General features: G+C 33.3%; 1 protein-coding gene across 1 annotated transcript; it reads left to right on the plus strand.

Annotated features, from left to right (window-relative positions):
• Positions 1-17,480: 17,480 nt before the first annotated feature.
• On the plus strand, positions 17,481-58,068 carry LOC145679603 (peroxidase-like). The gene is made up of 13 exons (XM_081750180.1): positions 17,481-17,628; positions 20,891-21,104; positions 29,879-30,090; positions 31,871-32,044; positions 34,571-34,746; positions 37,752-37,947; positions 38,324-38,521; positions 40,158-40,305; positions 43,741-43,891; positions 46,171-46,341; positions 48,817-49,015; positions 51,401-51,506; positions 57,724-58,068. Exons 1-13 carry the CDS (start codon positions 17,481-17,483, stop codon positions 57,788-57,790), a joined length of 2,160 nt encoding a protein of 719 aa, XP_081606306.1. The 3' UTR covers positions 57,791-58,068.
• The last annotated feature ends 2,880 nt before the right edge of the window (positions 58,069-60,948 follow it).

Here is a 60,948-nt window from a genome sequence, read left to right on the forward strand (position 1 = left end):
TGTTTTAGGTACTTGGATTTGGAATAAAAACTTGAAATTCGGTATGCTTGTACATTTTGGTTAGTGTTATCTAAGTAAATCACCAAAAATAAAACTTTTAAATTTTAGAGTCGTATTATGGGAAATTGAAAAATCTTTCCCATGTTATTTATATGGGACACCTTTAACACCCCAAAATTATTGGGCACTTCTTTTAGGGCCACAATGGTTAAATTTGACATGATTGTATCTTTTCGGCACTAACTCACAAGAAAATTGCCAAAAGTGAATATTTTTAATTTTTAGGTGCTCTAAAGGAGGGATGAAGTAATTCCTTATGTTATTTAAATGGGGCTTTATTTTTTCTCTTCTGGACACAATCTTAGATTTTAGGTGCTTGGAATTGGAATAAAACCTTGAAATTTAGTATGCTTGGACGTTTTCTATAGGATTATTTAACAAAATCACAAAAAGTAAAAACTTCCAACTTAAGAGTGGGTTTATGGGGAACTGAAATTTTTTTGCCATGTTATATATGTGTGACGTCTTCTACATCCCAAAATGTTTAGGCACTTTTCGGCAGGATTAGAATGATGAATTTCGTCATGTTTGTAGCCTTACGGGACTAAATCCACATGAAAATTGCCAAACGTGACTATTTTTAGTTTTCAAGTGGTGTAAAGGATATTTAAATAGGTGTTTCCGTGGGATACAAATTTTTATCTTTTAGGTAGTTAAAATAGGAAGACAAACATGAAATTCAATAGAATTGTGGGTTTAAGGGTTGCGAGGCCGTATGCCAAGTAAATGCGGTGTTTAGGCGTGAAACTCCTAGCTGGTCAAATTCAGGAAATATTAAGAGCAAATGCACGAAATTCACTCTTGATGCGTAAGAGATGCGAGACCGTAGGCCAAGCAAACGCGGTGGTCTGGAGGTGGCGCCCCCAGCTGGCCAAAGGCTATTTTATATATACAACTTTATATTGAAACATAAATATAAATATATTTTGTATATTAGAGTTTGGTCATTGGTAACTTATCAAAACTTACGTGCCCGATAGTATAGCACATTTAGTTTATTATATGAAATGAGGAAAACTAAATAATAATAATAATAATAATAATAATAATAATAATAATAATAATAATAATAATAATAATAATAATAATAATAATAATAATAATAATAAAATAAATTCAAATCATATAAATTAATAAACATTTACATTATACAAATTAAGAATTGCAGATTAAAGAATTATTAATTTTGCGTACTCACACATATTGTTGCCCTATCTCTTTGTTTCCGGTTATTAGCCACAAACACACTGAGGTTATGAGGTGTACAAAAGTTAAAAATATACATCATTTATGACATAAGTGAATAATGTCGTCATGCATTTCCACACATGAAAGAATATTACGACATTCGCTTAAAAAATGTAACTCATGATCTTCAACTATTGTAACCGCTCTTAGTCTAAATAAAAGAAAAAAGATAGACAACTTAGTGGTAATTAATTTATCTGTATTTTACGCCTTTACCATGACAAATTTATTGAACAAACTTCCTTTGTACAATGAAAGAAATCACTTGAAAATTCCCAATTTCCTTTAAAAGTATGGTATTTAGAGATAAGAAAATAATAAGTCATTGTCTTAATAATCGCAATGCAACGTGAGCAAACTATTTGTATTCTATGAATCAATTAGAGATAGTGACGAATTTACTAGTATTAACTATTTGTCAAGCAGTCTAGACTGTCTTAGTACTACACTACGAGATAAAAGTAATAGTAAAATAGATAAAATAGTTACTACCGTACGAAATATCAGATTATAACACGTGAGAAACTTCACAACGTAATTGGTGTTATCTTTTACACAGGTAATATTTAACAAGAGACAAACCCTTAAGTTAAACTCGTTAGATTCAATACTGTTTGCTTACTACATATATAAGGTACAGACTACTTGACACATTTATTTGTACAAGTGTTCGGAGTGGAAGTTACATTTTAGAGTAAAAACGTATTGAAGTTAAAATATCATCGGATATATTTCTGAAAATATCAAAATTTAAATACTTTTGAAAGGTATGTAAATATTTAATATATTATGTTTGATACATACATAAAAATCTTCCATTTTATGGTATGCTAGGTTTCAGCATCATGAAATACGATAGAAGTGCTGTTTGACATAAAAATATTAAGTGTGTAAGTTCAATAGTACACGAATCTTATATTCTTACTTTTCATTGTGATCTCTTTAGTGCAAAATTTCTCTTAGCTACCAACAACTTAACTAGAGGTATAGAAAGACCTAGATAGATAGACTCATACGAACTTACCTGAGACAAGATAATATATAGTTATAAGAAAAGGGATGTTAATATATTTAACTACAAGTTCTAAGTTAAAATTTATTATTTTTAGAGTTAAGAAATAAACTAAATTTATTCATAGAGAACAAAAACATCTCAACCTCAAACCTTATCATTGAGAAACCTTCAATATATTTACTCCCCTTTCATTCCTTTACATACACACACACATATACACATGCACATACACAAAGAATCAACATACTGACTATTGCATAGATACACACACACACACACATAAATAAATAAATAAATAAAAATTCTGTTCACCGGCCCCAGGGTATGAATTCGATGAATTTCGTTACCCAAAATCCAAATTTCAAAACCCCAAGACGATCAACCGTGTCAGTTTTGTTTTATGGATGAAAAACTATGTGCTGTCCTCACTAAGGTACGTGTTCTATCCAAAATCACTAAAGTTTTTCGCCTTAAAAAAAAAAATGACACGGTCGATCGTCTCGCGGTTTCGAAATTTGGATTATGTATAGCAAAATAAAGCGAATCCATACTGCTCAGAACTTTTATTTATTTATTTATTTATTTATTTATTTATTTTATTATTATTTTTTGGTTGTGAATGAAAAGACGATAGTTCTGCTTATAAGTTTTTTTTTTCGTTTTAGCATTGTAACATTCAATAATTAAAAAAAAAAACTTACTGAATCTTTCTATTCAGCTGTAACTTTCCACACAGATGGAACATCTATCCAATTTTGGTGATTATGCAAAAAAAAAAAAAAAAAAAATGATTATTACATAGTAATTCAAATAAGCTTGTAATAATACAGAATAAAAAGTGATATTAAAAGTAGACTTGAATATATCTCGTGACTGTTACACTAAAAATAATTTTTGATCAGAAAATTTAGCGCATGTACAAAGAATTGTTATGTTGAGGTATTTATATATTTGATCGGTAGTTAATACTTATTATATTTTCCATCTGCTGATAGTATGTTTTAAAAAAAAAAACTATATTCAGGCAGAACTGCCGTAGTAACTATGACATAAATATATGTTCACAAGTATTTAAATATCACAACGTGATTCCAAGTGAGTCAATTTGAAATAAACTCACGAGGAGACGTGTGGACTGAGTAGTTTATCTACAATGTTTTAGTGTTGATGTTAGAGATTCACAATTCTCTGTATGTATAGACTTAAGAGATTGACAAAACTGAGGTAAACCCAGAACTTACAACAGTTTGACAGATATTACAAGAATTAAATCAAGAATATAATGATCAAAAGGTCTGACTCTTACAAGAACTATAAGTTACTAAAGAAACTGAAGAATCTATATGTATGAAAATGAAAGTGGCTGTGTTTGTGACTTAATAACTGTTGAACCACCAAAACGATCTCGATCAAATTTTCCACATAGATGAGGTTCGGTCCTAGGATGGATTTTATCATTTTACTTTGACGGTGCAACTTATGGAAGAGGGAAGGGGACCTATATAAAAAATGATCGATATTAGTGTCGAATCCATAGTTTTCGGGGTCACTGAGATGAACAGTGACTCTTTCGATGCTGCTTAAATCCAAATTCAGCCCCACAACTTGGGGACGGGGCAGGGCAGAGAAAATCCCTTGCTTTTCACACGGTCAACTTCATGTGGCAATGTCTCGAGCTGGAAATCCCGAAAATGTATATGTTCTGGTTGAAGAATGCAAGACGAAAAACATTGTCTATCATACAGTGGTTCAGTAATAGTAAAAAGAGACTGACTAACGGAAGATATTACTATTAGTTCCTATTTTAACTCAGCAAAGCAGGTAATTGATGTCAGTAAATTTCTAAAACATTTAGTTAAAAAAATGATACCTAATTAAAGTGATTGAAGAAACTCTTTCTCTAGATATTAATGATTTCAGTCTTGTATAATATACTCTATTTTCTTTTAAGTACGAATAGGTATCAAAATAGCGTCTTTCCATGATTACCTATTAAAATTTTGCAAAGTAAACTTTCATATGAAAACAGTTTCTAATATTGCTAAAGTGTATCTTCTAAAATTCATTACGAAAGTTTCCTGCGATTATGGAACACGCATATTTTAAGAAGTTTCACTACGTTCTAAAGTTTCAAAAGTCTCAATATTTGAAAAAATTGATTTTCAAATTTTTCAGCACTTTGTTGTTCTTGGAATAATATTCTTATTCGACTCATGTTTATTAGAATTTATATAGCTTGAGATATATTGCAGTTGCCACTTTATACTAAAACATACAGTAACTAACAATAGATAACCAAAAAAATAATAACAGAATAACAAGAAAAATGTATTAACAAACATTTATATACAGGATGTACCAAAAATTACTTTACAGCTTTGAAAACTCATATTGATTTAGCTTACAGACATAGTTTTGGTGTCATTTTGTAGCAAAATACATCAAGTATTTTTTACTTCATAACTAAAGAGGTAGCTTCCATTGGTGATGCTGCACACACTCCTCCAAAACATCTATCCATTCTACAAAAAATTCCTTACGAGAAATTCTATGTTTTTTTTTTTTTTTAATTTTTGTACTATTTGTAATTTGTATGGTTTGAGATGCAACCATTTTCTCAACACACGCCAAACTATCATATGTGGGACGCCCCGCTGTCGACAAGCATCACGCCAGGTTAATTTTGTAGGACTATTCAAAAAAAGCTTTGTTTCACTTGCTCTACAACGAATTCAGAAGTACGAGGACGACCTGAAGATTTGGTGTGTCTTACCGAGCATTCTGCTTCAATAAAACACTTATGCCACTATAATAAATAGTAGGCCTACTGGGAGGATCTTTACCATACTTTGTGCAAAAAATTACGTTGCACAATTGTCGCAGACTTGGAGATTCTTCAAACCAAAACACACAGCTAGCACGCTCGGGATCAATAAAGGCAGCCATCTTTGCTCCAACTGCCGCTAGCGCTTGCAGTGGCTTGTTTCTGAACTAGTGTACTATGTGAGTCAAAACTTGATGTATTTTGTTACAAAATTACACCAAAATTATGTCTATAAAATATATGAATAAATCAATATAAGTTTTCTAAATTTAAAGTCGTTTTTAATACACCCTGTATAACAATATTTACAACTTAATTTTGCACAATGCAAATCGAAAAATCATTTCAGGAGTAAAGATGTATACGCAGTGGCGTATTTATGGGGGATTCCGGGATTAAACCTCTCCCCACCCCGCCAAAATTGTATTTACTACTTTAAAGTAAATGAAATATCTTGCAGAATTTTCACATTTCCAGTAATAAAGTTAGCAAAGCTCCCTACCCCCGAAACAAAATCGTAAATACACCACTGTGTATATGGTAGGTTTATTGAATTGAGTAGAAATCCTATACAGGAGAGACCTTCGGATTATTGTAAGTTTGATTTTCAGAATATAGCAGATTTATTGAGAATGAGAACTCGAAAATTGAAATGTGAAAAGTAGAGTGTAACAATTTAAGTTGACTTTTACCATTTTATGGAAAAGAAAGTTTGTTTGTTTGTTTGTTTGTTTGTTTTGATGGTAACTTTGCCTTATTACCATTAAATTTATGCAGTAGAAGTGCTCTGTTCACTTCAAATAAATAGATCGTTCTGGTAAAATTTTAACCTATTTCAAAGTTTATCAACATGATCGAAAACTAAATGCTATTATTCCATGAAAGGCATCAAAACTCTCTAAAAATAACTAATTAGCAATAGCAATTGCAGAATGTGTAAGAAAACAAGATTAATTGAATTTACTAAAAAATAAAGTGGCTGAATCATTAAACTATCTTTGTTTTGTGTTTTCCTTTCTAGCTGTGTAAAAAATGAAGTATCTGTGGGTAATTTACTTCTTATATTCAGTTAACTGTCATGTTGTCTCCAAATTTAATGATGTTCCATGTCTTCAATCATATTCGTCGGTTTTCGTGTCGCATCAACATGCAACAGGACAAAAGTGTTTGGATCTTTCAGGATTTACAGGTAATTTAATACTTTTTTTTTTCGATTTTTCTTTTTTGTTGAAGAAGAAAATCAAATCAGTAACTTGCATTCCCAACAGGTTTAGAGAATTAACTCAAATATTAAAGTCATCTATCAATTTTTGTTTTTGATAGGTGATTTTAGTTTTCAGTTTTGTGATAAAACCTTGTATTATACTCAGTGTAAATTAAACAATGCATTATGCCAACGTTATTTAGTATCTATCTAGAAGAGATAGTTAAAAAAAAAAAAAAAAACCCTACATAATGAAGACAGCATTTGAGCAGGACGTAGAATGATTAGATGTATACGGTTTGCAGATGATATGACGCTTATTGCAGAATCTGAAGAGAAAATTAATAAGACGTTAGAAAACGTGAGGAAGGGCTTTGAAGAATATGGGATGAAAATAAATGTCGTAAAGACAAAAGCCATTGTGATTGGAACGAAGCGGTCAGTGTCAAATATGGAAGTAGGAGGGGAGAAAAAAAGAATAGGTAACTAGTTTTCGATACCTGGGTAGTATTATTAGTGATAATTAGCTGAATCCAAACTATGATATGTTTGTTCCGTAAAAACTACGAAAACTCGATTTAGGGGTCATTCAAAAATTTTGTAGCCCCTGATCCAAAAAAATATTACTGGCCAAGATCGCAATCTTTTGATCCATTTTTAGTTTTCCTAAATCTTGTTCTATAATGAAATCACCATTAAATGGTACACTGTACAAAACTATATCATTAACTTATACCAATTACCGATTTCTACACTAGGTTGCAACAAAAAATTTAACTCTTTTCTTATTCAATAACTAGTTGAATATACCCATGCTTCGCACGGGGGCTGTATTTGGAAGTCAACGCCTGTGGAAGTATCACCATTGATCTCAGCGACCGAAAAACTATGGATTTGATACTAATATCGGTCATTTTGGGCTATTATTTACATGTCTTGGTATCCCCCCTCCCCCGCTGACTCCCTGCCCGCATGCAATTGTAACTGAATTTGCAAGTTATTGCTAATGGAAGTGTCACCATTGATTTCAGCGACCGCGAAAACTATGGATTTGACACTAATATCGGTAATTTTGGATTACTTTTATATGTCTCGGTATCTCACCCCCCCCCCCTCCCGGTGACCGGAGCCGAATAGCGTGAATTTGGAAGTCAATGTGATCGGAATTTCACCATTGATTTCAGCGACTGCGAAAACTATGAATTCGACAATAATATCGGTCATTTTCTATTACTTTTACATGTCCCGGTAAACCCTCCCCTGAGACCCCCCCTGTTTCAAATTTTGACAAAAACGTTTAACTCTGATCTGGAGCCTGGACCAAGGTATTCGTGATTAAAATTTGGCAACTCTCGGTCCACTCGCTTGGTCCCCAGGCCGCACACAGACAGACAGACAAGCACACAAACAAACTCTTTATTTTATTTATATTAGATAGATTATTCATAATATTTTTCAATTGGAATAAATTAAAAATGATGTTAATAAGTGTTATCGGGTATCAACCGGGTGAAGATATTGACATCCGACGTTTCGAATGCAGATATAGCATTCATCTTCAGAATTCGTGAAGATGAATGAGAAGTCTGGATTCGAAATGTTCGATAACATATCTTCACCTGGTTGATATCCAATAACACTTACTAAAATAATTTTTAATTTTATTCCAATTGAAAAAAAAAAACAATAATTGCCACACTTTTCTCCCTTTTCCTCGTCCAATTTTCAAAAATTCTTCCTTAGTAACATGTTGCACCACAAATCCTGACTAATTTCGAGTCTAAGCGATTTGGCCTGGGCGTTGATCAATTAATCAATCAGTCAATATATATAAATCCTCGATATGCCATTAAAAGATTTATCGAGTAATATAAATCTTCTTATGACCTTTAGCAATATAATCTTCAAAGTTTATCACTAATATATAGTAACCTTTTTTATGATGAGTTCCAACACCTTTTCTTCCCCAAAAAAAGCTCTAGTTGACAGTGACGTAACTAAGAGGAAGGGGGCAAACGGGGCTTGTTCCTCGGGCGCCGGATTGGGAGTGTGTAAAACTGGGCAAATATTTATTTTCACTATAAGGCAAGAAAAGGAGTTTTTGCAAACTGAAACCTCATAAAAAAAACATCTCAGAAACTTAACAGGACAACAATGTCTCACCAACCTTGGATCATATCCATAATGCATCAATTAGATTCAAAACCATCTTTTGAGGGCATTGTAAAGTCAAAAGAGCACGAAAAGTTAACTTTTCGTTCCAGCTTTTTGTGTTTTCATTTAAATTATATCGATTGAAAAGATTTGCAAAATGTTCGAATATAATACTTGAGACAACAGCTTGACTGTTTATCATAATTAAATATTCCATTCTAAAGCAACAGAATGTTGATTCATTCTACACATAATGCACATCCCTATATAATTAAAAAAACATTATGATCTGCGGTTATTATGATAGGACTATAAGAATATATCAAGCATGCTACTCTCAAATTCCTTGACAATCAAATACTAATTAGTTTGATGTTTTATCTTGCACTTTAAATTAAGTTATGTATGGCAATTTTGAAATCAAGCTTTACAACTTGAAGAAAAACTGGAATAGGAGATTCCAATATCAGATGTAGTCAGGGAGCGTTTTGGTTTGGTTGGTCTCGGGGAGGGGGGAGGGTTGCTAAAGCGATTTTTTGCCCCGGGCGACAACTAACTTAGTTGTGTCGCTGCTAGTTAGATAAAAGCATACACACAAAAAAGAAAAGCAAGGAATACCTAGGGCGTATTAGGTTAGAAGAAAAACAAGCAACTGAGCGCTGTTCGGTAAATCAGTTTTTTTTTATTTTTATTTTTTTTTTATTTTTTAAATACTAACACATTTGCTTTCTGAACAAATGATCCGGTGAGGTGCTTGAGTCGATTGCAAATCTGAATAGCGGTACGAATTCCGTTTTAAATAGTAGGTATTGTCTCTTATAGCTTCAGTGCTATAAAGGGAAGTTAAATCTTAATCCAAAAAGCGGAAAAAAAAAAGATTATGTCAAATTCAAGATAAGTCAATATGATTTGTAAGTTTAATAGAACTGAGGAAACAGTACTAACAAGAAGAAGAAGAAGAAAGAGATCTCTATATTTTTCCTCATCTGATTGAGTAGGATTTCTGGTATTACACAGAAGAAAGAAGTAATCAAATAGTTCGTTATCTTTTTCGGAAGATATTTATTTTACTGAATAGGTTGTTCTTAAAATAGCACGTGTTCCACTTATCTCTTTACACCTGCTACTAAAACTATTGACTGCATTTATCCTGATACGTCTACAGATATTCATAAAGAACAAAAAAGGAAAATAATCTTGTAAGATATAATAAAGTAAAAGTACTTGAAAGTATAAGGCGTCTGTTGAGTACCTGACACTTGTACATCCCAGCTGCACGTTTCAGTTGATTCTTAGCACCTCAAAGCAAATATTGAATTACGATTTTTTTTTTTTTTTAACCTTTAAAACCAAATGAATGAGTCATCAATTTTGTGCCCATGATTATTGTTATCTTTCACAATTCTGCTGTATAACTTCATATTTGGACATATATACCTTTTTAATAAGTAACCTCGGACTCGAAATTGACAGGAAATATCTAACGATGCTGACCCAGTATAAGGCAATTGTATAGTAGTAGTGTCCAAGAGCGCCGATTTGTCTGTAAATTTGCGGGGGCCTATTAGATGCAGGAGGCACATATGAGAATTTTAAGACAAATTTAATTCAAATTATGACAATTTTTTTATATTCATAAATACAGTACGGGGGCCCACATGAGCTTTGAGGAGGGGGGTCCAGCCCTCTCATGATCGACGTCCTTAGTAGTGTCATTCCACGTTTTGTCGGGAGGTAGTAGTAAGTGAGGGACTCTCCAACGTAATAGAGTTTCGTCTTTTTTTTATTAGTGTATTACTAGTAGAATATACGTTCTTCGCACGGAGAGAACACGTTTCATTTTGGACATAAAGAGCAGAATTTGGATTTAAAAGGCACTGGAAGTGTCACTGTCCATCTTAACGGCTCCGAAAACTATGGATTCGACAATAATAACTATCATTTTCAATAATTTATCTATATCTATATATCTATATCTATATCTATATCTATATCTATATCTATATCTATATCTATATCTATATCTATATATCTATATCTATATCTATATCTATATCTATCTATCTATCTATCTATCTATCTATCTATCTATGGTATCTATATATCCCTCTCTTCCCCCAAGTTGCGGGGCTAATTTGGATTTAAACAGCACCGAAAGTGTCACTTTTGATCTCAAAGACCCCAAAAACTATGGATTCGGCACTAATATCAGTCACTTTTTTATTATTTTTATATCTTCCTCCTTCCCGTAAGTTTCGGAGCAGAGTTTGGTTTTAAACGACATCGGAAGTGTCACTTTTCACCTCAACGACCCCAAAAACTATAGATTCGGCACTAATATCAGTCACTTTTTATCATTTTTATATCTTCCTCCTCCCCTAAGTTGCGGGCTGAATTTGGATTTAAATGGCATTGGAAGTGTTACTGTTCATCTCAGCAACCTCGAACACTATGGATTGGACAGTAATACCGCTCATTTTCGATCAATTTAAATATTTCCTCCCTCCCCCACTCCTAAGTTGCATCGTCAAAATGAAATAATAAAAACACTCCAGGCCCAAACCTCATCTATATTGAAAATTTGATCGAGTTCGGTGGAGTGCTTCAAGAGTTACGAAGTCTCAAACATAATGACTTTTATTTTTATAAATATACAGTAGATTATACTGTAAATTAAAATGTATAATGTTCCCAGATGTAGAGTGGCAGTTGGTCCTCCACAACCCCGAATGACGCCCCTGTTGAATAGGGATCTGGGCCTAGAAAGATACAAATAAACAATATAAGCTAACTTAGTGACTTCAATCAATTATAAGTTATCTGACAGATGGCATACCTTTAATTAATTTTGCATTCACAACCTTTAGTAGTGAACTTGAACAAGTACTTACCTTTCATACAATAATTAGGAGAAATAGTTCCATGTAGGTGTCATAGATTCCCGTGATTTTTATAGCTTCAATATCTATGTACTCCAGTTTAATATCAAGCAATCTATAATAAGTTATTTAAAATATTGGTTGAATAAAAAAAAATAGGTTCCTTTTTTCTTTCTTTTTTAAAAGTTTTTTAAAGGTTAAGTACCACAATCACTGAAGAAAACTTCAAGCACATTGACTTCACTGGAGTTGTAAGTCTTCGCTACATGTACCCTCACTTTTATTTTATTTTCTTTGATAGTGGGGGAGCATAGTGGTTTAGAGGCAGAACTCTCACCTCCGATGGTAGAAGGAGAATGTGATTAGCAAGAACTGTAAATTAACCTGCCATCCTCGTATGTACTAACACTCTCAATCGCATTACATCTTTTGCGTTGCATACTTGATAGTGAAGTTTTTTCATAAGGAAGACGGCACACAGTTCGATAGTAAGGGTGGCATGTCTTTCATACACGTAGGGATGCTATACAACAGTGGTTCTCAACCATTTTTTTTTGATGACTACATAGCCTCCTTTGTTGAGTATACCAGCGGTACACAAGCATACGAATTAGCAACACCGTGGCAAACTGCTTCACATGCAACTTGCTTTTATCAATCCGTTGTTTATATGCTTTTAGTTCTAACGCTTCTTTGTTTCCAGCCTTTTATACAGTATTCAGAAATTGAATGGAAACATCTCTCTAGAAAATAAATATTTTTAGATTTTATTGAATGTTTCTCTTGATATTTTTCAAATTTATATTAAACTAGCAGAATACCCGTTCTTCGCACGGGGAGAATACTTTCATTTTGGACATAAAGGGGTTGAATTTGGTTTTAAACGGTATCGGAAGTTTTACTATTCATCTTAGTGATCCCGAAAACTATGGATTCGACATTAATATCGGTGATTTTCGATCATTTTAAAATGTGTTCCCATTCCCCTCCCCTAAATTGCACCGTCAAAATGAAATGATAAAATGCAAAAATCCATTCCAGGTCCGAATCTCATCTACGTTGAAAATGTGGTTGAAATCGGTCGATTGGTTCGAGAGTTATTAAGTCACAAACGTAGTAACTTTAATTTTTATTTATTTTTATATAATAATAATAATAATAATAATAATAATAATAATAATAATAATAATAATAATAATATTAATAATAATAACTCTTCATTGAGGGTGAGGTTCAGCCAAGGCTGCTCTACCACCTAACTCTATGAATAATAAAAATATACATAGTAACGGAATACAAATTAATAAATAATAATAAATACAAGCAAAACACATATTATAAAAGATAGTAATAAGGAAAGAGACCGAAAAAATAGAGAGTTGAAGGAAAGAAGGTTAAACAATTCAATTTATTGGTCATGTGTTCCGTTTTGAGACTTCTGCTTCTGCATCAGTAGATGTTGCACTGCATTTTTGAATTCTACAAAGTTAGAAATACAGACAAATTTCTCAGCAAATGTATTCCAAGCTCTTGACGCTGACACTGAAAAGGATGCACGACGTATGTTTGTTTTATGACGGGGAAAATCAAGTTTGAATTTATTTCGTGTGGAATCATTGTGTACATTAGAACGTTTAGTCAACTTATTGAACAAATAATCTGGTTTCTCAGCTAAGATCCTGTATATAAAGCAAACTTAATGCAAATATCTTCTATGAAATATTGTAAGAATATTATGCTGATTGAAAGTAGGAAGTATATCGGATTTTTTCTTAGTACAGAAAGCGTATCTTAACGTAAACTTTTGAACTACTTGAATTTTGTAAGCAAGTTTCTTTGCTAATTCGGGACTGTAAAGAGTATCGCAATAATCAAAAAAGTGACCAAATTAGTGTTTGAACGAGCGTTAATTTACAAGTAGCTATGAAATTTTCGTGAAATCTGTACAGGTTGCGTAATATTCCAAATGCTTTTCTGCATTGCGAGTGAATATGGTCATCCCAGTTGAGAAATTCATTAAATATTAGCCCTAAATTTTTGGTAACGGATACATGTGGAATTAGGGAGTCATTCACCGCCAGTTTTATGTTGCTGTAAACAACTGACTTTAACATTGATCGCAAACCAATTGCCATATATACGGATTTACCAGGATTTATTTTGAGACCGTTTGAAGTAAAACAAAGGCTGATTGCCGCAATATTACTATTCAACAATAATACATCCTTTTCAAGAGTGTGAAGACTTGTAAGCAGGTAAAGTTGGGTATCGCCTACGTAAATGTGGAATGTACAGAACTGAATAACTTTTGCCAGATCAGCAATACATAAGGCAAATAACAATGGTCCCAATATAGAACCTTGTGGGACACCAGCATTTAGAAACATCCTTTGTGATAAAAGAGAACTACTACTAGGAAGTACAAGTCGCTGATTTCTGTCATGTAAGTATATGTCTCCCCCTCCCCTCCCTAAGTTGCACCGTCAAAGTGGAATGATAGAAACCCTCCCAAGCCTGAACCTCATCTGTGTGACAAATTTAATCGAGATCGGTCGGATGGTTCAAAAGATATGAGTCACAAACATAGTCACTTTAATTTTTATATAGAGAGATTATTAATACATTATTTTTATTTATTTTTCATGTTCATTATCACATTGCCTCGAAAGTTTCTCACCCACGCCAAATCTCGCGACATATTGGTCGAGAACCACTACTACAGCGCAAATAATGTGTAAAATAAAATTATGACTTCCTATTAAAATCCTCATGAAAAACACAACCTAATCGATAATTAGACGAAAAAGACTCAAAATTCAAAATTGAACTTTGCAATAAATTTATTTTCTTTTTCCACCTTTAGAACATTTCCGAATGTTACCACATGATTAAGATAAAGTTCCGTAATGACGCAGTACATACACTCAATTTGTTATTGTGAAGAAAGAAAATGAATTCAGAGTAAAAATTGATTGTGAAATGCGAGTTTAATTGCAAATACATTCAGTAGACATTCAGCAATTAAGATATTAATCAGCTAAAGATGTTCCCGTTTACTTATTCGAAGACTGTACACAGATTATGTTTCTACGAATATGTAGATTTGTTAAATTAAATGTACAATTAAGCACTCTTTCATACGAGCCGCTGCTCGCGAAGTATTGCTTTAAGTTGAAACTTTCATACGAAGATCTGCAGTTGCTTCCACCGTCTGCTCCAGCGCAACCGTCTGGAGAAACTCTTAGAATCGTCACTCATGTCTTAAAAAGTATCCGTCAAACATTGTCTTAACCCTTATCCGGGCAACCGGGGCCTTCCAGGCCCAGTAGCTTCATATTTTTCTTTTTGCGAATTTCTCAATAACCATAAATATTTCGATGACATAAAATTCTGAATTCTTCTATCTTTAGTCGAAGTTAAAGTGATGAACATATCAAGTTGATAAGGCTAATAGAGTTGGTAAGGCCCCAGTTGCCGTCTACGTTACAAAAATAGCTTACCCGAACAAGGGTTAAGTTGAAGCTTTTGCATGGGGACACTGCAGTGGCCACCAAACTACAAGGTTGCCAATGCATCTTTTGTAATAATAATAATAAAAAAACTTAGTTGTATTACTGATCGAAGATCACAATTGTTTATAGCTTGAATTTTGCCTTATTTTACAGCATATACTGTAGTTCTCGACTGTCTTGTAACAACTATAGACTATTCTTATATTTTGTGTTAAAATTCGGTATCATCCATGTGATGATCGCATAAAATACCATGAACAGATTGTTGTCTACTTTTTTTTATATTACTACTATCTTCCAAATTACCATTAGAATCCTGATTTATTTTTGTAAGGTGAAACGTGCTCATGGTAGTTAATTAGTCGTATATTATGTTTTGTTCTTTGTATATTAATGCCCGATTTCCAGCCATCCCTATTTGACAAATAAAGTATTATTATTATTATTATTATTATTATTATTATTATTATTATTATTATTATTATTATTATTCAACCACTAAGGAAGAAGTAAAGGAAGCATGTTGTTGACAATACATCAATAGGATTCTTCGTGGCGAAGCGGTTAGAACTTCGCTACCTCTACAGGAGGCCAGCTTTGATTCCCGGTGCTTTGTACTTGGTTTGAATTAAAGCCGTGGTTCTACGTCTAATATAGTCTAATAGCCTAGGTGCTACACATATTTCTATATATTTATTACTAGGGATCGGAAGTTGAAGACCTAAAAATTGCCCAGAAAGGACCTATAAAAAGACCTAAAAATATCTTAAAAAGGACCTAAAAACTGTAAAAAAAAAAAAAAAAAAAGGATGTAAAAATAAGACCCAATGTAAGTAGAATTGCATATTTAATTAATATAATGCTCAAGAAATACAAGCTTCTGGTAGTACATAATATAAAGTTGAAAGAAACGGTGCAGCGGTGTACATATTTCTTTCGGAGGTTCGACTCGTCAGGAATCTTCTGATTTGTATACTGCCCCACAAACATTTTGAAAGTTTAATTGTTTATCTTTGCCAACGGGATATTTGCTCCAACTAAGGCACTGCAAAGATCTTTGTAAAAAAGAGACGACTTAGTATGTTTACTAGTACTTTGTTCTAACAGAAGCTGCTTTTCTTTTTCCTCCGCGGCCCGGGAAGCTGCCCAACGTGCAATTGGACATGGAATCATTTTTCTGCACTTTCTTTCACTTCGCAATATTTGCAGAAAAAATATTTCCATCCGTTGAAAACTTCTGCTCCAAATTTAGACACAAACTGACGCGAAAAGGAAGTTTTCTTAGGTTTAATTTTAGGCATGTTAACGGTCTGTCCTTCTTCCACAAACTGAAGTCCAAACTAAACTTCGAAAACTTCCCGACCCTCAGTACCCTGCTGGAGGACATTGTTACGTTTCTTTATCTTACTTGTGATTGTTGCAGATCTGGTCTTATCAGTCCAGTCGTTGAAGAATGTCTTATCTTTTGAATTTTCTTTACTAAAGAAAAGATGTTTAAGAGGTGGTGGTGATTCGAGTTAATGGACAGTAAATTTATTGTCGAAAGATGAAGTGCAAAGAAAGACGTTAAGATCTATAAAAAGCTTTTAAAAAGACCAATAAACAAAACAAAATGCCGAAAAAGTCAAAAAGGACAAATAAAATTAACCATTTTCCGGCCTACAATGACCCAAAATGAACATATATTATGCTAAGCCTCATCTTCGGGCACTCGTAAAAAAGATTATTTTTCCTCAACTTCCGGGTCGTATTTATTACATCCTGGCAATCCCTTTCCAATACAGAAAAAAGAGGGGTCAAAAGATAAAAAAAAAAGTGTCGGTGTCTGCTATCCGTTGCTTGGTTTATATTTCCTTCATACTAGTGGCGCAACATAGTTGCTGTGTATGAAAGGGCTATAAGATGATACCTCAATAGAGCCATATTACTACATATTTTACTTATTTATTTAATTATTTTTAAGTTGGTATTGCTCTAGAATATCGCAACATACAGACTATGGGTAATAAGCAGTAGTGTCGATTTATGTATACCTTTTCGGGGAGGTGAGGGGCGTTCAGGTGCATGTTAGACATCCAAGCAAATGAATCTAAATTCTGGGGAGCCCAAGATAAAAGAAGGTTGGCACCCATGGTAGTATTGTAACGTATTTTACGGAAATAGACTCGTTATGTTTCCTAACTAGTATCCTAGTATCAGCTTACACTTTTCGCCTTTCTAAAATACAGATTGAGGATGGGAAGACATATACACCATCCGATAATTAGGTAATGAGATTAATTTTATTCTGACGAAACAGTGAATGCAATCCGTAAACCAACATATGCGTTCGAAAGAGTAATCCCTCCTCTATAATCTGACAACACTGCATTGTCGCACGCGAAGCATGACGAGAAATACGATGCCGTTACCAGTAGTCACTGAGAGGCCCTCGCAACGTTAGTAACATGGAGCAGAGAGCAAATATCAAATTCTGTGTTAAACTGAGTTAAAGTGCCGTCAGGACTGTTGATTTGATGCAGAGATTGTATGGGTATGTGTGGGTACAGAGAAACTTCGACTTCAGAAGTCAAAAGTGAAGACAATGTTCCTGTGTTTCTACGATCGTAAGGGTATAATTCATCATGAATTTGTACCAGGAAGTCACATAGTGAATGCCCAGTTTTATTTAAGTGTTTTAGAGCATTTGATGAAGCGAATTCATCGTGTTCAGCCTGAATACTCAGCCCCAAGTAGCTGGTTCCTTATCCATGACAAGACACCCGCTCACCGGGTAGTACTTGTTCAGGAATACTCGGTCAAATAACAGATGTGTGCTGCAGCACCCCTACTCCAGATATGCTCCCCTTCGACCATTTGAAGTTACCATTAAAAAGATGACTTTTTGAGAATTTTGAAGACATGAAATGAAAATGAAATGAAATCTTTAGTTTTACGTCCCACGGTCATGCCGGTTAGGCTAATGGAGACGGTGATGATGAGTAATGAATGAAACGGTGGAATGAAGAAAGTGGGAGGAAACGGGAGAACCCCGAGGAAACCCACGCACACGGTGTTTAATTTTGAAGACATTCAAGCAGTGGAACATATCACAAACTGAGCTGTAGAGATAGTTCTACTTCTTGTGCGAAAGTGTTGCTTGCTATATTGGCGCAAGAGGCATGTACTTTGAATAATAAACAGGTGTGATTAAATTTTCTATATTTGTTTGATCACAATAAAATCAGTCTCTTTTTTTAATTGTCGGAAGGCATACATTACAATAGCTATATAGTATTTTGGAAATGAAATTAGATGAATACAGTATGCGGCAAAACAAACAGTAGACTACTGAAATCACATCGTTGACATTTATTTATTTATTTATTTATTTGTTGTACAACATAAAGGAACATATGAAATGTTACCAACTAAATGTTACTCAACACAGATTGTAAATTTAAAAGGAATCGCGCCTATACATAATGTGTTTAAAATGTTGACCATTACGTCGCACACATTCTTCATAGCGGTCCTGTAGATTGATGAACGTGTTAGTGAACACGGGTTGTTGGAAAGACAAAACAAAACCAAATCTTCTCTCTTAATCCAAGTATACTGGTAGGGGATTATCTGTTCGGAAAAGTGTTTCCTTCAGCACACCCGATATGAGGCATCTGGAGCCGTGAGGTCAGGAAAGTGGGAAGGATATGGAAAACCCTTTCCACGGGAAATCAAGCAATGTCCAAACTTTTGTGAGCACAAGGGTAAATGACTCACTTGCAGTGTGGACAGTAGCTCCGTCTTGCTGCAACCACTGTTGTAACGGCAAATTTTTGGCGTGGGAAAAACCGCGCAAGTCATGCAAGAATGGGTCAACTGTCGATTGATGTAGAGATCAAGATACACATGTATTTCATCACTGAGCAACGTTCTGCTGATGAAACCTTCATATTCATATGCTATAGGTCCAGAACAATACAGTAGACGAGCGCTCATCTGCAGTGAGATGCTGCCCCACACCGTATGAGCGGAAATAGTGCTCGACAATAAACACCTTCTCTTCTGTTGTGAGTAACATTATCTTCACGCCAATTGCACACTACGCTAGTCTACACACAACTGAACACACATATGGCGCTTATAGCTTATACTACAGTGCACTTGCACTTCATGCATACGCGAATTTCAGTACTGTTTGTATTGCCGCATACTGTAGTTTGACTTACCACGGTTGTGCTCTTTTGGCTAAAAGAGGTGGATGATTAATGAAAGTGAATGATCATGAAATTAAATTTTTGCGGTCTCCCACCAGAAATCGAACCTGGGACCACGTTCATCAAAGGCGCACGCGCTAATTACTGCACCGATTGGGAGGGCATATAACATTTTTTGTAAAAAAAATATTTTCTAATACTTCCGGGTAGCATCGTAGTCGGATACCTTTATTATACAGTGGTTAGTGTTCATGTATATTTATTTGCTTACTTATTCGAAGAACTAAAGTATTGTGTTTATTTTAAAGTGTTACTCGTAAATTTATAATTTTCTTGCTTGGCTGCTCAAGATGGGCACCAAAATTTCAAAATGACCAGTAATAAGATAATTAAACCATGCACCAGGTAGGGAAAAATTGTGTTGTAGGGTGCTGTTTCAACGGAATTTAATTTGATGCTCATCGTACTCTGTTCTTTACTAATGATGTGTGTATGTGGATGGGACTTAGTCTTCCTTAATTTAGCATTAATAAATTTACGTATCTTCCTTAATTTAACATTAATAAATTGACAAAATCTTCCGTAATTTAGCATTAATAAAGTAACATATTCTCCCCTAATTTAACATTAATAAATTAACATAGTCTTCCTTAAATTAACAATAATAAATTAACAGTCTTCCTTCATTTAGCATTAATAAATCAACATAGTGTTCCTTCATTTAACATTAATAAATTAACATAGTCTTCCTTAATTTAATATTAATAAATTAACATAGTCTTCCCTAATTTAACATTAATAAATTAGCAGTCTTCCTTCATTTAGCATTAATAAATCAACATAGTGTTCTTTCATTTAACATTAATAAATTAACATAGTCTTCCCTAATTTAACATTAATAAATTAACAGTCTTCCTTCCTTTAGCATTAATAAATCAACATAGTGTTCCTTCATTTAACATTAATAAATTAACATAGTCTTCCCTAATTTAACATTAATAAATTAACATAGTCTTCCCTAATTTAACATTAATAAATTAACATAGTCTTCCTTAAATTAGCAATAATAAATTAACAGTCTTCCTTCATTTAGCATTAATAAATCAACATAGTGTTCCTTCATTTAACATTAATAAATTAACATAGTCTTCCCTAATTTATCATTAATAAATTAACATAGTCTTCCTTAATTTAGCATTAATAAATTAACAGTCTTCCTTCATTTAGCATTAATAAATCAACATAGTGTTCTTTCATTTAACATTAATAAATTAACATAGTCTTCCCTAATTTAACATTAATAAATTAACAGTCTTCCTTCCTTTAGCATTAATAAATCAACATAGTGTTCCTTCATTTAACATTAATAAATTAACATAGTCTTCCCTAATTTAACATTAATAAATTAACATAGTCTTCCCTAATTTAACATTAATAAATTAACATAGTCTTCCTTAAATTAGCAATAATAAATTAACAGTCTTCCTTCATTTAGCATTAATAAATCAACATAGTGTTCCTTCATTTAACATTAATAAATTAACATAGTCTTCCCTAATTTATGATTAATAAATTAACATAGTCTTCCTTAATTTAGCATTAATAAATTAACAGTCTTCCTTCATTTAGCATTAATAAATCAACATAGTGTTCCTTCATTTAACATTAATAAATTAACATAGTCTTTCTTAACTTAACATTAATAAATTAACATAGTATTCCTTAATTTAACATTAATAAATTAGCATTGTGTACAATAGTCTCAAGTAGTTACAAAATATGCTTATTTTCATTGCAGACCAAGAAAGAGAATTGTTTTCCAATCTTGATGGTGTCAGAAATGAAATTCTACCAGAAATAACTGAAATTTTAAGTAGTTCTCAGCGAGCACATGTAGAGCAAGATTTTATCGAAAAAGATGTTGAGAAAGCTTTTCAAACAACAAAAAATAAAGTTTTATCTGGCTATATTGTTTCTGTGTCTACAGCTATTTCACAAGTGATAGCTAAAAGGTAAGTTACCTAAATCTTTGAGAAAGATTAATACTATTAGTGTAATATATGATTAAGTTAGACAATTTTTTGCATACGTTAACGTAAGCTGAGTCACTTCTTATTACTTGCGTGTTCAAACAAGTGACTGTGAAGATTTTGACATACGTGTTGTATGAACACTATATTTTTCATACTTGTTTCTCCTGCTTGTGAAATCTGGGTTGATCCAGGATCAGTGGCGAAGGGTGATAGTTTCAAGAGGGTAGGCCCAATGTTCTACTACTACTACTAATAATAATAACGATAATAATAATAATAATAATAATAATAATAATAAAATGAAACAGATTCGACATAAATATTTTACTACAGAAATACAAGAAGACGAATTCACGTAAATTTAATGCAATTGTAGCTCATCGACAGCACTTATTCTATCCGGAACTCAATTTCCATAATGAAATTGACGTATGTGACTCATAGATGATCTTAATTCGCCATAATGCAATTTACTTGTTTTAATTGGCGTGATCGGGTGAAGAAGATGGACTATCACATTATCTGCGCCTCACAAGAAACATATGTTGTTTAGTCTACATGTACTGAAACAAACTCTGCTTGTAAAATTTTATATTGTTCAAAACACATGACAAGCATTCAATCAAGATATTTTGTGTCACTTAATTCCCCTTTAAAAACAGAATCAGACTTAAATAATCAGTCTTATATATATTGTACCAATGCATGCAGAACTCTCTTGCCCTCTGTTTGTTCTATTTTCAACACAGGCGTTAGTCTTCGTTCCTTAATAACACATTAATTTCCAAAAGACCACTCACATAGAAGGTTCTTTAATAGGAATTATGTTACGTATATTCATATTTTCCACTTACTGACATTTTCTCTCATTCACTTTTGCAAATGTAAGAAAAAAATCACTCACAATATCTCAAAAAACACACTCTTTCTAATGAACTCAACGAGTCTGATTTCGTACAGGTTTGCGCCAAAGCAACGGAATAAAGGGACATTAATAGTTTGCGATAATAGGTGTAGCGCCTTTAGAATTTCTTGTTCCAGTTTTTGCATTGCGTTAGAGTCCGCAAAATTAAGCAAAGTTGGAACGGAATGGAGCCCACGTTATCTTGCTCTTTCTTTGGTTGATATATCGAATCGAAATCGAAGGTCTCGAGAGAAACTAGTAGGTAGAAACGAAAGTCGATAAGAGCTGAGGCCGGTCTCTTTCGCAGCTTATACGCTAGCGAAGAAAACATCATTTCCAACACGTTCTCTCGCGGGATTTTCTGAGTAGCTTGTCGGTAGTTCTACTGCCCCCTGAGACACTGCTCGGTGAGCCTCCCAGCAGTGGTGCCAACCATGATTTCTTTATCGAACAATTTTTTTCAACTTAGGAAATATCATGCATTCGGTGCAAGGAAAGTGAATTAATTATAAATTATAATTTCTGAAAGTAAATGGGTAGGCCGGGCCTCAGGGCCTCTTACCACCCTTCGCCACTGTCCAGGATAGAAGATATTATAGAGAATTATGTGGATGTCTTGTGTGTGGTTTTGTTTTAGCATTTTTACATAATTTTTATAACCTTTTAGTTCAATCTCAGTGTAACTCATCTCATCAATATATAGTTTTAATACACACTTAAAGACGCGGAGGGGATTTAAATGTAGAAACGCTTGGATCCCGGCCATTTTAAATGTATTTTAAAATTTTTTTTACTCAGAAACTACCCTTTTAAAGTGAATGAAACTTACAGATTCAATCGAATAAAAATGTACTAATATAACAGAAAAGCAGTAATGCTCTTAGCATCGTTACCGTTGAATACACAGTGTTGCAAACTTTAAAGAATATTTTTTGTATGTTGGAAATCCAATCGAAAGATACATTATCCAATAATTTCGTGTAAATTGCAAACGACCATACAACTAAATATAAATAAGTTTAAATATACACTACATATCACAATATGTCACTCCGCCCCCTCCTCTCTCTTTTGGTGACACGTTAGGTGCGAGAACGTTTAGAAGCGCGGCGCGATGGTTGAGAACTAGTGCTAGGAACAGCATCGAGTGTTGTTTTCGTGTCACTGTCGGAACATTCTAGTTGTTCTAATATTGTAGCAATGTCTAAACATTAGATTCATCGTCTGTTTCAAAAGCATCGAAGTCGCTATCATCTGTTATTTCCGTAATTTCTCCGGGCGAAAATACGCCACTATCATAAGAACCACGACTTGTTGCGGTGGTATTCATGGCCAGAAGCTCAACTAAAAAGAGGAAGTGAAGCCTAAGCAAATTACAAGAAGGATGTTGAAACAACCACACAGACTTCCACTGGCTTATAAAACAGAAGAAAAAAATAACTACATGATTTTTTCCTTCTGAGTACTGATATCTTTTTCGGGAATATACACTTGACACAGCATGTCATATAAATCTACGCAGTACGTGACCTATAGGCATGAAGGTGATAAATATTAGTGAAAAGTAAACAGAAGGGACTAGCTGTATGAAGCTGTTGGCTTCTTTCGTCAATTGCGTGCTGAAGTGCGGGAGCTGACCTTGATGGGTGCACGGCAACTAAAGTTGTCTCCGGGACTGAACGCCTCGTAACAAGAGGGCAACTATAGTTGTCCATGGGTCTTTAAGTGTAAGGAGAACCTATAATCAATAAAGAAGAAGTAGAAGCTTGTAGAAGACTAAGAAATAAGTTTTATAAACGTAAGCACGGACTATAAAGATCTTTGTAATTATACGAAAGTGATTCAGAAAGCAATGCTTTCAAGGTGATACATTCATTCTTTGTGTTTGACAGATAGCACCGATACAGGTATCAGTGGAAAGCTTGCAATGTCAGCTACAAACGAGGAAATCATTTTCAACATAGTCCCCATTACGGGCAACACACTTGCGCCAACGCGAAACAAGATTTCTCGGCGAAGAATTGATGTGGCTGCTGGTAACACTATCGCCGAAATGTTGCTTCCACTTCCGCGTCACAACTGTAGCGTTGGCCATTAAGGTAATCCTTAAGTTTGAGGAAGAGCCAAAAGTCGCAGGGCGCAAGGTCCGGACTATAAGAAGGATGAGGCAGAATGTTAACAACACTTTGCCGGCAGACGGGACGACTTTGAATTTTTTGGCGGAGGAGAGGACGTGTGGCGGTACTCCATTGATTGACGCTTCGTTTCCGAGTCGTAATGGTGTATCCACGACATGTCACCGGCAAAAAATGTTCCTGGGCGCACAACCTTCCGCAGTCAGAAACTCAATGACAGCCGGCTGTTTCAACCGAACGTCACCACTGGATGTCATTACTCTGGAATGAGAAAAGATAGGAAGGTGAAACAAGTGATATTCTATAGCTTAAATATCAGTGCATTAATGATAAACAGTTCAGAATGTTTGTAGTACTATTGGTCAAGTAGTAGACTTGGAGGTATTACTTTCTTACACTCTTATATCAACTGTTCTTATTGACTAAAACCAAAAAACAATATAACTATAACTACGAATAAAAAAAAGTCAGGACAATGTAATTTAATACAGGTATACTCAAGTGCAGTCGACATAAATTTATACCACTTTAAACAACACCTTTATAGGTGCTGAATTTGAATTTGCTGAGCTTAGAATGACGATTTGATTATGAACGGTTTATATTATCTTGTAACTTAACAATAAATTTAACCACGCTCTGCTAACATCGCCTTTTCCCCTTAATCTCAGTTAGTTTCAACTTCACAAGATTCTAGAGTTTTAACCTCGTGCCAATTGGTAATTCACACATCTCGTTCAACATCATTTCACATTCTCATGATCTTGTGATTCTGTGTGCTTCCGGATCCGGTTCTCAGTGGAGTTCGTATGTGCAAATAGGTGTACAACTGCGGCAGGGCGCTAAACTGGGAAGACCTCAATGAAAGTTTTCTGTTCTTTTCATTATTATACTAACTGAGCCTGTGCTCTCTACACAGCGCATCATTCACATATGAGCATGAATTTCCTTGTCATTCCTCACAACATCAGTGCATGTCCCTTTACAGACACAAGTGAAGGACGTCTTGATGAAAACCGACAAGGGGTATTATAAGGGATAGATTTCTTTCGATTATTTTTTCAATATCTCGCACAGTTTGGAAGACTGAGTTTACTTCCAGTTGGAATTTCAAATTCATATGTGATCAGTGTTTTCTTTCTTCTTGCATCTGGTATGTAATAAGCAAATACATTACACACACACAATTAATTATAATGTCAATGATATATGGTGTTCACTCCAAACAATAAACATTCATCTTAGACTGGAGAAATGATATCCTTCGTTTTTTATTATCACTTGCCCATGAAACAAACGCCAGAGAGATATACTAACCCCGTATACGAATGTATGGTGTTGGAATGTATAACTCGTAGGATATGATGCTTTACTTTTTAAAATTTCAATACCTCCAGTGTATCCCTAAAAAATGCAATAAAATAACGGCCATTTTTAAAAATATTCAATTAGAACTGAACAATCTACACAAAATTTGCAATCGATCAGGGAAAACGGTATCTTTCTAGAGCTTGTAGTTTCCGAGATATCAATGTTAAAGGCTTTGTCACAAACATATAAACCTAGCACTTTAATCTATAGATTACATCTTTAAAATAGTTTTATTTTAGAGTAATTTATCAAAAGCTTACTGAATGTAGAATTAAAGAGAAGAGAATGTAATATTATGTACAGAAGTTTAGTGTTATTTTTTTCATCTCAAAGATGGTACTGACACAGTAGTCGTGTGCTTTACAAAACGACAGCAAGTATTAAGACCCGATAAGCTGTGTGAACGAGATTGTATAGAGGTTGTGCTTGTATAAGAAAGAAAAACACAAAATAACTGACTCATGATTATAATTATTTGACTAAGTTATTCATTTAAATTATTATTCATGGAGAAATTTTCAGTAGGAATCTGCACCTTCGTCGGCGGCTTATTTTGTTTTATTTTTTTTATATAAACAAACACTGCTGTTTAAATCATATGTTACTACTTCCATTATACAATAAAAAAAACATTGTAGATTTTTATATAATAGAAACCTTGAGAGTGATAAAACCAGCATATCTTTATTTTTTTTTAAATAAAATAAAACCAGTTGAGAATGTTTCAAGAGCATTGCCAGAACGAACTTAAAAAGAATTAATTTTTCTTATTAACTTCTACAGACTTCATACGAATTGTTCTATGTACTTTATTATTATACTCATTAAACACTTCTTGCATATATCTATCCAATTATAATTTCCTGGAGTACTAAATTTTTTTCCACGTGTTTTGTTTAAGAGTTTTTAGTTAAAACGTTCTACGAATGTTGTTTTGCAAAGACACATGCTCAAAATTGAGGGTTCAAAATTGAAATATTCTCAAAATATCATCTCTTTATGACTTACAGTTCCCGAAATATGACTCCTTAAATCTTCCGAAATTGAGAACATTTTTTGTCCAATATCCCGAGAACGGTAAGGGTAACGTGAAAACCTCCATTAGTTTCTCGGATAGTTTTAGATGCTCTATCGAATGGAGTGCTCAAAATTGAAAAATTCGCAAATAACAGACATAGAGAGAGAGAGAGAGAGAGAGACAGAGAGAGAGACATAGAGAATTCAGTAACGAATTCAAATTCGTTGAAAATAATAATAAGAAATTGACAGAGATGCATTCTTGAGGTTATGCTAGTAAAAATAAAAGTAGTTCTAAACAACGTTATATATGGATCTCAAAAAATTTAAAAACATACTGGCAGACAATTAAACTGTTTATACAACACAGATTTTCATATTATAAATGTCATATTACTATGATGAAATCGTTCATATATTTCACTGAGAAACTAGAAACTCTTAAGAGTGTTCCACTTAAATCTTGTTTTGCTCGAAGCAATCCAAATTCTTGAAAACAGAAAAAAACGTACTTATGTAGTTTTCTTTTAGAAAGGGGTACATCAAACTGTTAAAATTTAATTAAAATTATTATGTAGGCGCGTGAGAGGATGATTCAAATTAACAGAAAAATGGTTACTTATCAATAAATTCTCACGTGGGGAAATTAAACAATCTCCACATGTTTCAAACAACTAGCTAGTTCTGTCTTCAGTGGTAAGGTAACAAGCATAGAAACGAATGAGATAAAAAAGATGTTGAAAAAGGAATACCTGAATGAATGAATATAACGTAAAAGATGTTAAAATACCACGAGCAGAGTGCAGTGTGAAAGAATGGACACATTTCTATATGCTATTTCTTATGTTCGGTCTACTCCGCATTATTATTCCTTTTCTTGCACTTTCGTTCTCTTTAAAAAGTTACTTCTTGAGAATTCTCCTTGTCTTTGGAATATTTCATTCTTCTTTGGGATTTTCATCCCTTACAGAATCCTTATCCCTTTGCCAATTTTCCTTTTTGCCGATGGGAGCTTCCTTTCATGTGTTCTTCATTTATCTAGAAATAAAATGTGTTGAATTCAGAACGATGCTGGCTGTATAAAAGACAATTTCACTATTTGCTAATGTGCATAGCCCTATTGACTGACCCGTTTGTATAAAGAATTAAATACTGAAATTCCGTCGTCTTTAAAAACCCTACATATTTACGATTAACATGTAACATTAATCTGTGTAGATATGAGAAACAGGTACACAGATTTATTTACAGAAACAAATAAACCAGTTACATAAATAGATAACATTTTATCTCAAACTCTAAGCATTGTGCAAGAAATAATTTAATTTTTTATTTGTTCTTGCGCAATCTAATACCTAGTGATATTTAATAACTGACCTCGTAGAAGCAAAGTTTGCATACTGGATACACATAACTTACATAAAAATAAAATATGACCTAAACATACAGTTATGATAATAATTTGTGTTATAGTTTCGGTAATATTTTATTCTTGTGTCTGATGTATCGATGAAGGCAACGATATTTTGACGAAACTCCCACATAGATTATTATAAATGTTTATATTACTTATTCATAAAGATATAAATGTTTCATTTGGTCAGACTTTGTTTTTGATTAAGTAAAATTTATTTGTGTGTTTCATATTTAAACTTGCAATATACATAGGTATACTCAATGGAAAATAATATTAAGTTGTTAAATACATGTATTAAATACAAGGAAGTACCGAAAAGTAACCGAACTTTTCTAAACTTATTTATTGACATTTTAAGCACAAACCTTCAAAGTACTCTCCACTTGCACTAATACACTTGTCTAATCTCCTATACATTTTTCAAAACATTGTTAAAATTCATCTTTTTTTTATGCTTGACAGCGTCTCCGTCGTTTTTTAACTCACGTCAGCAACACAAGCAAAACGGTTTCCTTTCATGTCTTTTTTCGTGCCAAGTTTATTCAACCTGTAATCTTCTTCTCCTTTCTCTCCTCAGCTATATGTTGGTGGGCAACATGGAAATTTTAAAACTGTTCTCTCCCCTGGGAGAACTGTTCTATACTTTGATAAGGTCTCTTCTTCGTAACTGCATCTAGATATTCTATCCTTGGTCTTCTTCTTCCTTGTTTTCTTTCTACCTTTTCCTCTATCAGCACGGGTGATCCAACCGGTGTGCCGAATAAAATGGGAAAGCATGCTGTTTCTTCTTTTTCCTATTATTTTCATCCTCCATTAGCTTTCTTTAGTACGTCTTCATTCCTTTTCTTTTCGGTCCATGATATGCGCAGAATTCTGCGTCAACACCACATTTCAAGTGCTTCCAGCTTGGATATTTCAGCTTTTCCCAATGTTCACGTCTCTCTGATCCGTAAAAGGCCACGCTACATACCAGTGTCTTAATAAATCGTTTTCGAAGTCCAACGACACATCTCTTGATGTTAATAGTCCTCCTTTCCTATTGAATGCTTGTTTAGCCTGCGCTATTCTTAAACTTACGTCTTTTTCACTTCTTCCGTCCAAGGATATTAGACTTCCTAAATAGGGGAACGTCTTAACGTCTTCAATTTTCTCTCCTTCTAGCCATACATTTGCCCCTTTCTATCCTACTCTTTTGCACTTTATCACTTTGGTTTTCTTCTTATTTATCTTCATTTTGCATGCTTTTGCCAGTTTGTCGTTCAAGCTCGAAAGTGCTTCCTGCCAGTCCTTTTTGTTCTCCGCTATCAATGCTATGCCATCAGCAAACCTTATTGTGCTGAAAACCTGGCCATTTACTTTTACGCATTTTTTGTTTTTAACAAAGAATTTTTTCATAGTGTAGATATACACGTTGAACACGTCGTACACATATAAATAAATATAATATGTAAAACCATTTATAGTTGTAATTTCTTATGATTAAATGAAAGGTGTAGGGAGATAACGTATTTGTTTGAAGAAGAATTACGTAATTCGAGACATATTTACTAATCATAATAATAATAATAATAATGCTAGTATGCTACGTCAGTCAATATAGATGAAATTATTTACGATTCAAAGTTCATTCTAACATAATTAGGTACCATCAAGATTAACTTCCATTTCTGTTGCAGTATATATTTAGTTTCTTACACAAAGTGACTCAATGATAGATCGCTCATATCTATTGCGAAGAGTCCTTGGTTCGATATCCGACCATCTGAATTTGAGGTAATCTTTCATTTCCGCTAATAATCTGTTTCCTTTAGCGTGAAGAACATAATCATTCAAAGTTGAACTAAAGCTTTCAGTTCATTGGTCCACAGTAAATGGTATAAATAATACAAGAATAATTTCTTTGTTACAGATATAATATTGGACTCCCAGCAGCTGCAACAATTCTGCAATTTCTCAACTTCACCACACCGGAAATAGAAGATTTTTGTGTAACCGAAGTTGAATGTGATCCGAATGCTAAATACAGATCTGCCGATGGATCCTGCAACAATTTACAATATCCTACTAGGGGAATGAAAGATACACCATTTCAGAGATTATTACCTTCTAATTACCATGATGGTAAGTCCAGTTCACTATTTCTTTAAATTGTAACATAAGAAGACATGTCCAGTACATAAAGTTAAACTTTCGTTTAATGAAAGAAAATATGTTTCCAACCATTTCGACAGTATTAAGTGAATGTCATTTTATGACTGAAAAGACAAGGAAAGGGCCTATCTGGTTTGCCCTATGACTATGTCACGTGATTAAGTCAAAAGTCACGTTGCGTGCTAAATTGAGTCTGGGGATTTCAAATCGAGATACGAGCTATTTCAAGCACGTAATCTCTGCATGGGGCGACTGAGTAATTCACAGAAGTTGCATATACTTTATCGTTATAATTGATTTTACTTAAACAGCTTGACTTTTGACAATGTTCTATTCATATTTACCTTACGTGCTATACATCGTTTTTAAGCTGGGGGCCGTGGTGGCTCAGTGGTAGAGCGTTCACCTCTGGTGCTTGGGGTCCTGAGCTCAAACCCTGCTCCGCCAAGTGAATTTTGTGGTGGACAAACACCGTGTGCGTGGATTTTCTTGGGGTTCACCCATTTCCGCCCACTTTCTTCATTCCACCATTTCATTCATCTCTCATCACCACCGTTTCCTTTAGCCTAACCGGCATAACCGTGGGACGTAAAACTCAAAAATTTCATTTCATCGTTTTTTAGTTCTTTATTATGTCTTTGCAATAATCTTTCAATTAGACACTCCTTAATATGGGATATGTGGACCACTTCATTTTCTTCGTTGATTTTCCATTGACTTTAATGTTTATTTTTCGTTTTTTTAAAAATATACTATGTTCCATCCATTTGATGACAATTTGCTTTTGAACTATAGCATCTTCCAATTGAGCTGAATTTCAGCCGTCTCCTTCTTCCATCCATTTTAGGACAATTTACTTCTTGAATATAGAATCTACATAGTCTCTTCTAAATTTGAGCTGAATTTCAGCCGTCTCCTTCTTTTGGTTTTTTGAGATAAGTGGAGGAATTATTTTTTTTCATTGATTTTCTATTGACATTAATGTTTTGTGCTTTTTGACTATGTTTCATCCATTTTAGGACATTTTGCTTTTGAAATATAGAATCTACATAGCCTTTTCTACATTTGAGCTGAATTTCAGCCATCTCCTTTTTTTTTTTTTTTTTTTTTTTTTTGTGTGTGTGTGTGTGTGTTTTTGAGATAAGTGGAGGAATTATTTGTTTTTAATTGATTTTCCATTGACATAAATGTTAATGTTTCGTTCTTTTTAAACTATGTTCCATCCGTTTTAGGACAATTTACTTTTAGAATAAAGAATCTACATAGCCTTTTCTACAATTGAGCTGAATTTCAGCCATCTTCTTGTTTTGTTTTTTGGGATAATTTGAGGAACTATTTGTTTTTAATTGATTTTCCATTGACATAAATGTTAATGTTTCGTTCTTTTTTAACTATGTTCCATCAATTTTAGGACAATTTACTTTTAGAATAAAGAATCTACATAGTCTCTTCTACATTTGAGCTAAATTTCAACCATCTCCCCCAAAATCTGTTTACATCTTTGGAACCAGATAATCCCTTTGGTTAATAAAATAAGTTTGGATGATAGGAATAGTATATGCAGATTGACTCGTGGACAAGGTTTGAACGTACTTAATCAATAGGAGAAAAGTCCAATATTATAGTTAAATCTACTCTCTGTAAACTGCAACATTTAAGAGGGAGTAGAATAGATATAGATACTATGAATGAAAATTTACACAGACCTACCGAAAGATAATATATTAATTACGATTATTTTATTTGAAAGGTATCAGTGAGCCAGCTTACGGAGGTGATGAGAAACCCTTACCAAGTGCTAGACTGTTGAGCAGTTCTCTATTCCCTGATATTAACAACCCAGAGAACATCAGTGTGGTTGCCCTGATGGAATGGGGACAGTTTATAACTCATGATCACGCCTTGTCCGAAAGTCCAGATCCAGGTAAGAACAGCAAACATATTATTACAAGTATTTATAAAAGTGTTGATTAATTAGGTATTGCTTAGCGTCTTTTCTCAACATTGAAGTTTCATGAAACAGGGATAACTAGTTATATTGGAATAGGAATCACCTCTCACGCTTGTATTCGGAATCAAACACAGTGCATTAACCATTTGATCACGAAGGGACATCATACATGTTCTGTTCTTGGAAACAAGAAGATATTGTCGAAAATTATTAAGTTATTTCAAGGAAAGGTCTTGAAGGAATTGGTTATTCTTCAAAGGAACTTTAAAAACGAAATCAAAACTGAAATTTGAAGGAATTAATACGTTATATGGGTGAACATTTCAACTATTTTTTTCAATGTACCTTCTAGCAAGCGGCTGTAGTCATAATACGAGGAGGTATCAAAATTTCGTGCGATTTCTCTTCTGGAAAGGTGTGAACAGGCGTGGCACCCATTGTCCTAACATTTTCTGAAGATGCAGCTGATTGTGAATGATATTCCAGACAGACCCATTACTCATGCCTGTTACACATGTAACACTTTAAATGGTTATCCTCCTCCATTATCATCTTTTCAACTTTCTCCGTTAAGGCGGCATCATCGATGAAAGATGGTCTTTCAGATCTATAAATGACCGCGGTGATCATGTGTCGAGTTCGGAATTGGTGTTTCCACTTGGATACCTTCTCATAAGATAGGCTTTTATCCTCATAGACTCTTAGATCTGCTTTGCTGATTTCCTCTGAATTTGCAGGAACTTAACGACGCTTCGTGCTCTAAGCTTGTCAATCATCGCACCTTCAGTAATTTACCTATAAAAGATAAAAATAAATAAAAAAAAAATAAAAATAAAAAATAAAATAAAATAAAGAGTTGTTCAAACGAGTCTAGAATTTGCATGGTTAACATGCAAGAACGTAAGTATAAAATGTATGTTCGAGGGGATTCGTAGTTTGTCACCTTCTAGATGATTGCATGAGCTTTTTGATACCTCCTCGCAATTCTATCAAATTCAAGCGACAGATGTTGAAATTTTAGCCAAAGGCAACTTGAAAAATGAAATTATAATGTTATAGGGTTGCGAGAACTCAGGTTTTCCCCTAGTTTTTACGTTATTCTGGCACGTTTTGCGCTAGGTATGTTTCTATATTCCCCTTAAGATAATTTCTTAATTTTGTAATAAATAAAAGAAATCATAGTTCTAGACACTTTGAAAGTGTTGTTGTAAGTTTGATTTTTTCTTTTTATTTAGAGGAGCTGATTTCTCACGCGCTGACAACAATGCAACTCAACGATATAACTTAATATTCAGAGGGAAAATGTAACAGGCAGTGTTTTCTTTCTTTTTTCTTTCTTTTTTTATCCGTCCAACTTTACGTTTAAGAATAATTTCGTTTTGTCATATTAACCTTGCCAAACAATGAATAACAAAGAATGAAAATAATATAACACAATGCAATGGAGAAAATATTGAGTTGATTTTGAGTTTAACGTCCCGTTCAGTAGCGAGGCTATATGAGACGTGGACCTGCTGATCAACGTGGAATCCGAACCATATGAACTTCCGCCGGGAATCGAACCCAGGTCTTCCACACCAAAGGCGCGTACGCTAACCACTTAGCCATGGAGGAGCTCGCAATACAGAAAATGTATTTAGTGAGGAAACTTAAGATGGATGTTTATCTAAAGAGAAACAGAAATCTTACTAGACTGACTAAACTGCTATTTTCTCCAGTACAAGCGTGAGAATTCAGTAAGAGAAGAGAATTTTAACTCCCCATATCCACCTCTTTCCTTGGGCTCAACCTTGTTTATATTTTAAAAGCATTTCATTGAAGAAAGGCATATGCTCTTCTCCACTCATAAGTGTTCTTAGAAACCCTTGTATCAAGATTTTGTCAAAGAAGACAAGGGTTTTTGTCGTTAACCGCCCAAGAGTTCCGCAAGCTATACTGTACATAAAATTCTTAAATACTTTGTAACACAAATATATAATTAAATATTGTGGTCCCAGTTCGTTTAAAATTACTTTAGTATCCACCAAAACTTACCACGATAATTATTTCAATAAATTAAACTATTTTTGTTACTTTTAAACTTTGTATTTCCTTAATACTTATAATTCATTTAACAGAAATTAAAAATATACTTCAATCACTTGTGACTTCCTCACTTATTATATCTTTAAGAGCATAAATAAAACAAATTTAAACAAGTCTGGCCACAACATTTGTTATCATAAGGTACTGACTATTGTATTTGTTGCCCCATAACTAAATAGACATAAACGTTATCGTTGCAACTTTAAAATATTTTCCCTCTTTCTCTAACTTCTAGTTCCATTAATATTTTCCCCCTTTCTCTAACTTCTAGTTCCATTAATATTTTCCCTCTTTCTCTACTTCTAGTTCCATTAATATTTTCCCTCTTTCTCTAACTTCTAGTTCCATTAACATTTTCCCTCTTTCTCTAAATTCTAGTTCCATTAATATTTTCCCTCTTTCTCTAACTTCTAGTTCCATTATGCTGCACATCTGATGGAAAACATTTAGACGAATTACCTTCAGAATGTCTACCGGTTGATATCCCTGTAGATGATCGGTTTTACTCACAGTTTAATGTGACTTGTATGGACGTGGCGAGAACAGTTGTTGCTCCCAGTGCAGATTGCAGTTTAGGGCCAATTGAACAGGTAAAGCTTTTTTGTTTCTTTGGTTTATTTTATAGTAGTAAAAAAAATTGTTTTTATCTATTTATTTATTAGTGGAGATTTGAAATGTAGCAGAGAATTAAGAGCAAGAATAGGAACAGGAAATATACTTAGAAAGAAAAAATAATCATGTTCTTGAGTCCTTGAATAAAGAGTTAAGGATGTTACGTACTTACGCCATCTTTATTTTTCAGTCCATTGATTTATATGGGCAATTATTTTTGACTTCTTTAAAATGAACTGAAACTTTAATGAATTTAATGATGTTATTTTGTTCGTTTCTTTAAATCTAGTTAAATGTTCTTGCATTCTTAAAACGAATTGTGCATTATATGTAAATTTCTTACTATTTAAATTAAATTAGATTATTAAATGTTAAAACTAAATACCGTAATTTAATTTTCCCGAACGAAGAGACATTCAAATAGGTTGGAAAAGAAATTAGTAAAATCAAACCATTAAAGTTCCACAATACACAAAGGATAAAAAGAAAGCATGACTGGAGTGGGACTCGAACTGGTATCGTCAGCGTACCGTGTCGCTGAATTAACCACTACGCTACTTTTTTTAAAAAAATCTTTTTTGTTGAGAAGCAACAAATAAAAATACTTGAGCATATCGAGATTTAAAAAAAAATGAATCAAAAAATTCAAAAATTATTCGTAAAAATATAAAAAATAAACAAAAGCAATACATGTATCTGCACGGGACAGTCAAGTTGCATTATTATTAGTAGTATTAATGACAGATGAGGTGACAAAGATATATTACATGTTTCTTTTTAATAAACTACAAACGGTTGAGAAAGACTGTAAAACCGGTTAAATAGTTAGCAAAAAGTTTTCTCTTTCGTGCAGCAGAGATAAAGCTGGGCTGATATTTCAGATATTGTTTCTATAAATCTGTCATAATGCGTATTAGTAGACAAAAGAAATGAAATGAAATGAAATCTTTGAGTTTTACGTCCCACGGTTATGCCGGTTGGCTAAAGGAGACGGTGATTATGAGAAATGAATGAAATGGTGGAGTGAAGAAAGTGGGAGGAAACGGGGGAACCCCGAGACAACCTACGAGCACGGTGTTTGTCCACCACAAAGTCCACACGGCGCGAGCTGGGATCAAACCAGGGACCCCAAGCACCGGAGGTGAACGCTGTACCACTGAGCCACCGCGTCCCCTAGTAGACAAAAGAAACATAATAGTCTGCATAGTAAGCCAGATAACAGCATTATTTTCAAATGTCGGAAAGCTTACCCAGTCCGCTCCAAGAACAGTCGTGTACTTTCTCACTCTTCTGTATGGATATGACTGTTCTGGGATCGGACTGGGTAGCGTAGTGGTTAGCGCATCAGTACGGTACGCCGAAGATTTCTGGTTCGAATTCCGGTTCAATTATGCATTTTTCATTCTTTATGTATTATTAAATTCGCACCTACAGATGACTTGGTGTGTAAAAATAAGTTTAAATTGGTTGTTTTTTCCTTTCATTAATATAATCATTAAGATTCCAGCAGGGGCGGATCCAGGACCGACTTCTGGGGGGGGGGGGCGGTGGTTGTCATACTGCTACTTTTAAGGGCTCCAAACTTTGGGATGGGTTTTATTTATATATATAAAATAAGAAAGTTTCCTCTTCTGCGGGGGGGGGATCGCCCCGATCGCCCCCTCCTTGGATTCGCCCCTGGATTCCAGTTCATTTTTTTAAAAAAAGTTTTCCTGTATTCTATAATAATATTAGTGTTTAGCGAATAAAAAATCTAAATATGGAACATATATAAATCAATAAATGCTATTGAGCTGAACAAACTTATATACGTGAGTGGAAAAAGCTCATGCGTAGTTTTTGAGAAAATTGAAAACAATTAATTACTTTGTAAACCTAAAAGCATGTACGAGAACCATGTCATGTTAATGAGGTACAACTGATACTAGCAAAAACGACAGTGCGTAGTATGATTAATGAGTTATCCACTAAAACTGTCATTAACTCTAAAATTTTAATATTTATTTCACTAAAATATTATCTAAACATAAATGCATACATACCAGACGATAGATCATAATGACTTGAAGAAGATAACACGTTTGAGAGAAACTACACACAAATTATCATGCGCAGTTTACGAGGGAAAGTGGTGCTACACTCCGTCGATCGTTGCCCATAATAATTTCTGGAAGCAGTTGTTATTTATTTATTTACTGTTATATGTTGTTTGTTTTTTTCCCAACACACATAATATTTGTGCACACATAACTTTTAAATTAATGAGCTAAAACACTAAAAATGACACAGATATTCAACGCTGTTGACTAAGGTTAAGACTTAACATCTTTTTGTATGAAGTATTGAACTTTATGAAGCAGAAACACCACTGCCAATATGAAAAAGTTTATGGGGAAAAACTAGTATTTCAAAATGTGTGTATCGATAAAAATGAATATAATTAACAATTTAAAAAAGAAAAAAAAATAGCTATGAAATGAAGAAGTGTCAAAACATATGAGAAGAAATGTTTCAGTCAACATCTAAAATAAAAGTTTAGCCTGAGGGACATAATAGAGGATAAAATAAGAGAAAAAAAGAATTAAAAATTAACAATGCAATCGATATACTATTAAGGTAAAATAAATAAATAAAAATCTAAACGAAAAAATTAAAGAAGGATCCTGGTTTATGGTAACTTTTTAATTTGCTGAAACAACCCTGTGATACTATGACAAAATCTTTGTCATAATAATATAACCAAACAAAAATGATTTTCTTTTGTGCTCGTTTCCTTTTTCTGGTCTATTTCATTACCAAAACTGTAACGAAGTCACTCCAATCCACGTTGGATTTCTGAATTCTAGTAAGGCATGCAGAAATGGTATAAGATTCTTTGTATTCTATATTACTTAAAAATAATTATTATTAAGCTTCAATTATTGAATTATTTTAAGTTAAGAGATTTCTAAATTCTCCATTTTGGTTTGCACTTACTTCACAGAATTGTGCAGTTTCTCATTTTCTGGACGGTTCAATGGTTTATGGTAGCAGTGAAGATCAAACAAAGTCGTTAAGATCATTTGTTGGTGGAAGATTAAGATCTCAGGAGAGAAATGGGTATGAATTACCTCCTCAAGCTGAACAACCTACTAAAACATGCGAAGTGGATTCTGACTCGGATCCATGCTTTGTGGCGGGTAAGTGTAATACAGTGTATCCCTTACACTCTGTCTATAATCTTACTGTATGTTACCTCATATATTCTAAAATTGATTAAGAAGAATCTTGTGTAAATTTATCCACTTATCTCAAAGGCAAATATAAATATTTTCTCTGAAATTTAATTACTTGACATTTTATGATAGTAGAATTTGATTCACATTTAAATATATTAGAGACAGCAGCTGATAAAATTAATTAATTAACCAAATTAGAACTAATTTTCATTGCATATACAATCTATTAAGATCTTTTATGGAAATAACACCTAAAACGTGATGAAACAGTCTTTCATCAAGACATCAAGAATTATCTAATAGATATAATATTACTAACACCGGAGTTGCATTTCAGGTGATAGCAGAATCAACCAAAATCCTCCATTGGCAGTGATGCATACGGTGTTGCTTAGAGAACATAATAGGCTTGCCGATCAGTTAGCTCAGTTGAACCCGTCTTGGGATGACGAGAAGATCTTTCAAGAAACTCGTCGTATTGTTATTGCTGAGATAGAGCATATCACATATCACGAATGGCTTCCAGTGATGATAGGTATGTAAAATCGTATTATGGGTTCTTCTGAGAAGTACTTACCTCAACTTAGCGTGCAAGCTACTACAAAAAAGCACATTCTATAAAATAGATAAAAATTTAAGCAGCTCCTTCTGCAGTCTCGAAAAAATTACTATTATTAAGATAAATCATTTTGTAATTGTTAATATACATAAAAAAATTCTCAAAAGTTATTATTATTACGAAAAATCATTTTGTTAATATACCCAAAACTTTCTTCTTTTGTCTACATTAACTAGCAACTACAAATATACATGAAATAATTGAAATAGTGCGTAATAAATTTCGTTTTTCATTATTATTTCTATTTGATTTTATGTTAAGATTTGCTCTAAAACTGAGTATTTCATCAGTTGTGTTTATCCTAAGTATTGATATGTTTTAAGCATTTAAAAGTTCAATGTTATTCTGTACAAGGGCACATACAACATGACTTTTCAAAAGAAATAAGTATGACACTTTTGTTATTGATTATGTCCATAAGAGTTTTCCTAAACAGATTTGGCCTATTTAATTATATGGCCTTTTTCGTATTAACAATTTAACACAGGAATTTTAGAAGTTCAAAGTAGCTACACACATCTTGCTTTCCTTTTAGTGTATTATAATAGTTAAGTACTTAATTATCTCTTAAAATTACTAATTACGAAATTATTATTATTATTTTTTTTTTTTTGTATAGATGTTTAATGTCATATGCATAAGATATATCAAGATAAAGAAGTAGTACCTAAGTGAGATTCAAATTTTGTTCGAATCCACAGAGGAATCGTTATATCCAAATTCCTCTCTTCTAGAAATCTATGAGAAACAAGAATCCTATATAAATAACTAGCTCATCAAGAGGTTTCGTTTCAAGTTCAGAACCCTTGCACTACATCCTTTCATAATGAGAAACCATATTCAGTGTAAGTTAAGAGTCTTCATCCCGGCGGAATTAAAATACCGCTAATTTTACAGTAATTATGTGATATCTTCAAATAGATAAAAGATAATTGAAATATGGAACAAGAGCGCCCTATACAATATTATTTTGCGTGAGGTACCGTTATCACAAGTCACCTAGCGGCTTTCCGTTTTCAGCTGTTTAGAAACGCGAAAATAAATGCCGATTTTCAAAATGACTCGAAATCTAAAGCAGATAAGTGAGTCGTGATAACGGTTTCTCATGTAAAATAATATTGTCTAGGGTGCTCTTGTTCCACATTTCGATTATCTTTTATCTATTTGAAGATATCACATAATTACTGTAAAATTAGCTGTATTTTAATTTCGCCGGGATGAAGATTCTTAACCCACAAATTGTTTATTTATATATTTATAACATACATGAAAATGTACATTAGTCCTAACAATTACCTATCCTAAAAGGTTCTTAAAAAAAAAAAAAAAAAAAAAAAAAAATCCCTATATTTACGTTCAAGTGAAAACAACTCTCAAGAGTGTTGAAAGCTTTTGGGGAAGTAAAGCTAACAACAGAACGGTTGACACTTAAAGACATTTCAAGAAAGAAAATAAGATATTAGTATTTTAGTGTTTCAGGATAGAACATTCTTTTGTATCAATCAGTGTTAATCATTAATCTTTTCTTTGTAATATTTTTACCATTATACAGGACATGACACTGCTAAATCTTTCGGATTATGGTCAGAAACACCAAAATACAGTGAAGATTATAATGCTGAAATAGATCCATCTACATTAAATGACTTCACTGCGAGTGTTTTCCGTTACTTTCACACTTTAATAGGAGCAACAATAGGGTAAGTACACATATATTCTATGCTTCTGAGTTTCCTGTGGCTTATCAGTTCGACTTATTGAATTTTGGTTCAAAAGACAAGGGTAACTCCAGCCTCTTATAGATTTGGCACTAAAGAAGAACTTTAAATAATAATAATAAAAGCAAACAGTCAAATATTATTTTGAAAACTAATAATAAAAAGCTAATTACATTTTTTAACAAACGTTTAAATATATTGCACCATCAATACAAGAGTGATGATCATTTGCTATCTAACTAAACAAACTAACTCTGTGGTTTATGGAATCTACTGCTTTCTGCTTTGTATTCCTATTTCTGTAACATCAGTCTTAATATTATCCTCTCATTTGCGCCTAGGTCTTCCTAATAATCTTTTTACGGTTGGGTTTCCAGTTAAAATTTTGAAAGTGTTTCTACTCTATTCCATTCTGGCTATATAATCTGCCCACTGAACCTCCTAGACTTAATGATTCTAACAGTCTTAAGTAACGCTATAATTATGTAATTCCTCATTATGAAGTTTCTGCCTTTCTTCATTCCCGTCTGTCTTGGGTCCAAATATTTGCCTCAGGATTTTATTCTAAAATATTTTCAGCCCACGTTTTTCTCTCAAAGTAAGTGACCATGTTTCGCAAGCATACAGCACAACAGACGAACCGTTGTATATATTTTAAACTTCAAATGTGAAAATCAATTGCTGTCTACACAATAAATTTCTTAGTAAAGGATATCGCAAAGGGATTTCAATTTATCAGTATATCAATAATTCTTCATCACACTCATACATTACAAAATCTAATACTTTGAACGATTTGTTTGCTAACACCTCTTAAATCTTGTTTTAATAAGAACGGTTTAAGAGATGAATTGAAATTTTTGCCAATAGTGGGCTTTAAAAATGTGTATAACATGGAACTAATTTAGGATAGTTAGAGCAGGTAAAAGTTTCCTAGACGTCACATTACTCAAAGATACAAAATCTAACATAAAATGTTATACTAACATTCTCAGAAATGTTAACAATAATCTTACTTACTTCAAATTCTGATTCCTGAAAAACTCGTGCTTCAAGGCTTTCGGGTTACCTTGAAGCCTTGTTCACAGATAATTAAAATAGGGAGTAAAAGAAATAAAAATATAAAGGAAATATAAAGAAATGGACTCACTGGTAAAGAGCACTGAAGATATCTTGTCAATCTACCAGTCACATATAAATGGGTGAAAGTTATAGTGGTGTAAGTCATATCTTGTCTGACTAGAAATGGATTCACTGAGAAAGACCAATAAAGATTCGCCTTGTCTAACAGCTAGTCACATATGGATGGGTGAAAGTTCATGCAGTTTTTCATATAACAAGTTCATTTCGGGGGCCTTGAGCCCGATAGCCACCCCCCTAAATACACCACTGATCGTTTTATTTAAGTTTTAAATATCCGCGGCAAAATTCGTAAAGACAAAAGATTTTGAACTGAATAATAACATGAATTTCCTGCTTTTAGTCGACACTTAATTTCTTCGGGAATATGATTTTAGTCTGTTAATAATGATTCTAGATATTTGAAAGTATTCACTTATCAAAAGTATTATTTGATATTTTAACGCATCCATAATTTGACGTATTACGATTCCGACGAACCTCCATATATTTAGTTTTCTCTGCATCTACTTATAAACCCTTCTCACTGCAAGCATTTAATAAGATCTCTGCATTTCTTTCCATTGTTCTCCTATCATCCCCTATTAAATATACATCATCAGCATATACCATAAGACGGTGAATACCATTCAGCTCTAGACCCTGGTTGCTATCTTTGATTTTCCTTATAGCGTTCTCCAGAACAAAGTTGAATAATAATGAAGACAACGCACCTCCTTGTTTCAGGCTATTCTCGATGTGAAAGCTCGTGGAAAGAATTTTTTCTCCTCGGACTTTACTTTGAGATTCATTAAAACATATCTTAATTAATCAAACTAGTTTTTTTGATGTTCCAAATTCTGTAAGAATTTGTACAATGTTTTTCTCCTAACCGAGTCATAAGCCTTTCTAAAATCAATAAATAATAGTTTGGTATAATTTTAAAATTATTTCCTGGTTTTGTCAAGAACTTAAAATAGAAAAAAAAGAAAAGAAAGAACATTTTTACTAAGAACAAACCGAAAAATGTGGAAAAGCATTTCCTTAACTTGCATTTTGTCGGTAAAGATTTCTTCTTTTCTCTCTAGCTCGGACGTATAAAATGGCTTTCATAATGTAGGAAATATTCTGTTGGTACATTGAAACATTAATGTGAATACTAGAGCTGCAGAACATGTACGTAATGGTAAGAGGTTTTCACCTGTCTCAGGTTCTTCGAATTATTATAAAAAGATTATTACAGAGCCGGCTCTACTATATGTGCAACACGTCCATTTGCACGGGGCAACAAGTTTCGAGGGACAGCAAAATCTGTCATAACTATATTATTTAAAATAAATATTTCTTGTTGGAATCAGACTACATGATGATGGTAGTTAAATTTGCTTGCTAACTGACCTTCTATTTGAATAAATGCTGTTTAGGTCGCAATAGTTTAAGGTCATATGGGTAGTGTTAAGCAAATGGCCATACAAATCGCAGCATGAATTGCTTGGTTGTTGTCAAATACTAGAATTCAATTCTCGAACAGTAGCGAACACCTGTTCCATTTAGTTATCACAGTTTTGATATGAAAACTATCCTTATCTTTGTCACAAACAAGTTTCTTATCATCGAAGGTGAAAACAAGTTTTTTAATTTTTTTTAACAGATGTAGAAGAAAAATAAAAAAATAATATAAAAGAGCTAGTTGGACTGGAATTGAAAACCGATATATTGAGATTCAAGCTTGATATTGAATTCTATAAAAAGGATTACCATCTTTCCTCTGCAGCTGTGTTTGGTTTATCTTTCACTAACATAATAGATTATTATTTAAAGATAAAAAATCAGACGCAACGAGATTGTATTTGTAGTGTTTAGGCCTTTCTGAGTGCGAGTGCTGCTTCTTACCCCTTCGTTGTTTATGATGGGGTAACATACTTAAACTAGTGGCTTTTAAGATTAGCTCTTTCTGGAGGAGAGGGCCGCAAATGATGTCGTTGCGCGGAGTAGCAAATTGCCTAGGGTCGGCCCTGATTATTACAATTTACCATGGTGTTCAGAGTGTTAGAAACTGTTCAAAAATAAAATGAAAAAGTTTAAAATCGCGCAAAGGAAGAATATTTTTTCAAAATATTATTCACTAAAGGAAAGAAGCCATAAGTTAAATAGTGATACAGTCAATTTATTAGATGAGTCATATTAGTTGATCAAATTGTTGGGTGGTAATCAAGTCACAGGTATATGAAATAATATTTAACTGAAGATTCTTTCTGTACATGTTTTATTTATATTTTCAATAATTGTTACTTTCAGATTAGACGGTGGTTCTGGTTGCCCAATTCTGAAACTTAGTGATCATATAAACCGTCCTGGAGTCATAGCAGAGCCTAATATGATGGATTATATGATCAGAGGGTTGTCGCTTCAAAAAGCAGAAGGGGCAGATCCATTTTTCACTACAGAGGTGAGAATCTAATATTTAGTTCGTTTCGCATACTCCGTTTATACGTTATTTATTTATTTATTTATTAAATACTAGGAGAGAAGCTAGACTCCTAAAGTGTTACGCCCTTTATATGAGAAGCGGTGTAAAAGAAACGTGGGATAAAGATGTTGAATGTGGGTTATGAGTAGTTTCTTTTATTTTTATTCATATTAAACAATTAACAAAAAAAGGGTGTATGCTTATATTTATGTACAAAGTAGACATTATAGCATTCTGCTATAACCATAAGGTTAGGTATGGACGGAGGCGAAGCATGATAAATTCTGGGATCTGAAAATGCATGGAAAGCAGTCAGAGCCAGGAATGGAAATAGCAGTGTGCAATTGACGAAGAACATTATAACGTTAACTCTGTAATCATAAAATGAAGGAAAATGAAGTGCAGTGAACATCACAACACATAGGATATTTTAGAGGACAAATGAGCTTATCTTCTAGTCCTGGGAGAACTCAGGACTATAATGAAGACAGTGGGTACCCCGTCCGCTGGAACGAATGTGCAACGTAAGTTGAAAATATGAAAGATGAAGAGGAATCAGATTTGTAAGTAGCAACAGCATGAATGTTGGGATAATCCGGGGATAAAGAGTAATGATATTAAGAAAAATAGTAGAGAACGTGGAGTATGATGAAGCAGATGAGGAAATGTATTGTCTCTATCTAAGTTCATGATATCTAAAAGAAGAGCGTGTCGCTCGTCGAACAGTTTACTAAAACACTTGCTTCTGAGTCTTTCGAGGTGGTATAAAATATGTGGAAAAGTTCGTGTGTAGGACTAGGTAGTTTGATGCGAAATGCAATACGTAATGCGTGGCATTTAAGGATTTTTACTTTTGCGTAATAAGAGGGAGGGGGATTGATCCAAATCACAAACCCATATGTTAATAATCGCCACAGAAAGAAAAAAAAAGTTTATAGGTATTAAGGAGGATTGATGATTTGAGATGTCAAGACGTAGTAGTAAGCCGGTGTAAGAGATTCAGCCTACAGTTTTGTAGTAACGACAATTTTCAAATGAGGACGTCAAGTGAGGTGTTTGTCAGTGGAAAAAAGGCCAAGATGCGTAACATAATTGGTTGGTTTTAGGCGTGTGTCGTGAATTGTTAAGTTGAGGAAATTTAGATTTTTCTGAATTTTACTGTGTTTCTTGGGCGGAAGAATAGACAACGTTTGAGTTTTGTAGGGATTGATCTTCTAACGCCATTGATTGCACGAATTAACGAAAGAATTTATAGCAGAATTAGAACTAGAATTAGAATAGATTGCAGACTACGATTGATTTGTTGAAGTGTTATTCTCAATGCAAGGAAAACCGTATCGTCTGTTTTACTGAAATTGGAGGTAAATCTGTGACATATAGTAGACAGAGCAATGGAGAGAGAGATGAATCCTTGAGTACGTAAGAATGTATAACGAAGGTATGGAAGAGCGAGTTATTGATAGAGATGTAGACCAATCTGCAGGAGAAAAAAATTAATAATAAATCGAATATAGACAAGAAAAGGTTTAAAATTTAACAATTTAGCAATGAGTCTGTGATACCATACTTTCTCGAAGACTTTTTCAAGATCAAATAGGGAAATATACCGTGCTAAATTGAAAACGAAATTAAATTTTTAGTTTAACTTCCCACGGTTATGCTATCTCGGGTAAATTGTCTGGCATCTGCACGAAAGTGTCGTTGTGTGTTGAGCGTGGAATAATGTGATTTTTACACGCGTAAGGTTTAAAACACATTGATGTCCACCGAAGGATGGTACTAATTTATAGTCAAAGTTGTATATCACGAAGCGAAACATAGAAAATTTTAAAAACAACGTCATGTATCTTGAAACCACTCCCGGGCATTGCTTTTATCCTGATCTCGTGAATCCTGATGTAACTCAAGCAGTTGACAATATGATAAGGAGGAATATTGATAAATGAAGATTACTGTTTTAAAATTTTTTTTATTTTTTTATTTTATTTTTTTTACCATTACTATCCTCAACTCATTACATTGTAAACTTAGTTTTAAATTTACTTCCTTTTTAAATTTTTAAAGAGGTCCTTCAGATCTCCATTTTTCAGTTAGGTAGAACGCTGTCTTCAAGTTTACACATTTTAAATTTATGACCTAGTTCTATTATTTGCATATTATACTGTGTAATTATACTCGATTATTTTTAATTAAAAAGTATTATTGCTGTTATATTTTGCTATTTGTCTAATAATTATTTTATCGTTCATTACGCTTAGATTACACAATACATATTCAAAGACAAGAAACCATATGGAAAAGATCTTGAAGCGATTGACATACAACGTGGAAGGGACCATGGACTCAGACCTTACAATGACTATAGAACTTTATGTGGACTGCCAGAAGCAAAAAGTTTTGATGACTTTGGAGATGTAATATCCCAAGAGGTAAACTGATTTTTCTCTTTTATAATTTTGTTTAATTTCTTTTATGATTGTCTAAGGATTCTGTTAGTATTGGTTAATTATAATTGATAGGTATCTTTAAATTCAATGCAATGACCTCTTATCGACCTCTTCAAGTTTTCTTTGTTCCATTTTAACCTGGAAGAGTGCGTTTCCACGGGATGTTCTCATGAGTTTCGATTTTGCAATGTTGATTTCCATTCCATAATGCTTTCCAGTGTCAATTATTTTATTAACCATCTTCTGTGGTTAATCATCTTATCGAAAAAGATACTGAGTATTATTGAAAAAGCAATGAAAGAAAATATTGCATCGTTTCTTTCCTATAATATTTAAAAAAGTTAATCAAGTCACCTACAAAACTGAAAAAGTTTCAAAGAAAAAAAAATCAATTTTATTATTACTTCAATGCCCAATTTATTGTTTTGACGAATTTTTTTTCTCGGTGATAACTGACTCCATGTATTAATTAATCATTGAATTTAACGTAGGCCGCACCTATTATGTTAGTATCAATATGGAAAATAAACCAAGAGCACAAAATGTACATGGAATTGTCACTTCACTATATTTGGAACCGAATAGATCACTTAAGCGAATTAATTACGTTAGCAATCGAATAATTCACTGCGATCGATATTAGGCTTTCGTCTTCACAAGAAATAAGAACTTTATTATGAAATTATTATATTTTTTATTAGTTTAGTAAAGTGACTTCGAGTTGGCACCACTGATTCCTTTTGCTATTTTGGGAACAATGCACACCGAAAGTGAAAAAATGCTCACTTGTGTGCGTGTGTAGAACAAAGACCTATACTAGTATAAACTAGTATGAGAGTTGTCTTTTGCGTATTTTTACACTGTTCCGAAGATATTACGCAGCTTTGCTTTGTCTGGTAAGGATCAAAACTCGCTTCTGATTGGTAGTATGCCCTTTAAAACGACCAGTCACAATCCTACTTTCTGTTGGGTAGATTAACGGCGTAGCTAGTGTTCCGGAAGAAGCCGAGAAGTGCACTTCATTTAGAACGGGTTCGAATTGAGTGCTATGATTTGAAGATATCCTCGAAAGGATTAGTCCGTAGTGATGTTCAACTCATAAGCATTTTTGCAGGATTTAGTAAGGATTTACGAAAGGTACAACGAGCCATTATAAGTAAGATATTCAATTGACATTGGTGTCTAAACAGAAAATTCTATTTACGAGGGATTGCAGTGCTGAGACGTTTATCTAGAAACAATTGAATTAAGGCAGTCATATTGAAAGAAAAGAAAGTTCACATTGATCCACAGCACCAATACTATACAAGATTGAAAGAAAGGTAGTTGTATGCATATTTGAAATGTTAGTAATTTTATAAAACGGCCGTCAATTGCATTCTTATTTTTTGGATCAACAGAATTATTCTCTTTTTGTATACATGTACTTTTTGAGTAACACAGCTATAAATGCAAATTAGTATCTGAATTTAGCAAGAAATTGTAAAAGAAATGTAGCTTCAACTAACCTGTGAAAGCATGATGGTTTAAATTAGGCATAGTGTTCCGTTGATTATTTTTGTCAGCTTATTGTTGGTTACAATCCCAGTACGAGAAACTAGGTCTCAGTACGTATTTTCTAACATTGGAAATAGTGGGCCGTCACTCGTATTAAAAGAAAAAAGAAAAGGCATCAATCAGTTGTTATATTAGTTATTGACAGACCCGACCTGGTCACACATGTTGCTATTAATCAGTATTCAAATCTTCTTTGAAGTTTGAATGCTGATTCAGACTGCATGTTATGTTACCGTGTGGTATGAGAGATAATTGGGAGTAACATTTAAAGTTTTTGTATTGCGTTATAAGAGTTAGTTGAATATCATTTGACTTCTCAAATGAACAATAGCATGATGAAGACAAATTTCTTTATAATTATAAGTTAGTAGACACGTCTTCGGCTCGAGTGAACGGAACAAAGATTGATATCAGGTGAGGGCGCGGTGGCTCAGTGGTAGAGCGTTCACCTTCGGTGGTTGGGGTCCCTGGTTCGATCCCAGCTCGCGCCGTGTGGACTTTGTGGGGGACAAACACCGTGCTCGTGGGTTTTCTCGGGGTTCTCCCGTTTCCTCCCACTTTCTTCATTCCACCATTTGACTCATCTCTCATCATCACCGTCTCCTTTAGCCTAACCGGCATAACCGTGGGACGTAAAACTTAAAGATTTCATTTCATTTCATTTTTGATATCAGGTGAAAGTTCATGTAGTTTGAATCCCACGCTAAATTTTAGGTCCTGGTGTCAATGCTGAAAATGGATATTTAACTCCGAACCAATTAAGCAAAAAAACCAAAGTTAATAACTGCTGTGGGGTAACTAACTGAGGTCATTTTAAGAGTTTTTTTTTAAATTTTATTAAGAATAAAATATTTCCTTTGCATTACTAATTCTTAACATATTAAATTATTTCTAATCTAGAATATTGAAAAACTAAAGACCCTTTATGCCAGTCATAACGATGTTGACTTCTTCATTGGTGCATCGTTGGAAATCCGTCTGAAAAATGCCCTGATGGGGCCGACTTTCCATTGCATACTTGTTGAACAAATGGCTAGGATGAAATTTGGAGACAGATTTTTCTACGATGTTGGAGGACAACCTGGTTCTTTCACACTAGGTAAGTTGATTAGATATAAATTGAATAACTGAATATAAATGAGACCATATCATCTTACAGCTTCTAATTTATGTAATAATGTATAACTGGCTGCACTACGAACGTTTAGACCTAATAACGTTTCCAGTCACGGAATTTTGTCAAAGAAAATTATTTATACTTTTATCTTAATACCTGAAGTAATTAATTAAATCAGCATAAAATTTATCAAAGGAAGTGAATGGAATCTTGCTGTTATAACAAGCTAGTTAAATTACAGATAGGACCTTCCCTAGGCAATTCGCCGCCCCGTACAATGACATCAAATGCCATCACCTCCTTTCTTTCTCCAGAAAGAACAAATCTTGGAAGCTACGATTTTAAGTATGCAACCCATCATGAACAACGAAGGGGAGAGGAAAAGAAACTCGCACTCAGAAAGGCCAAAACACAACAAACACAATCTCGTTGTGCCTGTTTTTGTTCTTTAAATAATTATACTAGTGAAAGATAAAGTAAACACACCTGCAGACGAAAGATAGGAATCCTTTTTATAGAATTCAATATCGAGCTTCAATCTTAATATATCAATTTGCAATCCCAGTGCAACTTGCTCTTCTATCTTTATTTCTTGATTTTACATCTATCAAAAAAATTTTTTTTTTTAAAATCTTGTTTCCATCTTCAATGATAAGGAACTTGTTTGTGATAAAGAAAAGACTAGTTTTCGTATCAAAGCTGTGATAACTAACTAAATTGAACAGGTGTTCATAACTGTTCGAGAATTGAGTTCTTGTATTTGACAACAATCAAGCAATTCATGCTATTATTTATTTGACCATTTGCTTTAGTACTGTCCATATGACCTTAAGCTAATGCGAAGTAAACATGATTTATGAATAGTATTCAAATAGAAGGTCAGCTTAAAAAAAATTAACTACCATCATCATAAAGTCTGTTTCCTCCAAGAAATATTTATTTTAAGTAATATGGTTACAACAGATTTTGCTGCTCCTCGAGCCCTGTGCAAATGCACGTGTCGCACATATGGTAGAACCTTCCTTGATTACACGAATGCTTATAAAAACAAAACTAGTGTACTATTATTCTTACCTTCGTAATAGCAAAAATAAATAAATAAAATAAAAAATAAAAATCTTTAACGTCTCCCATTTATATCCCTTAGGATAAAGAAGACAATGAATGATTAATAATAATGAATCATTATAAAGAATTGGTGGAATGAGAATGTGGAAGATAGCAGGAGTAGCCCGAGAAAATTCACAGACACGATATTTGTCCACTACAAACTCATATAGCCTGGAATCGAATTAGGGACTTATCTCACCAAAGGTGTACACTCTAAACTGAATTATCGCATCATTTCTCCTTTCTTCACCTTAATTCCACTTTATCCCTGCTGTTAGCAAAGCAGCAGCAGAGATAAAATGAGACATGAAATCTATTCTTGAGACCCTGAATAAAGAGGAAAAAATAGCCTAACTGGCATAACCATGGAACGTAAAACTTGCAAAGATTTCAAGAAAAAGAAAACAAAACAGGAAGTTCTTGCTATTTGGGTAGTATTATTAGTGATGATATGAAGTGTGAACGCGAAATAAAAGCAAGGATAGGAACGGCTAAAGAAGCCTTTAGGAGAAAGAAAATACTATTTTGTAGGACCTTGAATAATGAGTTGAGAAAAAGAATCGTAAAATGCTTCGTCTGAAGTATTTTCTTTTTTACTGTATGAGACAGAAACATGGACGTTACGCAAAAATGATGAAAAACGATTGAAAGCTCTGGAAATACGGGTGTGGAGAAGAACGAAGAAAATTAGTTGGGTCGATCGGAAAACGAAGGAGAGGATATTAGAATTTTTGGCGGAGGAAAGAAGAATTTTAGAAATTATTAAGAAGAGGAAGAGAAATTAGTTGGGACATTAACTAAGAAAAAACTTATCATGAAGGACGTGCTAGAGGGTATGGTGGCAGGAAAGAGAATGAGGGGCGAAGGAGACTAAAATTGATGAACGATATCAAAACAGAAAAATCGTACTTGAAGACGAAGAGGTTAGTGGAAGATTGTGGAAGCTTCTCAGTTGCGGCCAGTGACCTGCCAGTAATGGCAAATACTTATGATTAGGATGATGATATCTTTCTATTTGCAATCAGAAGTGATCGACCTGTGACATCCAGATTGAGTATTGGATGTCCATAGTTTATAAGTCCGCCGTAATTTCGTAATGTGAAACACAAGACATTGTTTTCTTTTCTTATTGCTAGTAGGAATATAATAATCAAATCTATTAACGGTTACTCTAGTTTTCCATATGTACTTTCTTTAATCCAACATTAGTATTATTTTATTTCACACAATAATAATGAAATTATGTATTCTTTCCAGATCAACTGATGGAAATTTACAAAGCTAGTTTGGCAAGACTTTTCTGTGATCATGGCTCCAATATCAAGATCATTTCGAAAAATGCATTTCTCAAGCACGACTTAGAGTAAGTATATTATTATGAATAATAATAATATTTTCTTCACATAATATGCTCACGTCATTTACGGAAAGTTCATTATTAGGCGAGTTAAAGAGGCAAAAATGTCAATAAAAATGCAATAATTTACCTGGATCTGATTACTTTGTTTTGTAGTAAAAATTTCAAGCATAATAGATTTTTTTAATGTTAAATAAGAAAATAACCAACATTTCAGAATATTTTGATGCTTAAACGCTGAAGAAAATGATTTGATACAGTTTGAAGATGACAGGTACTGTATGCTGTTTCTTTTTTTCTTTTTTTCTTAAAGAAACGTACAAAAGCAATAAACATCTTGACATAGATTTTGCAAGTACAGTAAAACTTGTTTGTAGTGTATATCTTGAAATCAAGAAAAATTATCCAACTTAGAAGAAACTTACTTATTATTTCTTAAAATGGGATCTGCCCGATAATATCTTTCTTAACACTTTGAGTGCTAATTACGTATATATGGCCGATAATCTGTAGATTGTGGATCAGGTATAAATCCGTCTTTCCATTCACGATTTATTTTATCGGTTTTCTTTCAAACTTGTTACGGAGTTAGTAATTTTGAATTATTCCTTAGATTTCATGGATTGTAATTTTATTACTGGATGATGCAAAATGCTTCATACCGTCCTGTTAGCGTTTTTGTTCGAAAGTGATGTGATTATTCTTTTACGGCAAAAATTACAAGAGAAAATATTTCGGACGATGTTATACAACTCGATTTTGACGACGAATTTAACAAGAGTGACGGCAATCTTTCCAAATGGAGAGGTATTCACATATTTCCAATGGTTCTGGTCAATTCTGGTCAATTTGCATATTGATACCGTACAATACTTAAATTTTATATATTTTGTCAACTGTTTAGCTTCTGTGAATTTTATGCAAAACTTAATGCACTTTACGGTATTGAATCTTTGTTGGAATATGGAATATGATATTCAAAATTAAAGAGAAATCTTCACTTTTCAGCGGTGTATAATTCATAATTTTTGCGTGTCTAGATCTCGAAATTTGATAGCTTTAAAATATTACAAAAGGTTGAGCATTTTTAGGAAGGTCTGTGTCTCAGAAGCCTCAAAGTTTTAAATCTTTTTGATTTTAATGAAGCTTGGCATGTGGCTTCGTCTAAATTTTGGAAATAATTCTACTGTACAAGGTTAAAATTTACCGAAAATAAGGGAGTAAAATCTACCCATGTTGCAAGTTTGTAAGGAATTTTCCAGTATAATTTACGTAAATATTATTCGCACTGAGTTGATTTTGAGTTTAATGTCCCTTTCAGCAGCGAGAATATATGAAACGTGGACCTACTGATTAACACTTCAATTGGCAAGCATTGATAGCATTACCATTAAATATTTAGTTTGTTTTTATGGTTGAACCATGTTTTCCTGATCAAAGTTTTGTAATTTTTAAAGTATTTTTGTACTTTGGTTACAAAATACAGGGTGTTGTTTTCAAAGCAACATTACCATAAAATAGGTCTTATGTGTAGCTATTGAGCAACATTGCTGTATTATGGTAAAATATCATAAGAATACTCTCAGTAATTAACAACAGTTTCATTGAAATAGTTTCGTACAGAGCAAGAAACCAAAAATAAAAAATAATAATAATAATAAAAAAGAACTTTCGCGGAACGTAGGAGATATTCCCTTTTGACGAAGATTAGAAGTATGCAAAGAAACGACCCGCAAATCATGTATATGAATATTGTATGAAAGCAATAATGACAATTAAATGATCACTAAAGTTATAATTCGTGCGGATAACGCAATAGAATGCGATGTCGCTTGAGAGTAACACTGTCCAATAAAGGGTTAACGTGGAATCCAAACCACATGAGCTTCCTGCGGGAATCGAATCCAGGTCTTCCACGCCAAAGGCACGCACGCTACCCGCTTAGCCACAAAGGAGCTCTAAATATTATTGCATTTTGATGAAACGTAGTGTATATTTTCTGCATGTTATCATAATCATTGTCATTGGTTGCGGTTGAAATTGGTGAAGTATAAGTGGACAAAAATCGTTAAGTTCTCCCAAACTTGAAATTTCTTTATTCAAGTAGTATGATAAAAAATAATAATAATAATAATAATAATAATTTCCTTCGATATCTTTCACCAAGTTTATTTGAATTTTGATGCAATGTGGTATATATTTTCCTTGGAGCTTTGCAATTATTCCTTTTGCTTGGGTTAAAGTCTATCAAGAATGAAAGGGCCAATGTAAATATATATATATATATATTGAACAAATTCCCAGATACAGCATAACTTTGCCATTTTACACAGGGACATGCTAACAAAAGAAAGAAAAAAAAACAAGACAACAATAACAACAACATATGATACAACATGGAGTTAAAATTAGCGAGGAATAAAGGAATAAACATACTCCTCCCTCCAATACTAAAAAAATATAAATATGTCTTACAATAACTTTCTTAAAAAGATATTCGATTTTGGTTGAACATGTCATATGCTTTTTGTGAGGCTTCGCATTCACCCCCACTGCTTGCGCCATGATAACTTTCGAAAAAAAAAAAAAAAAAAAAATCGATTTTGATAGAATATTGCGTTCATATTCAAAGTTCTTTCACAATCCATACTGCTTAGGACTGAAATCAGTAAAAAAATATTTTAAACATTTTAAATCGATTTAAAACATATGTTCCATGAAATTTCCTTAAAAATTAGTTAATTTTTGTAAAAGACAATAAAATTGGTGAAGAATAAGATAAATGAAATCTTCAATAATAATAATAATAATAATAATAATAATAATAATAATAATAATAATAATAATAATAATAATAATAATAATAATAATAGTTTTGGTCGTTTCTACAGAACACAGAATCGCTAATAACAATTATTAACAACAAAAGAAAAATTGAAATATATCCCAACCTTCTAATAAATATCCTAGTAATATAAATAACTGATGCATTTGAAAATGTAACGGTTTATTCGGCATGTTAAAATAAAGTTTTAACTCTGCTAGAGGCCAAGTGATGTAGTTGGGCATTAACAATTCATCTCTGCTAATTAATAATAAATACGATCATTGACATAGTTTGATCCAACTTAAATAACTGATTAAAGTTCACAAAACAATGTGAACGTAAACTTTAGTAATTGAGTGATTAATTCTATGCAATTTATTTTTATTCTTCCATTGCTCCCCATCATTTGATGAAGTATTTAGCGAAAGAGTGCAGATTATTACATTTTTAATGCATGTCAATTACTGGTCCTGTTCACTTGAATAACCAAAACTTTATTTTGAAAACTTTGAAATTATTAATATGTCTATTTTCTTGAAATTGTGAGATACGCTTTAAAATTATTAAAGTAAAGCATTAATTATTGAAATTGACATAATTATAAAATTGGTATAATTATCATATCAATGTAATTGACAACACATAATACCCTTGCTTTAAGGTCGATGTGAGATAGACTATGATTTTCATTAAATATCTATCAACGTAAAACTTTCGATCACAAGAGAACGCAATATAATTTTAGTGAATTGTGCTGGCGAGTTGTAAAAAAAAATAAATAAATAAAAATAAAAATAAATAAATAAATAAATATATAAATAAGAAAAGAAATTAAAAAACCGCAATTATTGATGTCGTATTACAAATTTTAAAAATGAATATATAACGTGTACTGATTATAGCAAATTTTGTATTATGTTGACTCAAATCAATATGTAATTAAGCTCTTGGCCCCAGTAATAATCCTGGAGGTGGCATTGTTAAATGATGGTGTTTAAAATTTGTTATTAACTTAGGCGAGTATGTGCACAATATGCTAATAATAATTAGCTAGTGATAGGTCCTTCCTGATACTCGTCAACGATTCAGCCTGTCCTTGAAATATCCTCGTATATAAAATAAAATAGACATGAAATAAATAATAAGGATTGAATTCATTCTCCGCAGTAAGCTTTCATGTTTTCTGAGTTATTGAATACACATTCGATATAACTGAAGTTAAACGCCGCTCCATCGAAATATTCTTATAATTGAGAATCCTGCATTGAACACTGATTATCACTTTACACAAGCCAAAGCTAAACGCAAAAATGTGCATAATGATTAGAATTTGTTTCTCACTTTCTAAGCATCCAATAAGAAGTGTCTCACGCACTAGATTTATAATTTTCCTAGTAGCAATGAAACTTTCTGCCAGATGGCACGTGCTTGGCTTTTGGCTTTCTACACTTGCACTTGAAACGCATGCTTTCATACAATCTGCCTTATGTTGTACTTACAAGCGGTGGCTTAGACTCTTCGCAGAGTGTCATAGCATCACTGGCCGTTCATTGGCTCTTGACTTGACTTGTAAAATGCTTACGTCAAGCTTAAGTGGAACACTGAGTGCAATTTTGCCTCCATGTAACTTCGTTACTGGAATCCAGTTTGCGGCATGCTTGCATGTTTTCCAATCAAGCTGGATGCAAGCTTGGCCGACTTGCAATTCAAGCTTACAGCAAGCTGTCTATTTTACTAGGGTCAATTGCGAGGCAATCCGAATCGACTACTGCAAGTACTGGTCTCTTGAGGAAAAATATTGAACTAACCAAAAAGTGTGACTACAAGGATAAAAACATGTATAGTAATTTTAAAAGTAAATAAATAGATAAAAATAACATGCATATATTATCAGATAATCTGTTGGTTTATGAGTGTACATTACAAAATATAAGGGACACTCTTTTCTCCTACCATTTCTCAAAGATGTGGTCAATCCTCAATATCGTAACTATATATAAAACTACATGAACTAACATAAAATAACGAGTACTTCCGGTTGACGTGGAAAGTTGAAATTTGGCATGATTGTAGCTTCCCGGGACTAACCGACAGGAAAATTGCCAAAAGTGAATATTTTTAATTTTTAGGGGGTTTAAAAGGGCGATGAAGAAATTCCCCATGCTATTAAAATGGACTTTTTTGAGCCTATAATTTCATCTCTTAGATACTTGAAATTGGAATAAAAACTTGAAATTCGGTATGCTTGTACAATTCTGCTAGCTTTACTTTAAACAAATCACCAAAAATAAACATTTCCAAATTTAGTGTGCTTTTATAGGGAACTGAAAAATGTGGGTCACCTTTTACATCCCAAAATGTTTAGGTACTTTCGGCAGGATTAGAACTATGAAATTTGGCATGATTGTAGCCTACTGCTACTAACCAACAGGAAAATTGAAAAAAAAAAAAAAAAAAAAAGTGAATGTTTTTAAATTTTAAGGGGACAAAGGGGGATGAAGAAATTTGCATGTTATTTAAATGGGCGTTTTCTTGGAATATAAAATCTTATCCTTTAGATAGTTGCAATAGGAAAAGAAACTTGAAATTCTTTAGAATTGTGGGTTTAAGAGGCACGAGGCCATAGGCTGAGCAAACGCGGGGACCTGAGGGCGGAGCCTCAAGCTACCAAAGGGTAGTTTCTACATAAGATTCTTCTCACACATAATCTCCAATAACGTACAAAATTAAGATAGTTTAAAATATTTCTACCACCCCTGTGGCAGAGATATTTATAATAATATCTATTTTACAATATTTTAGACGGTCAATGGGATTTTGTAATTGATTTATCACTAACAGAACTTATGTATGAAAGAAAATGAAGAAAATAGTAATACAATATGTAGGAAATTAAATGACATAAATTTAAGTAAAATTATAGGGGAAAAATAAAAATTGAACGGAAAAACTATGCATAAAGTAGGGATCTATAAAATTTAAATATAAAATGCATGTCAAAATGGTTGCTGGATAGAAATAAATAAAGTTGAATTAGTTGCCAGTGGCGGCTCTGAAGGGAAATAATGTTGGTAAAAATAACATTTTCTCGCTATATGCTAAGGAAAGAACACTTACATTGTATGATTAAAATTGATACGTATGTCTCTTCCTCATAAGCTGCCATTGATAGAAAGATGAATAAAATGACACATTTCAAAATATTTAGCGAAAATTGTCGTAAAAACAAGGAGGGGACATTGTGACAAAAGAACGAACAAGTGAAGCAGGAAAATCTTTTCTGTTTTGATTAAATTTATTTGATAGTTTTGTCTGTTGTGTGGAAAAAATCTTACAAATTTTAGTTTACATTTCTGTTCTCTTCTGTTGTTCAATTTCATTTTTTTATACTTTCAGAAACCCACTTGTTCCTTGTGATCAGATACCATCTATTGATCTAACACCATGGATAGAACAACAATAGTGTATTATTTCATATACTCATGCATAGATTACCAACATTCAGTTGTAAGCAGTAGGAGTTCATTGTATAATATTCATCACATTCATACCAAATGGGACAGACTGAACTAAAGCGTGTAACATTTTAATCTAAACCTTGCAACAAGCTTAATGTAATACGTAACTGAGTAGACCCATATGAGTTGTTATTGTTAGTTATTATGTTAAGATTGTTCGTTAAATCTTAAGCATATTTTCACATTTTTCTTGTGGAGAAACATATTGGGTTGAGAAAAAGCCCCCCCCCCTCCACCTTGTCTGTATAAATACATGTATTTGTATTTGTACTTCTATTTGTTACATATAGTAAGCACATGCAAGTTCCTACTTGAAACTCTTAATGTAATAAGTTGATTTTTACCCTGCTAGCAAGGTATACTAACAAGGTAATACACGTTATTTTATCAGGTTAATCACAGTAATAATAATGACAAAAACGGTAAGTTGTTTCGTCTATCTTTTATCTCTTGCTAGGTTATATTTGTGTCTTCAGTTGTTAATCAATTGTGCTTTCTTCGTGTTTCTCGTTAAGATGTTTCTCAATAAGACACAGTATCATGGTTAGAAGACAAGTTGTTGCTAATTTCAGCCCAAGGAAACAATAAAAAGACTCAACTTTAAAAAATCACAATTTTGACACATCGACTTAATAGTTTTCAAAACATGCCCCTTCTGCATCAACAGTGTTTCCAGCGACTCTGCCAATTACTGAAGGCTCCCTGTAACACAGAAACTGGCCTCGTTACGGCCTCTGACCTGAACTGACCCGTGGTGCCATTCTTTCATGATCCTTTTCAGTCGAGGGAAGAGGAAGAAGTCTGCAGAAACGACATATGAACTGCAGGGTGGCTGGGGAAAGCTGTATGATGCTATGATTGGTCAGGAAATCCATGACAGCAAAGGCGGTGTGGCTCGGCGCATTGTCGTAATGAAGCTTCCATGATCTATGATCAAGTTTAATTGTTCTGATATCATCCGCACACTCAATCTGTGTTCAGAATTCAAAGGATTTCGCACTTTCACTAAGTTTTCGTAACTTTTTGCTGTTAAAGGGCTGCTGTCCTTTGCTTATCTTCAACTTGCTCTCTTCTTTTCCGAAACAATTTGTGCCACTCAAAAACACTTGATCGACCCATGGCATCACTCCCATAAGCAGTCTTGATCATGTCATGGGTCTCACTCACAGTTTTACCAAGTTTGATGCAAAAGTTCACCGCGTAACGCTACTCTAAGAAACCATTCATTGTGGAGATGATAAGGCACCTTAAAAGAGGTTCACTTTAAGCTCAATCTATACTTCGTGAAGGCTTGGAGACTCTTTGGCGACTGGTGCGCTGATACCTAAGACCGCCCACCACCGAACCAGCACAGTAACCACACTATGCTTCACCACGTTTTGGTGGGGGAAAAAATCAGATAGGATGTGAAAAAATTTAGCCCAAGAAAACAAGGGGTCACCAATTTTAGTCCAAGAAAACAAGGAAGAAGATAGGGTGTCACCAATTTCAGTCCAAGAAAACAGGAAAGAAGATAGGGTGTCACCAATTTCAGTCCAAGGAAACAAGGAAGGATCCTGTAAATGGTTAGGGATAACTTGTCTAAGAATCTCCAAGAAATCCAGTCTCTTCCTATACAATTCAATTTAAGATCATCCCTTCCTGTTATAACTATTTTTTTAAATCAAAGCTTAATTTTTACATTCCGTTGAACAATGTCCATTTGAAGCGTTTTGTGCAATTTATTCTTCAACAAATTATCATGAACTCTCTGTAGGATCTTCCTGGTTCTGTCGGACCAAGATCGGTAACATCATCTCTTGTAATTATTTTGCTGCATCTAATAAAATAAATAAATAATTTTTCCCCTTAAAATGTTTTTATTTAACTACGAAACGATCGATACAAAATAATCTAGCAAGAGATTTCGTGGATAAGATAATTGTCAGTTATCTTCTGTGACTACTGTGAAAAACTTAACGTGTTCACTGAAGTCATGAAGATATAAACAGAGTTGTTTCGATACGACATTCACGTAGAAATTATACTCCTATCATACGGTTGATATATCCAAGAGTAAGCAAAACTTGTGTGTGTTTTATACAGTTAAAATTAGAGAATGATCTTTTCTGTCCTGAAGTGAACTGTAAGTACTTAAAGAAATATACAGGCTGTTTCAAAACAACACCGACAACGTTTGGGAGGTGATTCCCGACACCAAGATAAGATGAAAAGCATAAAAGTATAGACCAACCTAGGTGCACAAATACTTTCTTTCGTAGTTATAGACTGCCAAAAACATGAAAAAATGAAATTTAAAGTTCCATTGGTCCAAAATTATGGGACCTACCCTAACCGGGTCAAGATTTCAGTTAGGAACTAATATGTGCGCTATCCAAATATCCATGTTTCAGAATCCTAAGGTACTCACCAACAATTTTTATAGGGGGAGTTTGGCTACGGGCATATAATTTTTTGAAGTACTCACCAACTACTTATCTTATCTTCGTGTCAGGCATCACCTTCCAGACGTTGTCGATGCTGTTTTGAAACACCCTGTATATTATAATTTTATAATGCTTTTTCGGTATTCACAAAGTTTGCAATCTAACATAAGCAATGCTCCTCAGAAGTTCTTCATTATTAAATGATACATGTGTAGATTAATTATGATGTCAAACGCTTTGGTGACGTGCTTGTCAACACTCAGAAAATTATTGCTGCTTTATAAGTATTTCATAAAGATGAAATTCAAAAATATTAACATTACTTCAGAATTATTACAATATTTTGTAGAGACAACAGCTACAAAATTCAACGAACAAACTTAAACCTTGTAAGGTTTTTAACAGTATTAATTTACCTTTAGAATAGTATTCATTACTTTCTGTAACTTTGCATTTCTTAGTATATATTTCTTTCTTCATTGTTTTTTTACTTACTGTGTGTAATGTGTTTTTATGTGAAAGAAGTTATGTTCCTATCTGTGGGTTGTTTCTTTAATTAAAATCATCTTCGCAATTTTATTAGGGAAATTATGGAACACCCTGTACATTTAATGTATGTTGTTTATGCATGAAATGTCATAAAAACTTTGAAACTTTGTATTTCTAAGATGTTATGT

The sequence above is a fragment of the Thermobia domestica genome, chromosome 2 (assembly GCF_964235325.1).
Source record: "Thermobia domestica chromosome 2, izTheDome1.hap1.1, whole genome shotgun sequence".
NCBI classification, from domain to species: Eukaryota; Metazoa; Arthropoda; class Insecta; order Zygentoma; family Lepismatidae; genus Thermobia; species Thermobia domestica.

Excerpts from the sequence above, each read along its gene's own strand:
- LOC145679603 (XM_081750180.1), top strand. The coding sequence starts at position 17,481 with ATGTTCCTGTGTTTCTACGATCGTAAGGGTATAATTCATCATGAATTT. Across the intron at positions 21,105-29,878 it reads TCACAAGTGATAGCTAAAAG|ATATAATATTGGACTCCCAG; the intron begins GTAAGTTACCTA and ends TCTTTGTTACAG. Across the intron at positions 51,507-57,723 it reads TTTCTCAAGCACGACTTAGA|AAACCCACTTGTTCCTTGTG; the intron begins GTAAGTATATTA and ends TTATACTTTCAG.